This window comes from Mixophyes fleayi, chromosome 3 (assembly GCF_038048845.1).
Source record: "Mixophyes fleayi isolate aMixFle1 chromosome 3, aMixFle1.hap1, whole genome shotgun sequence".
In the NCBI taxonomy this organism is placed as follows: Eukaryota; Metazoa; Chordata; class Amphibia; order Anura; family Limnodynastidae; genus Mixophyes; species Mixophyes fleayi.
In genome coordinates this window covers 46,405,613-46,468,950 of record NC_134404.1, presented here as the reverse complement: position 1 = coordinate 46,468,950, position 63,338 = coordinate 46,405,613, and the positions used below count along the sequence as shown (strand labels likewise).

The 63,338-nt window shown below is 43.3% G+C and overlaps 1 protein-coding gene across 1 annotated transcript; it reads right to left on the bottom strand.

Annotated features, from left to right (window-relative positions):
* Positions 1 to 25,486: 25,486 nt before the first annotated feature.
* On the bottom strand, positions 25,487 to 41,858 carry E2F6 (E2F transcription factor 6). Its single transcript, XM_075201433.1, has 7 exons — positions 41,680 to 41,858; positions 37,345 to 37,390; positions 33,614 to 33,830; positions 31,897 to 32,055; positions 30,962 to 31,076; positions 29,460 to 29,607; positions 25,487 to 27,042 (listed from the first exon to the last, which is right to left on the bottom strand). The coding sequence occupies exons 1-7, from the start codon at positions 41,746 to 41,748 to the stop codon at positions 27,038 to 27,040; spliced, it is 759 nt and encodes a 252-aa protein (XP_075057534.1). The 5' UTR covers positions 41,749 to 41,858; the 3' UTR covers positions 25,487 to 27,037.
* Positions 41,859 to 63,338: the final 21,480 nt, after the last annotated feature.

The following is a 63,338-nucleotide window of genomic DNA, read 5'->3' as shown; positions in this document are numbered from 1 at the left end:
ATTCCAAAAATAACGTGGCTGAATTGAATTGGCCTCTCAGAATCTGAAGACTAAGAAGTTCTAAATTCCCTGACAGGAATATTCTTTTTTCTTTTATAAATTAATTCTTCAGGTGAAGAGAAAGACTGAGACAGAAACTATGTTCTCCATTTCAGCTGACAGAACAAATCTGATCAGCAGTGCTCTGGCACGCCCATGTGACTGCGAGCATCATCATCATCATCAACATTTATTTATATGGCACCACTCATTCCGCAGCGCTGTACAGAGAGCTCACTCACATCAGTCCCTGCCCCATTGGGGCTTACAGTCTAAATTCCCTAACACATACACACAGACTAAGGTCAATTTGTTAGCAGCCATTTAACCTACCAGTATGTTTTTGAGATGTGGGAGGAAACCGGAGCACCTGGAGGAAACCCACACAAACACGGGGAGAACATACAAACTCCTCACAGATAAGGCCATGGTCAGGAATTGAACTCATGACCACAGTGCTGTAAGGCAGAAGTGCTAACCACTAAGCCACCATGCTTAGTATGCACGTGACCTAACATGCACACGATTCACAAGTGCGTGCGCGTTATTCACCGGGGTTTTTTTTCACTTCCCTCTGCCTCAGCAGACTCGGGAGGCTTGCTCCCTATCCCACTTGCTGTTGCTTGGTGGCAAGCCTCCCGATGAACAAGAGAATAGCTGTGAGATCACTCATCCCCTAACTTTACCCGCTGAGGTCTTCTCTTCCAGCCTGCAAGCATGCCAGGCATGTGTGATCGAGGGCTCACCCGGTGGAACCCAAATAAAGGCATCATGTATACTACATAGATTTTACCCAGTGCATGTAAGATCTTGCTGAAGATGTCCATCTATATTTATCCCCATACATATAGAGGAACCATAAACTATAGTTACAATATCCCCTCACATCACATACATATATTTCATTTAACGTTATTGTACACACACAAACTGTCTCTATTACTGCATATATATATATATATATATATATATATATATATATATATATATGTTGGTGCAGCTACATATTATCCCCATTCCTTTATATTTTCATTGACATATTAGCCCATTATCTGTTGTGTAGTTATTTATTGTAGATTTGCCAATTATATAGTGTGTAAGCTTTCTTATCAGAATTTGTAGGGCACAAAAACATACAGGAGAACTGCAAATGACTAGTGATAAGTTATCTATATTACAACTTTTTATCAAGCTTTACCAATCCCGTTCCTGTTTATAGAGAAAAAACATTCTAGAGCACAAGGCAATAATGGGTCACATTCCAGTTCTTTGTTAGTGTCAAATCAGTTTTGGTATTTGCATGACAATTCTAACATAGTCTACAAACTCCATTGTTTTATTTTGGGAGGGGGGAATAAAGCTTGAGGTGTTGTGCTCTCTTCACTCAGTGCTTGTGTTGCAAACCATTGTTCTTGGACACTGGTCTTCTGACCCTCTAAAGAGGAAGAGCCCCTTTCAATTGCCGGCACCTGGGATCATAAGACTGTGATCTGGGTTCAGACCACCTTCATCCCAATTGGGGTCTCCTTATCTTAGGATCTGCTGGAGTTTCAACCAGGGGCGGAATCTTCAGGTCCCCCAAAGCGAGCGAACCTTTAAAGAGGAGAGGGACATCAATGCCATTATGTGTCTTTATGGACTCAGCTTTTTCAAATGGCATTACAAAAATTCTTCTCCTAGTCCAGCCAACTGGCCATCGCGGAGAAAAGGGCGATTTGTGCACCTCATGTTTCCAGCACCTCAGCCTTATGGTCAGTGACACTGCCTCAACCTTTAAACCCATGTGTACAAGAATATCTACACTTGGCAAGTAATATACTGAAGTGTGGTTTGTATAACCTGACTCCTGCCAGATTTACTAAACCCCAAACCGCTGGAAATGCGCCACATTCAAAATCACCTTCCCGATTTTTTTCAGTGTAAAGAATACAGAGCGATACGTTTATCAGTGTTAGATTTGTCAAACCACTGGGATAAAAACTCAGCTTTGGACCCCCACACCTAGAGATGGCCCTTCCTGGTACCCTTGGCTGGTTAGTACCAAGGAAATAAAATAAATATTGTGCCCCCTTGTATGTTTTAATAGTGCCTCCTTATATTAATGAATACATAATGATGCCCCCTTATATTTAATACATTAGAAATATTTTGTCTTGGGTTTTTTAATTATTATACCCCTTATTTGTGGTTCGGAGGGCAAAATTGACTGCAATGTGCAACAGTTTCAAAATTGCCAGAAAAATAACAGGTTAGTATATTTCCCCCTAGATCTTAACCCATTGGCAGTGAAGCAAAGTGCAATGTTCAATAAATACACACTTAGAATGGAATTGGCACAAAGTACATTTTTACCGTACTGCCTTCACCTTATCTCCTTTGTTCTGCTGAAGAAGAGACTTGTGTCTGTCACTGTGAAGAATGAAGCACAACATTCCAAGAAAATACTGGGTAGTGATCGTATGCAAATTAGCTGCTGTTCAAAAGCAGCAGTTAGAACAATGTATAACTAAGCCCCGCACTCCTGTGTCAGTATATAAAGTATAATACAAATTATTTCCTGGTGGCAGTATACAGCTGCAGTTGACTTTAAACTGTTTTTCCATTTTAAATATTTATATAACGCCAATCATATTACGCAGCGCTATACAGAGGATATGGAATCATATCAGTCCCTACGAGGAGAGGGCTGGCAAATTTTAGCCCAGGGGGCAAGACTCGACTCAGCAGTCTATTAGGAACGTTATAAAGGGGAAAAAATGCAGGTGGCCCAGTGATCCAGCCCAAGGTAGCCCTCTATGGGACCGGCCCGGAGGGCAGATGCCCCCCCAGCCCAGCCTGGTCCTTGCCCCATTGAAGCTTACATTCTAAATTCTCTACTACTACACACACACACACACACACATTTTATGGTCATTTTGAGCTGTAATGTAGATTATTTATGCTTTCCCAATATTTCTGTAAGAGAGCTAACACGTGAGTCTGTCTCTGTGCCCACGTCTGACTCCCTTGTTGGTGCTTTAGAGCTCTCCTCTATTGTATTTTGTAGGTTATTTCACAGTAATTTGGCTCTTTATGTGACATGATTGGTTAGCTGTGGGCTTATGTGAAACTTGTAATTTGGCAGCATATTATAGAGCATGGAATCATAAAAAGTCACTTTTGCTAATGACTTTCCAATAAATAATCATCATCATCAGCTATTTATGTAGCGCCACTAATTCCACAGCGCTGTACAGAGAACTCACTTGCATCAGTCCCTGCCCCATAGGAGCTTACAGTCTAAATTCCCTAACATACACACACACACACACAGACTAAGGTCAATTTGTTAGCAGCCAATTAACCTACCAGTATGATTTTGGACTGTGGGAGGAAACCCACGCAAACACGGGGAGAACATACAAACTCAACACAGCTAAGGCCATGGTCGGGAATTGAACTCATGACCCCACTGCTGTGAGGCAGAAGTGCTAACCACTAAGCCACTGTGCTTCAAACAAATAAACATTTGTTTTAAAAAATAACAAAATTCTTAACGTGGAGGTAAGCAACAATGGGTGGCAATAACATATCCAAAATAGATAGGAAGTACTATAGTCCCTCACCCACTCACTGCTATTGGCCACATGTAACTACTCACAGGTTTTGTCTGTGGTGTAAAGCGGTAAAGTGATTAAATGCAAGTTTTGCCTTTAATCAATGTTGCCGGATATCAGCAGTTTGTGAAAATTGCACTTTAATACATTTACCCCTTGGCCCTGTTATCAATACCTGGGTCTGGCTTCCAGCCATATGGCACATCTTGTCTGCTTTTTAATTTCATCACAGTTGTGAAATGGTTTACATAAATATAGAGAAAAAAAAGATGGTTAATGGGGTAACAAAGGCTGTTCAATGGTTTACAAGAAAGAGAGAAAGGGGATGGTTAATGGAATGCATTAACAGATCTGAAATAAATAGGAAGCACAAATGTGAGTGAAATATATATCTCGCTATCTGTCTATCTATCTATCTCTCAGTCTCTCAAATCTATCTCATATCTATCTATCTGTCTATCTCATATCTATCTTTCTAGATGTTATATTTTGCTGTGTAGCTACAAAAACCACCAGTGTGAGGTGTTATCAGACTCAGGTTGGCTGTCCCTATAGACCAAATATAAAGTTCACTTTGCCTGTTTATCCTTCAGAATCTTCCTGTACCAATTACTCAAATACTTGAGCAGATTTCTTAACCCTGCAGTTCACAGCACTTATCACCTAAGATCTACTTCCAGAAGCCGATTAATGTTTCATACATTAATCTTAAGATCTTTCAAAACCTCTGTCAATCATAAATGCATATTTTTGCATAGAGGCATGTAATGTTCGTGTCACTCAGTTAGAACAGCTACAGTTTAATTATCTGGGCCCTCCTCCTTAATGTAATTAAATCCAGGATAATAAAATGTCCTTCTTACAAGGAGTACAGTCCTAAATAAAGCATGCAGTACTCAGCAGCACTATTTGTCATTATACATATCATTCAAATTATATATATTTTCAAAGACCAGAATAAAGTGACCTCAAACATGACAGCAGCAAGGGCTTCACCAGGCATCATATGGTATCAGAATACACATGGAGAGGACATTAGACAGTGGGATATAAGTGCATGGAACATATATGATATAATAGAGTGGTGCAAGTCCTCACTACAGTATAGAGCGGCAGGCGACATGGCAGCATATAGTATGATACAGTTTAATAGAGTGGCACAAAATATCACAGCAGTATATAGGGTCAGAGGATATCACATGGCAATATATGGTATCGCAGAAAATGTGGTGCAGGGCAACACAATGGTAACTAGAAGTGGAGGATATGACAAGGTGATCCCAGCAACATAGCAAATTGGCAAAAGTACTATTATTATTTATTTTGTATAGAGCCTATCATATTACGCAGTGCTGTACAGAGAATATTTATTCGTCAGTCACTGCCCCATTGGGGGTCATACAATCTAAATTCCCTAAAAGGAACAAACACACAAAAAACACAAAAAATTCCCCCAGCACACTGCTATAGCCAGCAAAAGACCTGCCATTTCTACTGTAGATAAAAATGCAAATGTCTTAGTTGCACACATTTGCAAATGTATGTTAAAGCCATGAGCCTATAAATTGATTGAGCAACTTCCACTTTTGTCTGAGAGGCATGTTGGTGTCAGTAGCTGAGGGGGAGTACTGGCGCTGATTTGCTGTTTGGAGGTTTCTGGGGTACCTCTTTGGTAAGTTAGCTCTCAATTTAAAAACACATATGTAAGGCCCAAATATATGGGACTCTCACTGTTTAGAGTTAGGATCACCCTATTTTCAAAATCACCGTGGAGTGGCGGGTGGCTTTAGTATACATTTGCAAATGTGTGCAACTAAGATATTTGCATTTTTATCTACAGTAGAAATGGCAGGTCTTTTGCTGGCAGTAGCAGTGTGCTGGGGGAAATGTTTGTGTGTTTGTTCCTTTTAGGATAACCCCACCCTTTCAAGCACCTGCTATGAGCCCATAAATTGCTTGAGCAACTTCCACTTTTGTATTAATCTAAATTCCCTACAACAAATACACACACTAGGGTCCAATTTGGCAGAATCAAATTAACCTACCAGTATGTTTTTGGATTATGGGAGAAGGCCCACATAAACACCCCAAAACATACAAACTCCACACAGGTAGAGCCCTGACTGGAATCATACTCATGACCCAGTTCTGTGAGTCAGCAATGCTAACAACCCTGCAACTGTGCTTCCCAGGGATTTAGAAAATATATTTTTTTAAAGTGGAAACCCCCTTTAAGAAATTATGTTTGGGACTTTTGACAATCACATACACAACAACCCATTAAAAAAATATTTTTAACGTTTTATATTCAGAGAGGAATTTCCGGAGACTTTGAACTGTTACTGCCTGGGCTTTTCCAATAAAAGACTCTAACTTCCAAAAGTGAATATATAAGTGCAGGTGAGGAATGGCTGTCAGGGCTTACTCTTATCACAACTACTTCCAGAGATAAATGTAAGCCAACAGCCAGCAAACTCCTCTGCACACATAATTACAAAACACTGAAGTCTATGTTTTTAACTCTTACAAAAGGGCTGCTCTAGGTCATATTATTTGTCTGCAATGTTTGCTAATTATATTGACTTTACACTGTGCATACAATAAAATGGCAATACATGAATAGTCAATATTGAATTTACCCTTCTATTACTGTAAAAAGACAAAGTCTAACTTATCCATTATGTATACCCTTTCTCACTGGTGTAACCACAAGTGCACCTACCCCTTGCTCAGGTTTCTACAGGCTATCTCAGTCTCTCTGGCCCCCAGGCTATGTCTGTAGAAATGGTGAGAAGTGGCCCCTGCATATGCAACTTTGTAAACCTGCTAATGACACAATGGGAGCCAGACCAGCTCTCTATATAGTCCGTTATTGAACACCTACAGTACATACTTAGTGGCTGCAAATAATTTATGGACATAGTCCCACAGATGAAACACGAGGGCTGACACTCCACACATTGGGTAGTCATACCTACTCTCGATCTGTAAACTGTTCTCTTTAGCAGCTCCTGGTCTTCCAGCATTAGGTGGATCTAAGTGGGCTTCATATAGGTTATACCTAGTGTACCTGGACTCTACTATGCTCCATAACTTCACAGTGTTTCTCAATGAGTTGACTCAACAGTTGTGGACTTGGCTCCACCACCGAGAACTCTGCCCTGACTACCTCTCAGCTGCAGCTGTGTTGATGTCTCTACTGTCAGTCGTCAGCTTAGCATCACCTTGGTCAACTGCAAAAAAAAGTTCAAGGCTATCACAATGGGCTTAGGCTCAACTCAGATTCACCACAAGTTAACAGACTCCCCAGAGCTCGGTTAGAGTAGGATGTCTGACTACTTGAACTCAAACAAGAAAACTGAACCTCCCATGCAGGTTCCCCTCCTCAACTTTTGCCGGTTTCCTTACATGGTGACCATTATGGACATGACTTAAAGTTGGACGTGCGACAATATTTGTGGCATGAATATGTATGGCGGATGCACCAAAATGTCCTTACGCTTGGGTATGTGGACCAGAGCAGGCAAGCGTTGAGTGCACTGAAATTATATGATGTGATAATCTACATGGTTGGAATCTAACATTTGAATAATAGGATATATACTGAAGTATTGTTGATTAAAGCAGCAGCAGCAGATCATTACAGTGGTTGCATTGTATTTTGTTCACAATTTTTTCTCTTGCATTTACTGCTAAGACAGTCAAGCCACATCCCTACTATTGTTAGGCATAAGTGTTGTATGCTTGATGTACACCTGATGCAGAAATACAGTGGTTTTAGAGCTTGACATATTTGGAAATACATATGATATATATACATGTATTTTGCAGCAGGTTCTTTAGGTGTACATTTGGAATGCAAAATGCGTCAAACTCTAAATGACGTCCAATGTATACAATATCTTTACTGTGTCTATATATATATATATATATATATATATATATATCAGAATTGTTCTGTCAATATAATATGTGAATGTCTTTGAAACAAATATCTCTCAATGTGAGACACATTTCATTTCTAAACTGGCATTTTCCAGCACCATTTCTGGCTAATGGCCCTTCTAAAATAATGGATTAGCTATATTTTTCTATTATAAGTGCAACTATATAATTTACAAAGAAATTAAAGATATAGAAGATCATTATAGTCTGCTTGATCAATAGCCCCCAATTTACAACAGAGAATGTACAATGCCCAATTCCCATCAGATTAAGTATTTAGGATTAGTGTTACCCTTGGTTGATCAGGTAAAAGAAGATTCTCAGCTTCCAATGTGGTGATGGGGCTTCATCACAGACCCCCCGTTTCTTCCACTGTCAACTTTAGTGTAGAATTTTAAGCTAGTTAAATGCAATATTTAGAAAACTCAAATAGTTCATCTCTAAGAGATGCTATAAATTTAGATCAAGCTTTAATGGTAGCAGTCAAGAATGTATTATTTTATTTTAGACTCTTGCCAAAATAGATCATAAATTTATTTTTGATAAGCTAAACGATTATCTCTAAAATACCAACAAATACATTTAACTAGAATATAGAAAATTCGAACCCAGTGTGAACATTCTATATCCCTACCTCATAGGCAAACCGAGGGGGGGGGGGTTCCTAGTGCCTGGAAACCCCTTCCAAGCCTGGGGCACTGTGTAATTGAGGTGTTTGGACCCTGCCACCGCTTCACACGACTCTGCTGGAAAAGGGAGATCTGCGTGCACCTAACAGTAGTGCACGCAGCATTGCCCATGTATATTATAGGGATAGGAAGAGTTGGAGAGCAGCCAAGCACTGTCTAATATTATATGTATTTGTCCCTGCTAACTGTCTAATACAGTGGTGGTTAACAGGCCTCCAGCTGGCTGCTCCCGATCTTATTCTCTTGCTTAATAAGCAGAGAATGAGGTAGATCGGGGGCAGATGTTTTTGGTGTCACATGACCTTCTTTGCGCTGTGCTGCGATGTCACGCGGCATACCTCTCTGCTGCCCATTTGGAGACTAGAGGGCCAAACATGCGGCCCTCCAGCTAAGCCAAGTTGCCCATCACTGGTCTAATATGTGAACCCTCTGAGTTGTCCAATAAATTTTACAAGTTGTCGCAATGTTATAAAGCCGTGTGAAATTTACCTTTGGACTCGTACTTACAAGAATACCACCTTCCGCCCTTTCCTTCCTTTTACTACACTCCTTTTTCTATTTTTTTCCTTGTTCTCCTTCCTTGTTTTTATTGGCATAAAGAAATCTAATAATGAGAATATTTATATTTATATGACCAGTTTTTGTAACCAAAATGTGTACTAATTGGATGAATTCTCGTTGACAGCAATAAACATATTTAAACGGAAAATGTGTAATACATTAGTAAGTGACTCACAAAATAAAAAAAATTTCACCAACAAACGGGGGCTGGCTGGCAAATGTTAGCCCGGGAACGAGACTCGGCTTAGCAGCCTATTAGGAACATTGTAAAGGGTAAAACAATGCATGTAGCCTATTGACGCAGCGCAAGGTCGTCCACTATGTGACTGGCTCAGAGGGCAGATGCCCCCCTGCCCCTCAGCCCCGCCAGCCGCTGACCACAAAGAAACAAGAGTTACACTATGCACACTAAAGTGGAGAAACGTACAATGCTGGTAAAGGACTTCTTATGTTAGTTGGTCCTAATATATTAACGGTCAATGAATAGAGTAACTGCAAAACACTCTGCGATAAGCTTAATGGAACTCTCTAATCTCATGGAAGCTGAGGTACATTAGTGGTAATACTGTAGAAGAGATATAGCAACCTAGATATAAAACTATATCATAACAATGGCTATATCATAACAATGGCTCAGTGTTTCTCAGTGTATACAGGCTTGCTGCTATCAAAATTTTAATGGGGCCAACCACACTCATGTTCTAAATACAGGTTTTTGTGTCAGGACATAGTGTATTACATTAATTGTGACAGTTCACAGAGAAGCCAAGGACCATTGGAAATGATGGGGTGTTGACAAAGTGATTGATTGACTTATAGATACACAACATTTTATTCTGCAGCACAAATACATTTGACTTGCATTGATAGCAGCATATAATAATATTATGTTATTTATTACATTTTAAGCAATTAGAGAATAATAAAATATGGTTTCATTACTATAATAATCAGTGCTGTAAAATATGTGAACAGACAAATATGTGTTTAGTTTACTCAACAAGTTAATTTATTTATTTTTTTCAATGTAAGAAATACCTGTAATAGCCCCATTCATACTGCACCAAAAACCCGGGTTTTTGCAGAGGCACGCTGAAAAACCCGGGTCTTGGTGCAGTATGAATAGTCCAACCACAAAATCTCGGGTCTAAAATCCCGGGACTTAGACCCAGGATTTTGCGAGGGGTAATTCCCGGGTTGGACCCCGCTCGCCTGCAGTATGAATGGTGCAACCCGTGTAATTCCCGGGTCTCACCATTCATACTGTAAAAAAAAAAATTGTTAAGTAAAAAAAAAAGATTTTAATTAATAAAAAATACATAAGAAATGTTTACATAACTTATTTTCAGCCAGCGGTGTCTCCGGTGCGTTGCAGGCTGTCAGGGGGACCTCTGGGTACTAAAATGACGTCATTTCTAATGGACTAGAAATGACGTCATTTTAGTACCCAGAGGTCCCCCTGACAGCCGGCAACGCACCGGAGACACCGCTGGCTGAAAATAAGTAAACATTTCTTATGTATTTTTTTTTAATAAAAATCTTTTTTAACACTTTTTTTTTTCTAAAACCCGGGTCAGGCAGGTGCAGTATGAACCCGCCCGACCCTTGAATCTTGTTACCTATACTGCCCTGTGCCCCGGCAATATCCCGTGGGCGGCAGTATGAAAGTGGTATTACCTAAACACAGTGGGGGCAGCCATTTGTGGGAGATCCATTATTTATGAGAAAGCCGTCTATCCGCTTACCAGGAATAAGTGATTCATGAGTATAAACATGTTTAATTGATGCTGGCCATGGGGTGCACCAGTGATGTCACTGATGCTTAGTGAATTAATAGGCTGCATTCTCAGTGATGTCACTGGTTCCTAGTGAAGCGATTGGCTGCATTCACAGTGATGTCACTGGTTACTAGTGAATCGATAGGCTGCATTCTCAGTGATGTCACTGGTCACTAATGAATCGATAGGCTACATTCTCAGTGATGTCACTGGTCACTAATGAATCAGTAGACTGCATTCTCGATGATGTCACTGGTCACTAATGAATCGATAGGCTGCATTCTCAGTGATGTCACTGGTTACTATTGATAGGCTGTATTCTCAGTGATGTCACTGGTCACTAATGAATCGATAGGCTGCATTCACAGTGATGTCACTGGTTACTAGTGAATCGATAGGCTGTATTCTCAGTGATGTCACTGGTCACTAATGAATCGATAGGCTGCATTCTCAGTGATGTCACTGGTTACTAGTAAATTGATAGGCTGTATTGTCAGTGATGTCAGTGGTTCCTAGTGAATCAAAAGGCTGCATTCTCAGTGATGTCACTGGTTACTAGTAAATTGATAGGCTGCATTCTCAGTGATGTCACTGGTTACTAGGGAATCGATAGACTGCATTCTCAGTGATGTCACTGGTTACTAGGGAATCGATAGACTGCATTCTCAGTGATGTCACTGGTTACTAGTAAATCGATAGGCTGCATTCTCAGTGATGTCACTGGTTACTAGGGAATCGATAGGCTGCATTCTCAGTGATGTCACTGGTTACTAGTGAATCGATAGACTGCATTCTCAGTGATGTCACAGGTTCCTAGTGGATTGATAGGCTGCATTCTCAGTGATGTCACTGGTTACTAGTGAAGCGATAGGCTGCATTCTCAGTGATGTCATTTGTTACTAGTGAATCGATAGGCTGCATCTCATCAGAATAACTAGGGAAAGAGATTATAAAAACTGTAGTTTCGTTTTATTTTTGCCTGCTATAAAATGTCCTACAATTCGCTATCAAAAGGAAGACCCACCTGCAAAAATAATAGAATACTTTTGTATTAATATATAAAGCTGCACTACCCCTATTGATTAAAGTACTCCTCTCTATTGTCGGAGTTCAAGGGGCTGCAACATGCACTCTACATTACCAAATTTAATTGGTGGAAGAGGGGCTGTGTGCAGGAAGACTAATCAAAAGCCTCAATCTTTTGGGCCCGGGCTGCAAGAGGAACAGAACAGCCCTGCCTGGTATATTCTTCCTGCTGTGAATAAGGTTTAACTACAATACAAAGAGAACGACTCTGATTGATTGGGAAGAACTGAGGTTTTAGTGCTAATAGACGAGGATATTCTATAATAAAGTGACCTGACTCATTTCACTCTACTCAACCACATTAGTATTGATCCACAGAGACAAGGTAATGTGTACGCTGGGATTGCATCTATAATGTATGTTAATAGCCACTGCCCATTAAGATTGCTGTGGTTTATCCTCTTAGCGTACAGTCCCTGGGTAATGATCAGCTGGGGACACTACAACATGAAGAGTGCTCAGTAGTTAAAGTCAAATTGTCACCTTGCTACGTTCAATTAGTGACCGACTGGTTTTAAGTATGCGGTAATTATTGTTTCACCTGTGATTCTATGAGGCAGTCTGGAAAGCATGCACTGCGGACTTGTTTAGACATTTCTGCCTGTGCATGTTACGGTGTGAACTAAGAAGGCGATCTATGCTCCAGAACCCTGCTGTGTTTTCAGTGCATGTAACACCAGTGTCTGATTAATACAGCCGGGTTATTAAAAACAGTCTTCCCTTAAATTCTTCCTTCCCTCCTCGTCATTCATAAAGTAATTCAGAGGCAATAAACATGAGCATAGCTTTGTATTTAAATTTATTTTAGAGTTGGAGAAAAATAAATTAAATGGGATCTTTTAAGATAATGGTTCTCCTTCGCCGATGTGCTTCCTCTCTCCCCTCTGTCTAAGGCCTCTCTCTCATCATCACCATCATCGTTTCGTTACAGATTACGTAGCCCTGGACAATCATTACAGATACAAATACAATCAGCATGAAAACATTTAAGCATAATAAAAGAACAAGTACATGAATATAATTACGCGTGATAGCAACGTCATGTACAAATAGAGAATAAGCAATGTGCAAACAATTACAAATATGGGGCAGCACGGTGGCTCAGTGGTTAGCATTTCTGCCTCACAATACTGGGGTCATGAGTTTGATTTCTGACCATGGCCTTATCTGTGAGGAGTTTATATGTTCTCCCCATGTTTGCGGGGGTTTCCTCTGGGTGCTCCGGTTTCCTGCCACACTCCAAAAACATACTGGTAGGTTAATTGGCTGCTAACAAATTGACCCTAGTCTCTCTCAGGCTGTCTGTTTGTGTGTGTATGTTAGGGAATTTAGACTGTAAGCTCCAATGTGGCAGGGACTGAGGTGAATGAGTTCTCTGTACAGCGCTGCGGAATTAGTAGCACTATATAAATACTTGATGATGATGATGATGATGAAATATGGGCATGAATTCCATACATGTGAGTAAATAAATAGCATAGCACTCCCGCAAAATTCATGATAAGAACATAAGACATAATGTAGAGAGGACCCTGCCAGTGAGAGCTTACGTTCCCACACCTATATTTCTTATATAAGCTTGGGTTGATTATTGTACCCCTGCAATATTGGGATCTATTAAACAGGCAGAACCCTGAGCGGCCCCTGGGGACCTGAGGAAACATTCTTGGATTGGTTAATAAGAAAAGACTACATAACTCATCAGCCCCAATTATTGAAGGGCTGACATTTAGCCCGTGGGAGGGGGAGCAAGACTTGGCTCAGCAGCCTATTAGGAACATTTTAAAGAAAAAAAATGCAGGTGGACGAGTGACCCAAGCGAAGGTAGCCCAATATGGGACCGGACAGCCCTGGCCATTATTATTATTATTAATATTTATTTATAAGGCGCTACAAGGCATCCGCAGCGCCGTACAGAGACAAACAAAATCACAATACAATGGGAGACAGCACAGTACAATAAACACAGCAACTCAGTACGCTCAATGCACAGCTAGAGAGGGCGGGGAAGGGGGAGGGAGGATCCGAAAACGACGGGGCCCAAGAAGGGGGGCGCAGAAGACAGGGAGACCCCCAGGTGGGAGGAGGTAGCGAAAGTGGACGTGGGGTGGAGGACCTTTGAGGAGGAGGGCTAAGTAGCTGGAGAGCAGAGTTAGAAGTGGTGGAAACAGGAGGAGAGATGGCCCTGCTCACAGGAGCGTACAATCTAAGGGGAGAGGTGGACAGACAGAGAGACGCAGGGGAGAGAGGGAGAGTTGGGGGACAGAGGCAGAAGATAAGGTAGGAAGTTAAGTGGGAGACAGAAAGGCTTTAAGAAAAAGGTGGGTTTTTAGGGCCCGTTTGAAGCTGGACAGATTAGGGGAAGTTCTGATGGAGGGAGGGAGCTTGTTCCAGTGGAGGGGGGCAGCACGGGCGAAGTCTTGGATACGCGCGTGGGAGGAGGTTATAAGGGGGGAAGAGAGGCGACGGTCAGAGGCAGAACGGAGAGGGCGGGATGGAGCATGAATAGAGAGGAGGGTGGAGATGTAGGGCGCAGTGGAGTTGGCGAGGGCCTTGTAGGTGAGTGTGAGGAGCTTAAAGAGGATTCTGAAGGGGAATGGGAGCCAGTGAAGGGCTAGGTAGAGGGGGGAGACAAAAGAGGAGCGGCGAGAGAGGAAAATAAGCCTAGCTGCAGCGTTAAGGACGGATCGAAGGGGATCGAGATGAGAGTGGGGGAGGCCAGTGAGGAGGAGGTTGCAGTAGTCCAGGCGGGAGATGATCAGAGAGTGGATAAGGCATTTGGTGGCATCTTGGGAGAGGAAGGGCCGGATGCGAGCGATGTTGCGCAGCTGGAAGCGGCAGGATTTAGCAAGAGAGAGGATGTGGGGGCCAAAGGAGAGAGAGGAGTCGAGGATGACACCAAGGCAGCGAAGTTGGGGGACAGGGGAGATAGAGGTGTTGTCGACAGTGATGGAGAGGTCAGAAGGGGATAGGGTATGAGAGGGAGGAAAAACTATGAGCTCAGTTTTGGCAAGGTTAAGTTTGAGGAATCGAGAGGACATCCAGGAGGAGATGGCAGAGAGGCAGGCGGACACTCTAGAGAGGAGGGAGGGAGAGAGATCAGGAGAGGAGAGGTATAGTTGAGTGTCGTCAGCGTAAAGGTGGTAGCTGAAGCCGAAGGAGCTGATGAGTTCACCCAGGGAGGAGGTGTATAGAGAGAAGAGTAAGGGTCCCAGAACAGAGCCCTGAGGGACCCCGACTGGAAGGGTGGATGGGGGGGAGAGAGACCCAGAGGTGGTGACAGAGAAGGAACGGTGAGTAAGGTAAGAGGTGAACCAGGACAGGACTGGGCCGGAGAGGCCGAAAGACTGGAGGGTGTGAAGGAGTAGGGGGTGGTCAACGGTGTCAAAGGCTGCAGAGAGGTCAAGGAGGATGAGAAGGGAGAAGTGGCCCCTGGCTTTTGCAGAGAGGAGGTCATTGGTGACTTTAGCCAGGGCAGTTTCAGTGGAGTGGAGGGGGCGGAAACCAGACTGGAGAGGATCAAGGAGGGAGTATTCAGAAAGGTAGGAGGTGAGACGGCTGCAGACGAGCCTCTCAAGAATTTTGGAGGCAAAAGGGAGAAGAGATATGGGGCGATAGTTCGAGAGAGAAGTGGGGTCAAGATTAGGTTTCTTAAGAATGGGGGATACGAGAGCATGTTTGAAGGAGGAGGGGAAGATGCCAGTGGAGAGGGAGAGATTAAAGAGGTGAGCGAGGTGGGAGCAGGTGGTGGGGGAAAGGGAGCGAAGAAGGTGGGAGGGGATGGGATCCAGGGGGCAGGTAGTGGGGGGGGAGGATAAAATGAGAGAGTGGACTTCCTCGCCGGTGGTGGGACGGAAGGAGTGGAGGGGAAGGTGGTTGGGGGGGGAGGACAGAAGAGTGGGAGGGGTGGAAGAGAGAGTGGAGGAGGAGATTTCAAGTCGGATGGCCTCGATTTTAGAGGAGAAGAAGGAGGCGAAATCAGAGGCAGTCAGGGAGGAGGGGGTGGGGGGAGGGGAGGGGGCCAGGAGAGTGCTGAAGGTGGCAAAGAGGCGGCGGGGGTTAGAGGACTGGGAAGAGATGAGGGATTTAAAGAAAGATTGTTTAGCGAGTGAGAGGGCAGAGCTGTAGGATGAAAGGATGAATTTAAAGTGGAGGAAGTCAGACAGGGAGCGGGATTTTCTCCAGTGACGTTCGGCGGAACGGGAGCATTTTTGGAGGAAGCGGGTAAATTTGGAGTGCCAGGGTTGGGGTTTGGAGCAGCGGGGGTGGACGGAGTGGGCAGGGGCGACCGCGTCCAGAGCGGAAGTGAGGGTGTGATTGTAGAGGGAGACCGCCTGGTTGGGGCAGGCCTGGGAGGAAAGGGGAGAAAGGAGGGTATCGAGAGAGGAGGACAGAGAGGCAGGGTCAAGAGCATCGAGGTTGCGTATGGACAGAGTAGGTTTGGGCAGGGGGAGGGGAGCAGGAGAAGAGGAGAGAGAGAAGGAGAGGAGATGGTGGTCGGATAGAGGAAAGGGAGAGATGGAGAAGTTGGAGAGATTACATAGGTAGGAGAAAACAAGATCAAGGGAGTGACCAAGGCAGTGGGTAGAGGAGGAGGTCCATTGGGTGAGACCAAGGGAGGAAGAGAGGGTGAGCAGTTTGCTGGAAGCAGGGTAGGTGGGGTTGTTGATGGGGATATTAAAGTCACCGAGAATGATCGAGGGGAGATCGGAGGAGAGGTAGTGAGGAAGCCAGCTAGCAAAGTTGTCAAGGAAGAGGGAGGTGGGGCCAGGGGGGCGGTAGATGACAGTGACGCGGAGATGGATGGGGTAGAAGAGGCGGATGGAGTGAGCTTCAAAAGAGGAGAAGGAGAGGGAGGGTTCAGGGGGAATGACACGAAAAGTACAGGTGGAGGAGAGGAGGAGGCCAACTCCACCACCAGGGCGGGCACCAGGCCTGGCGGAGTGGGTGAAGGAGAGGCCACCATAGGAGAGGGCAGCGAGGGAAGTAGTATCAGAATCGGAGAGCCAGGTTTCAGTAGCGGCAAGAAGGTTAAAGGAGTTGGATAGAAAGAGGTCGTGGATAGCAGTCAGCTTGTTGCGGACGGATCTGGCATTCCAGAGGGCACAGAAGAAAGGGGGAGAGGAGAGGGGGGAAATGGGGATGAGGTTAGCAAGATGAGCAGCGCGCGGGGGATGGCGGGGAGGAACGGGAGAGGTAGGGCGGGGGGAGAGTATGGGTATGGAGTGAGAGCGGGGAGGCATAGTATGGAGAGAGAGTAACAGAACAGTGAGATAGTGGGGACAGTGAAAAACAGGTAAGAACAAAGGCAGGAAGACAATGAAAAGGTGGAAGATAATAACGAATTAGGGCGTGGAGGGCATGGAACAACAGTACAGTGAGATAATAAGGACAATGAAGACAGGTAAGAATGATAGCAGAACAGTAAGATAATAAGGACAGCAGATAACAGGTAAGAATAAGCAGGGAGACAATAGCAAGATGGAGGACAATAACCAATTAGGGCGTGGAAGGCAAAGAATAATAGAAGGAGAGGTAATAAGGACAATGGAAATAGGCAAGAATAATAACAGTTAAAACTAGTTGCTGGTAAATATAAAATCAGGAAAAACAAGATAAAGGCATATAAATAGTAGAATAATAACAGGTAAAAAGTAGAAACTTGTAAATGTACAATCAGGAAAAACAAAATAATGGCATATAAAATAATGTTTTATATGCAGTTGATGCAGTTAAGCCAGGGATTCAGCAGGAGAAGGGTTAACTGACAAGCCGGGTCAGTACACAGTAGATCAGTTGCTGCAGATAAGCCAGGGATTCAGCAGGAGAAGGGTTAATTGACAAACCGGGTCGGTACACAGTAGATCAGTTGGTCTAGATAAGCCAGGGATTCAGCAGGAGAAGGGTTAATTGACAAGCCGGGTCGGTACACAGTAGATTAGTTGATGCAGATAAGCCAGGGATTCAGCAGGAGAAGGGTTAATTGACAAGCCGGGTCGGTACACAGTAGGGCAGTTGGTGCAGATAAGCCAGGGATTCAGCAGAAGAAGGGTTAACTGACAAGCCGGGTCGGTACACAGTAGATCAGTTGATGCAGATAAGCCAGGGATTCAGCAGGAGAAGGGTTAATTGACAAGCCGGGTCGGTACACAGTAGATCAATTGGTGCAGATAAGCCAGGGATTCAGCAGGAGAAGGGTTAATTGACAAGCCGGGTCGGTACACAGTAGATCAGTTGATACAGATAAGCCAGGGACTCAGCAGGAGAAGGGTTAATTGACAAGCCGGGTCGGTACACAGTAGATCAGTTGATGTAGATAAGCCAGGGATTCAGCAGGAGAAGGGTTAACTGACAAGCCGGGTCGGTACACAATAGATCAGTTGGTGCAGATAAGCCAGGGATTCAGCAGGAGAAGGGTTAATTGACAAGCCGGGTCGGTACACAGTAGATCAGTTGATACAGGTAAGCCAGGGACTCAGCAGGAGAAGGGTTAATTGACAAGCCGGGTCGGTACACAGTAGATCAGTTGATGTAGATAAGCCAGGGATTCAGCAGGAGAAGGGTTAACTGAAAAGCCGGGTCGGTACACAGTAGATCAGTTGATGCAGATAAGCCAGGGATTCAGCAGGAGAAGGGTTAACTGACAAGCCGGGTCGGTACACAATAGATCAGTTGGTGCAGATAAGCCAGGGATTCAGCAGGAGAAGGGTTAATTGACAAGCCGGGTCGGTACACAGTAGATCAGTTGATACAGATAAGCCAGGGACTCAGCAGGAGAAGGGTTAATTGACAAGCCGGGTTGGTACACAGTAGATCAGTTGATGTAGATAAGCCAGGGATTCAGCAGGAGAAGGGTTAAATGAAAAGCCGGGTCGGTACACAGTAGATCAGTTGATGCAGATAAGCCAGGGATTCAGCAGGAGAAGGGTTAACTGACAAGCCGGGTCGGTACACAATAGATCAGTTGGTGCAGATAAGCCAGGGATTCAGCAGGAGAAGGGTTAACTGACAAGCCGGGTCGGTACACAATAGATCAGTTGGTGCAGATAAGCCAGGGATTCAGCAGGAGAAGGGTTAATTGACAAGCCGGGTCGGTACACAGTAGATCAGTTGATACAGATAAGCCAGGGACTCAGCAGGAGAAGGGTTAATTGACAAGCCGGGTTGGTACACAGTAGATCAGTTGATGCAGATAAGCCAGGGATTCAGCAGGAGAAGGGTTAACTGACAAGCCGGGTCGGTACACAATAGATCAGTTGGTGCAGATAAGCCAGGGATTCAGCAGGAGAAGGGTTAATTGACAAGCCGGGTCGGTACACAGTAGATCAGTTGATACAGATAAGCCAGGGACTCAGCAGGAGAAGGGTTAATTGACAAGCTGGGTTGGTACACAGTAGATCAGTTGATGTAGATAAGCCAGGGATTCAGCAGGAGAAGGGTTAACTGACAAGCCGGGTCGGTACACAGTAGATCAGTTGATGCAGATAAGCCAGGGATTCAGCAGGAGAAGGGTTAACTGACAAGCCGGGTCGGTACACAGTAGATCAGTTGATGCAGATAAGCCAGGGATTCGGCAGGAGAAGGGTTAATTGACAAGCCGGGTCGGTACACAGTAGATCAGTTGATGCAGATAAACCAGGGATTCAGCAGGAGAAGGGCCAACCGACAAGCCGGGTCGGTACACAGTAGGTCAGCCGATGCAGACAAGCCAGGGATAGATGGTTTGGCCTTGTCTTTGGAGTGATGATGACACTCCTTTGTACCCCCACAATAATTTCCCACTGTCTTCACAAGTTTTTAGATGTTTTATAATTGTAGACAGATAATTGTGTGGGAGGAAAGACACAGAGCTGATCTAACGTGCAGCCTTCTCCAACATGAGAGGCAGCCATGTGCTCTAATAAAGACACTTTTACACACCTCTTCCAGTCCACTCAAATGTGTTGCTTGAGGCAAGGTGCTCCACCACCCCATCCAAAAACATTACATTTTAAACAAAAATAGTTTAGTATCTCAGGTTTGGGAATATGTATGATTTGGGGAGTGGAGGCATTAATGTCCTGAGTACTCTGCCAGTGGGTAAGTGACACTGCAAAATTATATCTGTGCCTATAGCAACTTTATGGTATTAATATTTAGAATATGTATAATTTGTTATGGGGGTCATTCGTGGAGGAGGGAAGCCAAGCATATTATACCCTGCAGACAACACATGGAAAACAGATGGGCACAATGGCCCGAGCCCTCTCCTAACTCTGAGTGAGTGCTCCAGCTTTATTTAAGATTGCAGGAAGTGATCAGACTCCAGATATATGTGTTAAAAATAGACCTCAGCACTCAAATCACATAACTATCCTTTTGAGTGTCTTGGTATTCAAATTAATTGTCATGTGTCTGTCTGCGGAGGGTTTTACTGAGTGTTCTGTATCAGCTAGTAAAAAAAAACTTCTACCCTTCTTAGAAAATGCTGTGTCCAAATCAAGAATGCAGTCCAAAATAGGTACGTTTCCAAATTCTAATAATGCAGTTCCACGAACAACAGTCTCTCCAAACACTTTGTAATCGTGTGATGTTCATATGCTGTTGGATTTACTTACAGGGATTGATGTTTAATTTTCGTGGAAGTTTGTGTCTTTGCGGTCAGACTGTTCTTGACAGTGTTTGTGTCTCCTGTCTGTTGTTCACAGTTTGATGTTTCTCCAAGGGCTGTGTAGTAATTTTATTTTTCTCCTATGGTTCTTAGTGATGTCTTGTTGATAAGCATATGTAGAGATATAGTAAGAATATATACCAATCGTCCACAAATATAAACCACCTGTCGTATACCATGCATGTAATACCCTCATGCCGCCAAAACAGCACTGCCCCCTCAAAGCATGGCCTCCACAAGACCTCTGAAGGTGTCCTGTGGTATCTGGCACCAAGACTTTAGCAGCACATCCTTTAAGTTGTGAGGTGGGGTCTCCATGGCTCGAACTTGTTTTTCCAGCACATCCCACAGATGCTCCATCGGATTGTGATCTGGGGAATTTGGAGGCCAAATCAACACCTTGAACTCTTTGTCATGTTCCTCAAACCATTCCTGAACAATTTTTGCAGTGTGGCAGGGCGCATTATCCTGCTAAAAGTGGCCGCTTACCATTGTTATGAAGGGCTGTACTTGGTCTGCAAGTTTAGGTAGGTGGTATGTGTTAAAGTAACATCCACATGAATGCCAGGATCCAAGATTTTCCCAGCAGAACATAGCCCAGAGCATCACACTGCCTCCGGCAGTGGCTTGCCTTCTTCTCATAGTGCAGCCTGGTGCCGTCTTTTCCCCAGGTAAACGACACACACGCTACCAGCCGTCCACATGATGTAAAAGAAAACTTGATTCATCAGACCAGGCCACCTTGTTCCATTACTCCATGGTCCAATTCTGGCGCTCATGTGCTTATTGTAAGCACTTTGGACAAGGTCAGCATGGACACTCTGACCGGATTGCGGCTACACATCCCCATAAGCTGCAAGCCCCCATGCACTGTGTGTTCTGACACCTTTCAATCATAGCCAGCATTAACTTTTTCAGCAATTTGTGCTCCAGTGGGATTCTGTGGGATTGGACCAGACAGGCTCGCCTTTGCGGCCCCCGCACATCAATGAGAAATCGGCAGTCACCACGTCACAGGTTGTTTTTCCCTGGTAGGTACTGCATAGCGATCATAAGATAACCGTCTATAACACAAGTAGTGCTACTCACTTTGATCTATACTCTAAATATAGAAATTATTTTTGGTGAGTCACTTTATACTAAAGTACAATTTGATAAGAAATTCTCTGAGGACTTCCCACAACAGATACAACATACTGAGACCCTAAACTACTGAAAGGAACATAAGACACTTTAGAATCGCTTCACACCCTGGAGCTGATTTCAGACCACCACTGCCGGAACCATTCTCCGCAATGTATACATATTCCACTTGCTGAGACACTAACCTGAACCCTAAAAAAATGAGGGTGGGGGGGGAAGTTTTAAACATGATATTTTTTTCCCGTGTTTGTTTTTAGTTCCACCTTTCCAATTCCACCCAGTCCCCACAGCCCTCCCTCAGCTGCTTGATTGTGATGATGAGACCCACATGTCCCTGTGACAGACTACTATGAGATCCCCTTGTTAGCTTTTGGCCCGTCCATACTTACCACAAGGATCGTCACGCCTCTCTGACCAGCTACACTGGATGCATTGGGCACAGCCACGGTAGACCATACAAATGCAAACTAGTCGTTCAATGCTTGCGCTTATATAGTTTTCCTGCATTTTGGAGGATACCCCGTCATCTGTAGCACCACTGCCAACTTCCATAAGCTCCACTTTTGTATCTGAATTGGCCTGTGAAGTCTCATCATGTCATCATAGCACAATGACAAAGTTCAACCAATACTTGACCACTAATGTCAGTGTGTATAAAAATTACTGTTGTTCCATGTAAATTATTTCACCCATCATCACACAAAAGCTGAGGCTAAGACTTCTTATACAGCACATTCATAGCACTAGATAAGCACATCAATGGCACCAACCTGTGGCTCTGAAGGTCAGGCTTCTGCTTACTCAGGAAACTGTTTGTAAATTGCTCACCGGGTCACGTCACTTCTGTGATAGTGTGCCCCATTTGCACCTGGCTTGAATGTCTTATTTGCAGTTAATATTTCCTAGCCTTTCCCCTCTTTCTGTGTTTTTATTAAACAGCACAAAATTTGCTATTAAAATTCTTCGCTCACCCCCGCTTAATACTACTACTGCGTCATAGAGATAATGGCAGCTTCCAGCCAGCCAATGACGAGAGAGTAGACAAGGCATAAGCTGCACTGTAGCTATACCATGTGATTGCCCCCACTCTTATAATTTACAAAGTGTAAATGCTGTTTGTACACAAAGTACGTTGGGGTTTATGGACATACCGTATTTCCCCACGTATAGGACGCACCTTTTGGGTCTAAAAACTGGGTGCGTCTTATACAGGGGTAGTAGGGCTTACCCTGTCAGATGATTCCTCTGTCCGGTAAAGTCTTCTTTCTTCTGTCCGTCCTGATCCTGGAAAGTCGCTTACCGTCCTCTTCGCGATGACCGGATGTGGTGCGTGAACCGCAGGTGGAACGCACACTTCCGGTTTCTGCATTTGGCGTTTTGTCCAACAAGGATCTTGTCAAAATCCTGATTGGACATCCGGTCATCGCGAAGAGGACGGTAAATGACTTTCCAGCATCAGGATCAGAATGGACAGAAGAAAGACTTTACCGGACAGAGGAAGCATCTGACACGGTAAGGCAGAATTGACAATAGCGTTAGAACTCCGTCTCTCCTCTGTATATGCTGCACAATTACTTTGTGAAAAAATTGAGGATAATGTTTATCCTCAATTTTTCACATGATTTTTACAGGTGCGTCTTATACAGTGGAGCGTCATATACATGGGGAAATACAGTAATTAATAAAGCACTGATGAAAGAGTATGTACGCAGTCTTCATATTACCGATATAGCGTATAGGACAGGATTATATACGGCTTGTGTTTCAGCATCTGTCGATAGTGCTTATTTGATAGGGGAGGGGGACAAGGGTGGTCTATAAATACGTCTCCATTATTTATTTCTGGTGTCAGCAATATAGACTGTGATGACCCTATAATTACCCTGGCTCCCTGGAAGGATTGCAGTCAGCACAATACCACCGCATTGCAGGCAGGAGAGACATAGTGCACACATCATCTCTATTATTAGGAATTAAGGAAGATCTCCGTCATGGTCTGGTTATAGACGGCGTTTACTGGATGCCCACTTTGTTTCCGTGAAAATGTCATCAAATTGACAAACATGACCTCATCTAGACAGATTCTGTAAATCTATAAAACAAAACAAATGGCACCTGTACGAAGGCTTTGTGAAATAAAGTAGTCATCTACTACAGCCGAAAATAAAAATAAGAACTCATTTCCAAATAAATCAGAATCATTGTTTTAATATTGGAATGATGTAACATCTGGGTACCACAAATCATCATCATTTATTTATATAGCGCCACTAATTCCACAGCGCTGTACAGAGAACTTACATCAGTCCCTGCCCCATTGGGGCTTAGAGTCTAAATTCCCTAACATACACACGAGTAAAAAAAATAAAAAATTAGCAGCCAATTAACCCACCAGTATGTTTTTTTTGGAGTGTGTGAGGAAACCAGAGCACCCGGAGGAAACCCAAGCAAACACGGGGAGAACATACAAACTCCACACAGATAAGGCCATGGTCGGGAATTGAACTCATGACTCCAGTGCTGTGAAGCAGAAGTGCTAACCACTGAGCCACTGTGCACAATTGAAGACTTCTCTTGAACATCCGGTTATGGCCGGACAATAAGCCATGCACTGCACCATTGTACAATGGTCAGGCGCCTGTACACAGTGATAGCAGCCATCCAATAGTCTATCATTCACAAGAAACCAGGGATAAAACACCAGTGCTTTGTGGCAGCAACATGCTGCTTCCCGGTGGACCGTTATTGGTGTATTTTCAGGCTGTATCGGCTGTCTGATAAGAGTCTACACTATGTCTTAACTACACCAAAATAATGTCCATCTTTACCGGCAGAGGCGGAACTAGCGAGCTGTGGGCCCTGGGCAGGGAGGAGGGAACTGTGGCCCCTAACCCTCTGCCATACAGCGGGCCCCATTAGCTCCACGGGTCCTGGTGCACGGCCCCTGCTACACCAATGGTAGCTCCGCCACTGTATACCGGATATACGCAACTTGTGGGTCAGGAATCCAAGTTTGCTTGTGGGGTCCACTCACAGTCTCAGACACAATTTATTGGGGGTCCAATACACAGGGGGGAGGTGTGAATAATTTATTTTCTTACCATTGTACTAGATGCTGCCGCTCACTGCATGTTTCTTCCAGGTTATCCTGTCCCTCACCTGGAGAGACTCCCACAATCCTGCACCCTCGTTCTGGTTGTGCTCTCTCTCTCTCTCAGACACAGTAAACTTTACTTGGACTGTTTCCAACAAGTATAGATCACTGTAATGAGAATGTCACTGCATTGTATACACGCCAATTAACTTTCCCAAAAGATTGTGTAGACCAGTTAAACACGAGTCATGAGCGATCTGTTACACTGCTTTGTAAGAGCAGAGTTTTCGCCTCCACACAGCCTATAAAACCACTAATAACTGGTATCATCACTGCAGACCAGACTTGCACATAATGGGGGCAGTTATTTTGTGGTCTAAGACAATAGCCAGGAGAACACATCTTATCAATTCTCCAGGAGTTCACCAGGAACATGTGACAACACCGAGTCAGGTTTCTGCAGGCTCCAGGTGGTTTAAAACAGTTCAAAAGTCAGCATTTTAAACAAAGAATGACAGAAATGACTAAATTGCTCGGACTGATAACGGTTGTACTGAGAAGGTCAGCTAACATACATAGGGGCATATTTAATTACGATCCCGATCCGCGGGATCGCGCCGGAACGGCCGCGAATCTAATCCGCGGTACCGCATTAACGTGGATTTTCGTTCGCGGCCCATAGGTCTGCGTACGAAAATCGGCGTTAATGCGGTACCGTATTAACGGCCGTGCTGCGCATTTTCCGCGGTAACGCACGTTACCGCGGATCGGATCGTAATTGAATATGCCCCATAGAATCTTATCTCAACAAATCACTCAGCAATATAGAGCAACAACACGTATTAATATACAGGTAACACTGGTCATTTAGTACATGGGCATTAAAGAGAATGTCTACGGGTAAGGAAGAGTTAATTAATATTTTTATTTAACGCGCTTCTTTACAAGTTTGCATTACCATGAGTAGGAGCCATCTTGCTGCTTAGCCGCAAAATGATCATACAAAAATAGCAGCGTAATCTTCTAGGCCATAACTTTAGAATAACCATCAGATTTGAATGCGTCATTGTTGCCTAACCTAGGAAAGCATGCAAAACATATTTAAAGGAATAAATTAGTAGTGTAACCAATGTCCCACCATCATGGCGATGTTATAACAGTGTTTATTGCGAAAGCATTGTGCGCGCTCAACATTACCAATCATTAATTACACTCCTTTACAGCACAGAATGGAAAGCAAACAGACAAAATAAGTATGAATCAGTAGCAAAAAAACAAAAAAAAAAAAAAAAACCAGACAGACAAAAACAAAAACCTGTTTAGCTATGTTCTTATTGCCACAAGAATTTAATTTTAGTAATGATCGACAATACACAGCCGTAGTTAAACCAGGTCCACTGGATGACTTGAAACATCAAGAACAGGAGGCGGTAGAGCCAATAATTCACGCAACGGAAAAATAAAAATGGCTTCTCTCACGTTTCTCCCTCCTGTTATTTACATAGGATGCAGATTAAACAGGAAAATAGTGCACTTAGCATTTTCTTTTCAGACTGCTTAAAAAAGATCATTTGGCTTGTTGTTGCCACATGTAACTCCTTCACTAAAATTATACCTATGACCAACGAACTGCGGGGAGCGAAGTGTCTATATCAGTGTTGGCTAACCTGTGACACTCCAGGTGTTGTGAAACTACGAGTCCCAGCATGCTTTGCCAATATATAGCAACCTATTGCTGGAAGGGTATGCTGGGACTTGTAGTTTCACAACACCTGGAGTGTCACAGGTTAGCCAACACTGGTCTATATCAAAAAAGTTATCAGATGAGAAAATTAGACCTATCTTTCAGAGGTGACCTCTAATATCTATAATAATGTACAGCAGAGGGTTCATTATAATACACAAGCTTTCCTAAAGAATACTGAACCGATGACATCATAACTCACTGATTATACAAAGATTATTTACAAGAGTTTGTACATATATAAAAACATTCCATGTCTTTGAATCATCCATAATAGTAGGAGACAAGAGACCAGGGCCCACGTGCATCTCCTGCAGTGCTTTGGGGATGCAGACACTGGATTGTCCCTCCTTGTTATCCTGTCAGTGATTTATTATAGTAAACTTCTTATAAAACAGCTATGTCTGGGAAAATGTCTAACACACAGAAAACAAGGTCTGTTCTTCTGTTATCAGAGCCAAACACATCGCACCAGACATCTCTTCTGTTGCATGGTAAGCTCTCCAGTCTCACACCCTTAGTCTCCGCAAGGACGACGCGGTCTTTCTAGGGCGAGACAGATAAGTTATTTCCTAGATCCATGTAAACCGCAAACCCGGATAGCGTGGGCTGTGCGCTATATGACAGTGAATCCAGGAACCTCTTCCAGAGTCTGCGTAACGCATCAATAAAGTCTCATTGCTCTGACAGTATCGACAAAAACCTTCATATATCAGTCTGCAAAACAAAGGAAACACACCAGTCAGCTGCAATAAAGAGAAAACCTTTGTGAATGCCCAGTAATGTGAGTTATACAGATTTATGAGCCATCAGTCTGGAATTAGTTATCTAAGGCTTTCCCACATTCAATATTTCTGTTATCTGCTGTAAGCAGATGTTCTCCCGACCGAGAACCAATTTGTCTTCTAGAAAAAATCATTCTATGGAATATATTGCTGTATCACGGTTATGGCCAACAAGTTGTAGACACATGAATTAAAGCACGGCGGAAGCAAATATAATAAATCTAGATATCTGCATTTCTAGACAGTGTGTGGTTAAAGGACCACTAATCCCTATAATATGCAACTGGATTTATTTAGGAGTTACTAGTAACATCCGTGATTGTATATGCAGAAACTTCAGGAACTTGTCATGAAGAAAGGTGTCGGAACAAAGACTGAGATGTGGACTTTGCACATTACATTTCCTGGTTGCCGTTTACATTAAACCATGTTCTACAACCCAGTGCACTGAAGCACGGGGCTGCGTATACTGTCGTTTTCAACAATAACAAATAATTGTACACAGCACTCCAGTGAGACCATGTCATTTTATGGAGCAGAGAATATATCAGGACGGTGTAATTAGCAGACGGCAGGATAGATGTAGCTCTAAGACAATGCAAAAGATCTGATGTTGGACAAAAACCAAATAGAACCTGAACCGTAATATGGCATGACAGTGACGTAAACTGCAATGAAACAAGTATTTTATATACACACACACACAAATATCTCTCCACAGCCACCTCCAATATACATACATACACACACACACCCCCCTCAACCAGTCTGCACCTCGTGTCTCACAAACTGTGGACTATAAAAACATACTTTTTCTAGCCCTCTGGTTCCCCATATTTGTCAGTCATATTTATACTTGTATATATTCTATTTGTAAGTAGTTAAAATGTCTGCCAGCATAGTTTTCTTATCTTGCAAACTAGTCTATTGTTTCAGCCTGGGCAAAAGGATTATTATCCACCAGTCCTGTATGAATGTACATCATGTGTCAAGATAAAAGAGTTCTATCTGTGGACCTTTTCCCTATGTTTAATTACAGAGGACTGTGTTGTGTATTTAAATGTAATGTGTTCGGATTAAAATCTCTCCTGTTTAAACAAACTCTGCTGTACAGCCACAGAACAATACCTATCCTTGATTATATCAAGAGTGGCTTATCTACAATCCCTTTGTCTGTATGTTTGTCTGTCTGTCTGTGAAAAGGTAAACACAGAAAAAGGACCAATCAGGCAGTTCCTGGAACTCCAAGGAAGGTTATTTCTGCCTTTAAAAACCAGCTCAAGAGAACAGCAAATTGGCATTCACTACCCAGTGATAGCTGAAGTGAGGATGGGGTTGAGATCCAGATCTCTGCCCTGACAGGAAAGGGACAATCTGTTCCTGGAGTACTGCCTTTGCCCTGATCTACCTCTCCAGGTCTTGGAGAGCTGTGTGTCTGCCAAAAGTGGAGTAACAGTGACTCAGGACCACTGCCTTGCTGGTAGCCAGGAGAGGTTTGGATAGACAGCACCCCTGAGTGGCTAGGATACTGGTGAGGTGTTTTCATTATACCCTGTATGTTATCTGTGCCAGAATGTAGTGTTATTTGTTGCAGGGTATAATTTAAAATAAGTTTATTGCTGTTGGGTGCTACCATTGTGTTAATGTAACCCTCTGTGCGGCACAAAGATTCACATTAAACCCGGTATCTTCACATGAACTTTCCCTGGGATTTATTTAGAGTATCAATTGCCCAGTTCCCAACCTGTCCTGGGAGATGAGGAAGTAGCACAGACTGGGTCCTTTAGTCACTGAGCAGGTCCAAGTGCTTAAAGACTGAGTGACAAGGTCTGTCCTAACGTCAGTCAGTCCGGAGCAGGCTCAGAAATGGGTCACAGAGGGCGGTATTCACTGTGTGACTTGATGGATTCATCCTCGGGGGTAGAGCCAGCAACGTAACCACTAACAGTTGGCAAAACTGAATATTCTGTATCAGATACAACAACGACACCATTCTAATCCTGTGGCTTCTGCTGTGTGTAATAGAATGGGACAGGAATACTCTATTAAGCTTTAGTTTAACAGAGCTGCCGTGCAATATCACAGAAACACTGAGCAATGTATTTTATCTTCAGGCTTTCTACCTGAAATAGAATACAAACTAATGAAACTTAAATAAAAAAAAAACAACTTATAGTTTAGTTAACCTTTTACGTGCCACAATAAACCTTGGGCATTACCCAACACCAGAGGCTGCATGGCCCTGTCCTATACAGAGCAGATCTGCATAAAGAGGGGTGTGCGGGGGCAGTCACTGTCTGCTCTTGTCTGACCATGGTACAGTCTGTAAGGTTATTCCAAGTTTCTTACCATCATCAATAGTGATCGGCTCTGGTTCCATCTTTAGAGTCTTTGTTAACTTCTCAAAGGATTTCTTGTCTGGGCTTTCCTCCTCCACCTCACATAGGTACACGTCAATCGGCCCTTTATTGCTCTTGATATGAATTTCTATGCAATCCTACAATGCAATTGTAGAACATAAGATGAATTAAGTTACCTTCCCTGTGTGAGAGTGTGAGTAAGAGATATATCTATATACATACTTATTTTTTCTTAAATAAAAAAAACATTTATCTTGAATTGGGAAAAAATAAACATTTGCACTTTTAAAGTTGTTGGGCCACCTGGAAGCACTGAAACACTGTCCCAAAATCTATTTTGTCTTTTATTCCTAGGAAGTACTTACATCTATTACTTGCTAGATGAGGACACAAGAGCTGCAGCCAACATATCTCAGAGCGTTGTTGTTGGAGAGAAAACAGGATATATACTACAGAACGTAGACTGTAGGGAGTATAAGCAGAATAAGGAAAAGAAATTGTGTCACTAGGACGCAGTACTTTTCCCATGAGGATGAGCGGAGAAATGAGCTCTACAGCTGATATTGTAACAGTCAATCAGAAGCACTGACCACTGACTTGAATTATTCATATTAGAAACAGAGCAATCCAGACAGGTCTAAATTCTGATGACTATATAATTGATGGGGCAATTGTTGTACTTGCCATTAAATTCCTCCCTCTGAGGCTGTAAAAGAGAGACACAGGCGGTGGGTTATGTTTCACCACTAGGGGGCAGAACCACGCAATGTAACAGACCACCCTATATCTCTCCTGTTCCCCTGCTCCTTCCTCAGTTATGTTTCCAGGGCCACTTCTGCTCCAGCTGTCCACTGTAGTGTGGCGGATGTGTGCACAATTGTATTTATATACTACATAGTATTTATATCACAAATACAGCTCACGCGCGTGTTCCAGCCCCTTTAAACACATTTGTTTGTGAAATCAGTGAAGTGCTGTTTTGGGGACCAGATTCAGGCCTCTTCTATATAGCTTGCAGCCCTTGAACACAGGTCTGCCTGCAGCCAGCAATACTAATATCTTCTGGCAGGTTTGATTTGTGGTTAATTTTTTTTTCTCCAGACTGCACCTATCTGAAGTCAAAATTCAGACATTAAATAGCACTTTAGCCCATTACGAATAGAAAATAATATAAATCTCTCAAGTACTGTAGTATATATTATGTGGCCCCACAAGAAAACGTGGCCCTAGCTTTTTACCTACCTAAAAATGGCCCTTTGCGTCATTAGCGGATAACATCCCTGATGTAGAGGATGACAATTTATACAAAAGTTACACATATAATAGGTATAAATCAAGACCAAAAGACCAGACAGGATTGTCCTCCCTGACAGATGAATTCTGATCCAATCTCCACCATATAATCCACACCCTCCCCAGATAAGTGCTAATTTGGCTAAAACAACCAAGCTGGCGGAGACCCCTGCACACGTGTGGGCAGCTCTCACTCACTTCATTGGGTGTTGGGACTTCCAACTTTGTTTCTTCCGGAGCTTTGACAGCAATGACGATCTGTTCATGATATGCTTCAATGCTGTGGATGTCCTGGTAAGTTACATATGCAAATGTTTCCTGGTTAAGGATAATAAACGTGCCATTTATGTGACTTTGGATCCTAAAAACACACTCACTAGAGACCATTAAAACAAAACCCCATTCCCTTATTGAAATTAATGGATTTGACTACTCCTTGTTAAAGGCGTGAATTCCTTCCCCCTATCCCAGTGGTTCCCAAACTGTGCGCCTAGGATCCCTGGGGTGACTTGGAGATCTCACAGGGGTGCCTTGGCCAGGGCCAGTGGTAAGCAAGGCGGGGGACTACTTGGTAATTATTTTGGCTTAGGGGTGCGTTGAAAAAAATTTGGAGACCCTAAGGGTGCCTTGAACTGAAAAAGTTTGGAATCCACTGCCCTAACCCCTCTAATTCTCTCCCCCCCCCCCTTTCTTGCCCATCATCTTTACTTATTCCCCCCTTCTCTTTCTATTATTTTTCTCTCCATTTTGTTCAAAATAAAAAATAACATCTGCACGGTACAAGATTAACACGCAGTCAAATTTATGTTGTAAAAGCATGGTGAGAAAAAGCTGTACATTGTGTTTATCTTTATATGTACAAGTACTCGTTAATGTACCTTTTGAGAATTTTGTAACTTTGTTAAAGATAAGAAGTTATTATTAATAAAACGTACTTTAAAAAAAACACCAACAAAACCCCATTAATAAAACACCAATATAAGCCGCTCTAAATGCTGCACGTTTTTAGAATGTTAATGCTGCTGTTGTTTTACACTGAGGAGATAGAGCCGCAACGTTTAGTGGACAGAGCCGCATCTGCTTCCAATAGAAATTTATTTATATCTGGAAAACAAACAAAAAAAAAAGGATATTTCCCGTTGGTCCTGTCCTCCGTTAACCGGAACAACTGGTGAGCGCAGTCCCTGATTAGATCGTCCAGTGCTTCCTCCATAGCAGAGAGATCACTGATGTCATTGCGGATCCGCTGTTGTTCTGGGATCTCGGTGCCCGTGTGATTAAGGTCGGCCCCCCTACAAGGACAACGTGACAAGATGGGAAAAGTTTATAGAAGACTGAGTATGTAATGTCTCAGAACTCCCCTAAGGAATATCAAAGCCACCAGAGTTCCTCGTATACAGGTAAACGGAACTGCCCTCTGCAGAAGGTGTTAAAGACATGGCCACCCCCAGCAAATATTACTGAACTGGTCACCCACTTCAGACATCCTGCCCTCATCCTCTCTGGCAGCTGGAGAGAAAGTCACCGTAGGAGGCGGATTCACAGAACAGGAAAAAAATAATTGCCCTAATGACCATAAAGTATAAATAAGTAGCCCCGCATCATGATTAGTGTCCGGGCTTTAAAACAAGATGGTAGGCACAAAAAAGCAACGTACAATCTGTGCCTTAGGCATGGACAAGGACTCAATGAAAATGAACAGCAACATGCGTGTTACCAGATGAAATATGGTAACATGGCACACTAAAGAAACAAGCAATTCACCAGAATAATAGAAGGTTTTCATAGAAATCAATAGCTTTCCATTTTCATGAATAAAATCATATTATTGTAAACCCCTGCGTCCTGAAAATAACTTCGCTGCAATGACGTCATTTATGCTGCCAAAACGAAAAAGGTACTCAAATAAATAATACAAAACAAAACCAAAACACAATACATTTTCCTCTTCCAGTATCCGCCAGCTACGCAGGAATAAAATTAAATAATTCTGATTAGTGGAAAGAGTGAGATTTTTCAATATGACAAAGAAATTTACAAACATGGAACTTAAACACTCAATGTTGATGAGACACTTTGCTGCAGCTACATATAACTCTTTAGCCGCACTGGGGTATTACAATGTCACCGTACACAATGTTACACACTACCGGGACAAGTGCTGGGTAAGGAACATATTTCTAAATATACAATACACAAGTCCCATTAGATGCAGAAATTTGCCTCTTACGGCATCTTCCCAGACGTCGATCCGATAGAATTGATTGCATTAGCACAAAAAGGTCAGTAAAAGCTTTTTAACTTAATGACCGTGCTTTCATACGGAATTATTTTTGTCTGCACAACGATTCAATTTCTTGGTCCTATATTAGGGTAAAATTGCCAGGACAGCATACCTTGTACTGCAGTGATGGGCGACAGGATAGACGTCAAGCCTGTAACCTTCAAGAGGGCCTAGTATAGTATCCTTAATTCCATGAATGACAACACTAAGGCACGCATCCCAAAATGTCCACCCGTGCCCCTCACCTACTCCAAAATGTCATCACATGCCATGCAGATAACCCACCTGGTCTACAGTAGCCACACATGCCCTCAGACAACCACTGAGTATGCACCCACATACAATCAGACTGCCCCACAAGCCCATCAGTTTTACAGTTAGTCCTACTAGCTACCCGCCTGCAGCACCCTACACTCTCCTCCTACGCGGAGTCAGCGGCTGCATTGTGCTATATAGTCACATAGGGAGCAGCAGGCGACGGCTCCATCACTGTTCTACAGAACGCTCATAATAAAATACTCCCTAGGGAAACAAAAGTAACAAGCCAATTATTGGAGAACACTTACACCCATTGAACAAGGTTCTTAGACCTCTTCTGAATGAGATGGATCCCATCTAACACATTGGTGATGTCATATACCCTTCTCTTCCTGACTCCCAACAGTTTAGCCACATCGTTCAGATCCACGACACCCTCTGGGGCGGCTTTAATGATATCCATGAATTTTCTGGTCAAGTAGAACAGGGAGACGTCAAACCGAGGTCGCGGTAACTTCAAGGACTCTGAAATGGAACACAGCAAACGCTATGTCAGGGATACAACGGTCTCACAAAGAACAACATACAATAAGCAAAACAATGTGAACAACCAACAACCCAACTATGGTTTGGTTTTAGGAAGGTCAGCAAGCTGGCGTGCAAGGTCACAGGATCTAGTCCATTACTTATGTGCTCTGGCCAGAGTGGTTTACAGAATATCTTCTCTTTCAGGCAAAAAAATCCCAAGAAAGAACACAGCTATATGCATTTTCTTTAAAGGATACTAAAATAAATGCCCCGTTATCCAGAGCGTGTTGTCGCAGCAGCCCCTGTGAGCGGTCAGTCGAAAAAAGGTGGAAATGGAAAACTTTTGGCCATTTCTTTTTTGTTCTGAGAAACGGGACCAAAATAGGGGAATTGATGGGGGCAGCTTAACAAGTTCTACATGTCAGCCTCCTTACTGGACTAGAACGCTGAATTGGCAAATCTAAAGCATGGTGTAAGCTCCCCTTTATGTAGCAGGAAACTAAAATTATAGCAATGCCTAGAGCATTATTACATGTAGTTCAAACTATCCAGTGCGGTTTCCTCCTTAATTATTTGTAGGATGGAGAATTTCTATTCCACCCCAGATATACAGCCCTTAAGATTAAGAACGTTGCAGAACGAGAAGAAAAGGAGGGAGGCTGACAGTCCAGTCCTTTGTAATCTATCATCACAATCATCGCTCATTTATAGGACACCAAAGATCTGGCATCTGACAGACTGGTCCCCAGCCGAAGAGCTGGCTGGACTACAAACCTTCTGGTGAGCCGATTGGATGCCACGAAGGAAGAGGCGGAGCCCCTAGGATGGCCACACCCTAATATTTTGAGGAGAATGAAAGTGTGGGCTAAACGGGAGACAGGTGTAACTACGTAGAACTTCAAGCTGAATTGAGCCTGTTTCACACCACACTACAAATATCTCTCTTATAGAATATATATAAATAAATGATGATGATGATGATGATGATGATATATATATATATATATATATATATCATTCTTATTCCTCCTGATGAAGTCTTTATCCAATTAGACGAAACGTGTTGAGGACTGTTTCCAATGAGCCTACTGACTCCAGCAACATGTTGGTGAGCTTCCATTGATGTCTTTAATGGTTTGGCTTGGCGTAAAGATACCCAGATAAGCTCTTTTTAAAGTGTTTTATGTAAGTGTACATCTGTACTGTTTTACCAATAAATGTGTGGATATACAGTATCACACTATGTGAGTTTCTTCCATTTTCCATCTTATAATCCTGGTTATTACTGAGAATATATGAAGTGTCAGCTCTGAACCCCTATCGCTGTGTGAAGCATCCCATTGTTCTGAAGGGGAACCTGAGCTCTTGTTGACGCAAGATATTACCAGCCACCTCTACAGATAAGCCCCAAAGTTTATACATCTGGTACGCATTTTATATTGGCTTGGTGCTGGTACTCCTGAATGCACTCTTTCTATTGATTCACCCAACATCTGTGTGTTTGTACCCACGTGGTGACCTCTATTTTTGCTACTTTGCACATCAGTCTGTATTGTTACATACAGTATTATACTATGTGGCGCCCCCTCCCGCTTATTTTGTTTTAGATTTATTCCAGTCCACCATCTGGCCCTGTGGGGATTTGGCAGCCGCCTGAACATAGGACAATTGTTAACCCAAAGGGACATTATTTGAACTTGATCGTCTGCTCAGAGTTACGCGCTGTACTTTCTATTGTTTTTTGTGTGTATATATATATATATATATATATATATATATATATATATATATATATATATATATATATATATATATCTATATCTATCTCTATCTCTATCTCTCAACATGGGAGCTTGCAAACTACTGTCAAAGTCGTATAATTGGATGAACGAAAGTATATTGGTTTAATATTGGTTTGCCGTGCGTATTGCGAAGCGTACGCCACGTGTTACGTGGCGCGATCGCACGGTAAAATACGCACGCACTCGCATTACAACAGTTAGTTATTTATATAATTTCATATTGGTTCTGCTACACTGTAATTCAGGAGCAGATAGTATTCGGTTTATTATTAATATATATATATATATATATATATATATATATATATATATATATATATATATATATATATATATATGTGTATATATGTACATTGTAGTGTTATTAAAGGTTTAGGTAATAGGAAAGGTGTCATGCCTGATATCATATTGAAGCCCTAATCATCAGCAGCTGTCCAGTGCAGTCGGCGAAGAGATCGCACATTGCATACTTTAGTTATTGATAGTAGAGAGTAAACCTTTGTATGATACTGGCTATGAAAAGGAGCAGACCCCCCTGGAGAGAAGACCCCCACCTTTGGATTCCTTAGATTGAATCAACCTATTACCTGTCTGGCCTGGACCCACCCAACGTCTGGACCTATAGAAACCATTAACGTCATCTCTATTGTTCACAACGAAACACTGACTGTATATATATTAGCTGCATCTCACTGGGGCCTCAGTCAACTCTGACACAATATTCTATACAGAATATTGTCCATCGGGTCCCGTGGGTGCGCAAGCGAGCGCAAGCGATTGCATTGGTATGTACTTATCTTTTGGTATTGGCTGTGCTGTACTGTACTTTATCATAATATAATAATGTATTGAAATTGTTGACTATTTACATCTGTTAAAATAAATCACTTTGTGCTTTGGACACACATTCAATTGATTGGGCAATGCTTATTTTAAAACGATAGAATTACTTTAATACTACATTTTCTAACACACGAGGGTGAATTTTTTCGAGTATGTTTTTGGACTCTGGAAGGGCACCTGAGTACCATGCAAATATGGGGAAACACAACATACAAACTCCACAAAATAGTATCCTGTCTGCAATCAAATTTGTGGCCCCAGTGCTGTAAAGCAGCGATGCTGACCACTGTGCCACAAACATCACCTCCCAGCATGGTATAAATGAGATACATTGGCTAGAATACAGTGTAAACTACTTTTAAGGTTTCCCTAAATAATCATAATCATTTATTTATTTATACAGCAACACATTTTTTATACACATTGGGCTGGGTGAGCTTTTCTGCTGATGTGCTACTTGAAAGGCCATAAAAGTAAAGCCTCTTTATGAGCAGCAATAGCCCCAAATATGTGTCCTCTCCACCTCATGTCAAAAATCTCATTCTGAAAAATGAAATGCAGATTTCGCACTGCTCTGCAAATCTAGGCGCACCCACCAAGACTGCGCCCAACTTCTGCCCCTCTACTAATGCAGCCACCCGTGCGTTATTGGGAGAAACCTTGGCGCTTATATACCAAATGAGATTTGACATTGCGCTAGTGAAATTCCTTCAATGATTTAATACCCCAAATCCTAAAGGACTGTTTAGAAACATAATGTTCAAATATATTGGACACTTCGCATACAGCAGACAACCCTTGTGGCACCAATCCATATTTCTCCAAAGAGGAATATAAAATTATATAATACAAATGAATGTACTTACTTTTCCCGGACATCTTGATCTCATCATTGGATAAGTCTCCTTTGGTCTATAGAAAACGTAAGGAAAAGAAATATATGTTAGCGCAACATTATTGAAACCAAATGTCAGTCGGAATATTACTACACAATGTAGCATATAAAACATGATTTGCAAGGTTCCATTTCATTATAAGACAGATCAGAGAATCTCACAACGTGCTCTGACATTACACATCTCTTCCCTGAATTATGTTCATTGTCTAAACAATTTAAGAAAAGCATTACAAACCTTAAACACATTAGGAGCATCAGTGTGCATCTATAAAACAATATGTCCAGTACATATGTTGTGTGATAAGGAAGGGTGTATATATGTATATATATATATATATGTACATAATACACTACATAAGCTTCAATGCTAAAAAATTTGTGTCTAAAGTCATGTAAACCCACATAAAAACACATTAAAGTCAGGTTTTTGCCTACTTTAAATAAGGTGGGGCTTCTACAGCCAGCGTCGGATTGGGGCAGTGCAACTGAATGACAGGCTTGCGGTCCCCTAGTTATCAATAGTTTTCTGTTCAGGTTAGTGGAATCAAACAGAGGTGTATACATTGAACTTTTGGGTATAGGTTTCCTTTAAGAGTAGACTGCGCTATTAAAATTGAAGAGCGCAACATGTAAATGTTGTGTCAACATTTTTAGAACTACCCCAAAAAATTTTTTTTGCATGATTACAGTTAATCATCCATAATATTGTAATAAGATAGATTTTTTTTTTTTTTTTTTTTTAGAGGGAATGTTCACCTTGTTGTCCCACACAAGCAGAGGTGCCACCAATGCCTGATGCCAGCCACCAGACTGACTGGTAGAGGTCTTCAGCTGCTCTGGCATTAAAGTAACTTGTGTTAAATACAGCATCTGCATGGCTAATGCTGCATAGGGTCGGTTTCTCTTTCAACTTATAGAGCAGTTTAAATGTCCCGCCTAGTGCAGCTAGGGAGCTTGTTTACAAAGTTGGATAACCTCTAGAACGGACAACACCTGGAGAGCCACAGGTTGGCCAGGCCTGATCTAGAACAAACAGAACATTTCAATTTAAGATTACAAGTACCAAAGAACAACATTTGTCCACGTAGAGGTCCTACAACTAACTAGAAACTTTATATATAACCTAAACAGGCCAGGCTAACTGCGTGCACAAAGTGTAGAGTATTTCACAGAGGTAAACCTAACTGGTGATCCAGAGGAGAGACATGGATTCCAATAGAGAAATCCCCATTAAGTAGATATTTTAGGTTTAAAACATTGATTACAGAACACTAGCCCCCTGATCTAGGGGGGGGGGGGGGGATTTTATTGGCCATGGTGTCCAGCTGCGCACACTGTCGGCCATTACAGGGAAGAAATCTCTACATTTCAGCCCCAACATTACTTCTCCATGGACTGTTCCAGAGACATCTCGCTGACTTGAATCTCCCCCTCATAGCCCCCATTTTTACAAGAGTAAAAGATAACTAGTCCTCTCCATATAAAATTACTAGGTTTTTTTTTTATGACCTCAAATAAGAATTTGTCTACTTAAATAGGGGATAAATATGTAATAGCTATTAGTAGGACCTTTTCCTATCCTGACTGAAACCAGCGTCAGAAACCATCTTTTTATAATGTGCTGCTGAATGTATCGCCTACCTCATATTTGCATACTGAAGCCGCTGGCAGTGAGCAGGAAGTGCCAGCAGGAAAGGGAGAAGACAGATTAAAGAACAGCATTATAGATTATTAAAGGACAAAATGTTAATTAATGGTGAAAGAGCTCGAAGATCCCAGATCACACATACAAGCTGCAGACAAGCATCACTGTTCAATTCTATTACATTTGTGTATTTGTCTAACAGCAAGTGGTGAGTATCACATCACATTGACGAGTTTGTACAAGTGGCAATCCCTGCAAAGACTGGAGTATGGAGCAATTCACAAGGACGACTGATGACATAAAACAACACCAAAAGAAAAACTTGTGACAAATTGGCTGAATGTTATTGGTCTAAAGCTTATTCGATGGGAAAATCATCCATACAGACGGACTGTAGCATCAACTCGCATTTATCTTCAATAGGCAAGAATAGAATTTTGTGGCGAGTCTAATGCAATAATGCAAACCCATGGAACAAATTGTTTTATTAGATATTGGATTTAATATATATTTATCTAATATATAAATGCTTAGTGGCATCTGTCTGTCTGTGTGTATAAAAAAAACAACAAGTTGCAGCGCCACCTGCTGGGCAGAGTTATACACTGACCTACTAAATTCTTAGTGTGTGTGGGAAAAAAAATTCAAAAAGGGCTGAAATTTGGTAGGGCTCAAACTCATTTTCGTGAGGTAATTTTACCTCATGAACACACATGTGTAGAGGCGTGTGTTAGTGTGTGTGGAAAAAACTTTTCTCAGAAAGGGCTCATCCAATTGACCTGAAATTTGGTATACTGACATTATTTGACAAAAAAATTAGAATAGTCAAGTCAGTTAACTTCCATCATCCCCCCTTGCCCCCGTGGGAGGGGTAGTAAAGGCTAAATTTACGAGTTGAGGGGTCAAACTCATTTTCGTGAGGTAATTTTACCTCATGAACACACATTAAAAAGGCCGCTTGCGTCGGGAAGTAACGATCTTCCCCTGAGGAGGCCTGGGCTAGGCCCAAATGCATGACAAGAACCTTTTTAAGACCTTAAGGGGGGTATTCAATTGTTTGTTGTAACGCGCTAAAACAAAAAAAAAACGAGCGCTCTAAAAAAACTTCATATTATACGGTAATTTTGCGCGCGTAAACAGTTAATACGGTACTTACTCGCTGCCAGTGGGCTGAATTTCAGCTCGCTGCTCAGGGAGCTGCGAGATGAAATTTAGCGAGTAATTACCGTATTAACGGTAATATTTTTAGAGCGCTCGTTTTTTTTTTTGTTTTAGCGCGTTAAAACAAACAATTGAATACCCCCCTAAGTATCTTGATTTGACTAGAATGCATGAGTATCATGCACGGGTTAACTTTATATATATACATACACACACTGCCATCATTATTCTACTACACCTCAACATCCCACCTCTGGAGAAAAAATATATATATTACTATACTGTTCAAAACAGGGAGAGTATACTAAAATGTGCACATAACCTGTTTATTTGTGTGCTGTTCTGCTTGTGTATTGCAGACAGCACAGCCCAGTAGAATCTTTTGGCACCTCATAAATGATGATAATCTTATCAATTGTGGAACATAACATCAGCAGTGTTTTTTTGGAAAAGAAAGAAGCTGTTTTTCTTAAAAAAAACCTGTAATGATATATTTAGACAAAATGAACAGACTGTTTCCCCCTCCCTTAAACTCACCTAATGGATCCCTATAGTACACATTAGATAAACTGTCAGAAAGGTGTATACAAGCAACAACATTTAGAGTATGGATTATAGTTACAAAATAGTGCTGTTGGGTACACTATACAGACCAAAGAAAAACAATAGAAAGTGGATTTAGAGTCCATTGTGTTGTATAGTAGCCCTCAAATAAGCTTTAAGGTAACTACTAAAGGTTACTTTAGTTACCATGCCGATTATGTACAATATTGGGCAAGACTGCCAGAAGTCTGCAAATTTAGAGGCAATATAATAATCTGACTTGTTTTATATGTTTAAATAACAAAAAACAAAGCAGTATCTTGAATCCAACTGACAAGTATAGTACACACGGAGTTAAACTAATAAATTATACCAGTTTGGGCTTTAAATCCTCCAATTTAAAATCCCTGATCTCCTATTTTTCAGATTGCAAAGGATTACATTTTTCTATAGAAGAAAAAACAAACCAAACCAAACCTGCAGACTTACTAAATTTGTAGAATATCAGTAATAAAAAATAAAATATAAAAAGTCTTACAGTTAAATGACCCAAAAACAACTGACTGGACAAGTTGGCAACATATTAAAATATTTTTCATGGACATTTTGCTGACGTATAAACTAAAGTAACATGCAGTACAGTCATGGCAGATTTTGGAGCACTGCAAACCCCAGCAGATCATTACTGGATTTATTTAGTTTAAAAATCTCCTCTCCCCAAAAAATTAAATCTGCTAATGGCCTTAAGACTAGATAGTAGGAGTTGCATTTAACATGCAGCATTCGAAGAGTTGTACTGTGCAGTTGGTCCATCCTGAAATAAAGACGATTTCCGGGGACTGTCCTAGGAAGCTGTCGCCTGTAAGTCTGCATAGTGTGAACAGTGTATGCGACACATCCATACTACAGCTGTAACCACACGCACAGCAGCCATATGTAACATGAGATCACCACCTCGGTGTCCGGAGCATCGTCCCCTGCGGGTAGATCCATCAGGTCCGGGGACAGAGGCGGAGAGGCCATGATCGCTGCACTCCGCCACTCAGGTCACCGGGAACCCCGCACAGCTCCGGGCCGCTCGTCCGTCACATGACACACTGCAACACCCGGAGCCAACCAATCGGACACCGCGGCCCTTTTAGGCGATGTAATCCTCAGACTGTAATTGGCGGAAACTTGTAGCTCTCCAGTCACTAGAGAGCCAACTGATGTTCCCGTAAATGTCCCCGTTCAGGAGACATGTTTGTAGAGATTGCTTTAAGAGCATTTTGGGAAGCCTGATCTCCTAGAAAATGGCCGACATTTGGCATGAATGGACTCGAAACCGGAGACACATCTTGTATTACTGCTTAGATAACCTGTGGCATACGTGCATACTGAAGAACTAGTCTCAGCATGCAAAGCCAACCAGGCTGGTGTCTCCTATTGTAAAAGTTGAGAGTTATGTGGGTAGGGAATTGGCTACTGGTAAAGGGACCCCAGTGTTTGTGGGCAGCATGGTGGCTCAGTGGTTAGCACTTCTGCCTCACAGCACTGGCGTCATGAGTTCGATTCCCAACCATGGCCTTATCTGTGTGGAGTTTGTATGTTCTCCCTGTGTTTGTGTGGGTTTCCTCCCGGTGCTCCGGTTTCCTCCCACACTCAAAAAACATACTGGTAGGTTAATTGACTGCTATTAAATTGCCCTTAGTCTCTCTTCGTCTGTCTGTGTGTGTGTGTGTGTGTGTTAGGGGACTTAGATTGTAAGCTCCAGTGGGGCATGGACTGATGGGAATGAGTTATCTGCGGAATTAGTGGTGCTATATAAATAATTACATGACAATGAAAAGTTCCTGGTTTCAAATTGAAAGCTCCTGGTAAAATCCCCTTTTAAAATACTGTGTACATAAGATAAGAATATCTTTCAGTCTGCAATTAAGCTACAGCATACTTGCCTACTCTCTCAGAATTTCAGGGGGGGATTTCCGGAAGAGTAGACATCCTCCTGGGTCGTGGTGGAGACGAGGCTTGATGATGCAATCCTCCCCAGCATTGCAGTGCCGTGAATTTTGGTATTTTATAGCAGGGGATGGGTTGCTAGGCAACGGACGCTAACCAGATCCACGGCAGAGGCCGATGACATCACGCTGCCAGCATCTCATTGGCCACTCTCACTATTTAAGGCTGACTCTGATACCGTGCTGGTGCCAGAGTATTGGGTCATCCTGCTCCAGAGTTCCTGTGTACCATTTGACTATCCTGACTATTCCTTCTGCTCTCCAGAATTTCCTTTTGACCCGGTTTGTCTGACCATTCTATTGGATTCTCCTTGTGTACTGTTCTCTCCATTGGAAGTTACCGACCCGGCTTGTCTGACCATCCATTGGATTCGCCCTGTGTACCTCCGCTGCCAGCACGTTACAGACTCGGCTTGCCTGACTACTCTCTCTCTCGTACCTCGCTATACGGCTCAGTAAAGGACCGTGACCTGAGTATCTGGAGATGATCGGGGGCCGTTAGACTCCGCACCTTCTACTTGATCTGCGCCAACGTTAGCAGGTACTTCTTGTATCAAGTTGTGACAGTATACTCTGGCATGACTACTGAGGGTACAGGTGAACCGTCTGCCCGTGAGCTACTTCTTCACCTAGCACAACGAGTAGAGCAGCATGAGACGGATCAAGCCCGTCTGCTTCAGTGTGTTCAAGGGGTTGTTACTTGACTAGACGCCTTACAAAGTTCCCTGACAGTCACGACTGCAGTAGTTTCTACCACTTCTGCATCACCTAGTGTGTCTACAGCCTCTACTTCCTCCTCCAGTCTGCGTATTCCGCCTCCAGGAAAGTTTGATGGAGACCCTAAAAGGTGCAGAGGCTTTTTGAATCAATGTTCTATACAATTCGAATGCAATCCTGGTGTTTTCGCTTCGGAGTGGACCAGAGTAGCTTTTATAAGCTCTTGCTGGGGCCTCCCCACTCGGGGAGCATAATGATCCTCTTCTTGGTAATTCTGCATCTTTCATTTAATCTTTCAGGAAGGTTTTTGATGAACCTGGGAGAGTGTCTTCAGCAGCTTCTGGTCTATTAAACCTTCGCCAGGGTAATCTCACTGTAGGACAATATGCATTGCAGTTTCATATGCTGGCATCAGAGTTAAAGTGGAACAACGAGGCCTTGGTAGAAACCTTCTGGCAGGGTTTGGCGGATCGCATCAAGGATGAGCTTGTTTCTTGGGAATTGTCTTCGGATCTAGATACTCTTATATCACTATGTGTTAGAATGGACTTGCGCTATCGAGAATGAACACAGGAACAATCTTCTTCCAGACGTTTTGTTCCTTGTTTGGCACCCCAGTTCCAGAATCCGGTGACACCCCCCAAGGAACCCATGCAAATTGGATGTTCTCGATTGTCTCCTGAGGAAGGGGAGAGACGATTCAAGCAATGTCTCTGTCTTCATTGTTGTGATCCTGGTCATCTTCTCAATGCCTGTCCTAAAAGACCGGGAAACTCTCCTTTCTAGACGGTAGAGGGGAGGCCGCCTTAGGAGATTCTGCATTCGTTCCCTATTTCAAAGATACTTCCAAGCTTCTCATGGCTGTACCCCCAAAAGATCTCATCCTACCACGGCTTTTGTGGACTCCGGCTCCTCTGGAAACTTCATCTTGGCGGCACTCGCTTCATGGTTCTAAATATCTTTGCAATCATTGCCACAACCTCATGTCAGAGAAGTTATATCTAGATTACGCAAACATCACCTCTACTGTAGACTAGAGAAAGTGTCTCACATTCCATTCCTTGGATTCATTATGTCCGGCAAGGATTTACAGATGGACCCTGCTAAATTCTCTGTCATTTTGGATTGGCCTCAGTCCCAGAGATTTATTGTTTTTTCCAACTACTACTGACAATTTATTCAGGACTTCTTGTCCATCATCGCACCTATCACAGCATTAACCCGGAAGTCTGCCAATCCTAAAATCTGGTCCCGGAGGTGGTAAAAGTTTTTCGTACTTTAAAAAAGGCCTTCTCCTCTGCCCCTGTTCTTGCCCAACTGGATCAGGAACTGCCCTTTTTCGTTGAGGTAGACGCCTCATCTATTGGAATTGGAGCGGTACTTTTTCAAAACTCTTCTACCGGCATTCAAACTCCTTGTGCATTTTTCTGATGAACTCTTAGCTGTCAAATCGAGGAATGGCGTAATTGATTGGACGGCGCTCTTCATCCAGTCACCGTTTTCATGGATCTTTGAAACCTTGTATTTATTCGTGAGGCCCACTGTCTTAACCCTCAACAGGATCATTGGGCATCCTTCTTTGCACGGTTCAATCTGGTCCTTACCTTCTGTCCCGGAGTTAAGAACGGCCAAGCTGATGCACTATCACGTTCTTTTGATGATTCTGACTGTCTGATGCCCTTGGAGCCTCACCCTATCATCGACCCCTTCAGCATTGTAGCTCTTACCCGAGCAAAGAACTGTACTCCTCCTACTGGTCGTTCCTTCCCGGAAGTCCATTTAAGACTGAAAGCTTTAGATTAGGCCCATTCTTCTCGCTTTGCTGGTCATGCGGGAATAAAGAAGACTGCGTCATCATTATGCCGTCGTTTCTAGTGGCCCTCCATTCGGACATTCGCAAATTTATTGCTGCTTGTGCAACCTGTGCCCAACATAAGACTTCTAAGAGAGTTCCTGCCGAGTTGCTTCACCCTCTACCCATTCCTAACTCCCCCTGGGAGAGCATTTCTGTGGATTTCATCACAGACCTTCCAGTGCTGGGTATAATACCATCTGGGTTGTCATCGACAGGTTCTCTAAGATGGCTCACTTTGTCCCGTTATGTGGGCTGCCTTCTGCTGGTCAATTAGCTGTTACCTTCATTAAGTACATTTTTAGGATCCATGGTTGTCCTAAGGAGATCATCTCCGATCGTGAGGTCCAGTTCACTTCTCGTTTTTGGAGAGCTTTTTGTAAAAATGTAGGCATGGACTTAAAGTTTTTATCTGGGTATCATGCCCAAACTAACAGCCAAACAGAGCAAATACATCAGGACCTGGAGACATTCCTTCAGTGATTTTCTTCCGAGAATCAGAACAACTGGTCTCAGCTCCTTCCTTGGGCCAAATTTTCTCATAACCACCATGTCCATGAGTCTATGGGATTTTCTCCCTTCTTTATTGTGTTTGGGTCCCACCCCATTCTTCCGGACCCTTCTATTTCCTTGGGTTCCACTGTTCCCGTTGCTGATTCTCTTCTTCAAAAGTTTTCGCTCATTTGGTCTCGGACTAAAGCAAAATTGCTTAAAGCCACTCAAAATTATAAGACCTTTGCAGATCGTCGTCGGAGGCCTACGCCAATTATTTCTGTGGGAGACCAGGTGTATTCACCAGAAACCTGAAACTCAAAGTACCCTCTATGAAGCTGGCACCCTGTTTTATTGGACCCTACCCTATTTCACAGGTCATCAATCCTGTCTGTTACAAGTTGAAATTACCTCCCTCTCTCAGGTGCCACGCACCTTTCATGTCTCTTTGTTACGACCACTGATGCTCCACGAATTCTTCCAGCCTCCGTCTCGCCCAGTACCCATCCAGTCTTCCTCTGGTGAAGAGTACGAGATTAGTCGGATCTTGGATTCTCGCACACTGCATCGTCGCCAACAATTCTTGGTTCACTGGAGGGGCTTCGGTCTGGTGGAGGGGTCCTGGGTGGAAAAACAGGTTTTACACCCCCCTCGGTTACCCCAAAAATTTTGTAAACAACAGACTTAGAAGAGAGGAGGGTATACTGTCAGACATCGTCCCTCCGCTCCTTCGGGAAGGTCGCCTGTCACTTCCCCCAGCTGGCAACCAGACGCGATACTTCCGATTGGACCGACGGCTCCTCTGCCCATACGAGGGATGCTATCCGGCCGATGACATCAAGCTGCGGCATCTCATTGGCCACCAGCACTATGTAAGGCTGACTCTAATGCCATGCTGCTGCAAGAGTATTGGGACATCCTGCTTCAGCGTTCCTGTGTACCATTTGGCTTTCCTGACTATTCCTCCTACTCTCCAGTGTTTCCTTCTGACCCGGCTTATACTGTTCTCTCCATTGGTAGTTCCTGACTACTCTCTCTCTCATACCTCGCTATACGGCTCAGTAATGGACTGCAACCTGCGCATCTTCCGCGGCAAAACCCATACCTCCTTGCGGGGGTTCCTGGAGAAGACCGGGTGCGCGTTAGACTCCGCACCTTCTACTTGAGCTGCGCCAACGTTAGCAGGTACTTCTCGTATCAAGTTGTAACAAGCCCCAGTGCATGACAGCCTGAGCAGCTTGCCACATAACCTGAGAGGCACTCAGACCGAGTACTGCCAGCTGTATGCGGTTCCCCTGGGCATAGTAGGGACCAGTTCCATAACTTTGCACGAATATATGAACACCACAAATTTCACTGACCTCCTGCTGTCTACATCCACCATCTACAGTACTTAACAGAGTCCCCTGCTTCCTACACTGACACCTCTACACACATTATTAAACCCACACACAGCAGAATCTGACACCAAATCTCTGCACTAATATCGTGACATACAGTCACACATTACTCTACACACCTCTACTTTTTTTACACCCCAAACTGTCAGACATCAGTACTGAAAATACTTAACCTAGCTAGGATTATACCTATGCAGGTAACAGTCTCAAGTGCTCTGTCTCTGTGCCATCCTTGACTCAGAGCTGTCCTTTCTTCCCCACATCAAATCTATATTTAAATCCTGTTACATACATCTAAGAAACATTTCGAGAATACAAACATCTCACACAAGATATTGCGAGTTCTTTATCTCCCACATTGACTATTGCAATACCCTCCTTACAGGACTTACCCCTAACCAGACTTTCACTCTTAGGGCCTGAGTCATTAAGGAAAGTAAGGCAAAAAAAAGGAGTAAATGTTCTTCAGGTCAAACCATGTTCCAATGCAAGGGGTGCAAATTAGTTTATTATTCTGCTCATATGTTAAACACTGGCTGTTTTTTCATCTAGCACACAAGTACTTGATAGATTTATTTTTCAACTGAAATTTAAAGTTGATCTAGGACATGCCCGACCCCATCTATAAATCTTTCCCCACATTCTAAATTTATCTCCCCCTCAAGTGCAACATGGTTACTCCTTTTTAATGCTTTGCTCTCCTGAATGATTCAGGCCCTTGCAATCTGTTTTGCATGCAGCGGTTAGACTAATTTTCCTCTCAGATGTTCTTCTACTGCTGCTCAGCTCTGTCAGTCTCTACATTAGTTGCTTGTATTTTACCAAATCCAATATAAAATACATCTACTAACGTACAAAGCCATTAGCTAAACTGCAGCAATATACATCTCTCTCTCACAATATCAACCAACTCGACACCTCTGTTCTTCACACGATCTGTATCATCCACACACTTTTCCCTCTCTCATTCCCGTTACAGTGTCTGCAGCCACTCTGTGCAATTCCCTCCCTGACAAGAAGACTTTCCTCTAGCCTAAAAACCTTCAAGCTTTCTTCAGGCATGGTTATTAAATTCTGAACCACCTTCTTAACCTCCCTAGACTGTTCTGTCCAGTTACCACCCTTCTACACAGTTCACACAAAACTTACATGTATTCTCCTTTCGATATTATCAAACAATCCTCGGACCAACATTGTTGTGTGACTAGGGAGTATATTTACTAAACTGCGGGTTTGAAAAAGTGGAGATGTTGCCTATAGCAACCAATTAGATTCTAGCTGTCATTTTGTAGAGTGCACTAAATAAATGACAGCTAGAATCTGATTGGTTGCTATAGGCAACATCTCCACTTTTTCAAACCCTCAGTTTAGTAAATCTAGCCCTATGCAACTAAGCACATTTTGCCATTGTAATCTGGCTGGACTAATTCAATATGTGCACTTAGCCTCATGTATCAAGCCCCTGATTTCCATGTAGATTGTAAGATACCTCTCTGTTAGTACCCAGTCTTATTATTATCTTTTATTTCTAAGGCGCAACATGTGTCATAATTGTGAAGTGTTGCAGGGCATACGGAGTAAGCTGGTGCTATTTACAGTCATTGGCAAAAGTTTTGAGAATGACACAAGTATTGGTTTTCACAAAGTTTGCTGCTTCAGTGTTTTTAGACCTTTCTGTCAGATGTTGCTATGGTATACTGAAGTAAAATTATAAGCATTTCATAAGTGTCAAAGGCTTTTATTGACAATTACATTACGTTTATGCAGAGTCAATATTTGCAGTGTTGACCCTTCTTTTTGAAGACCTCTTCAATTCGCGCTGGCATGCTGTCAATCAACATCGTCATCATCAACATTTATTTATATAGCTCCAGCAGATTTCGTAGTGTGTTACAATTGGGAACAAACAGTAATAAAACAATACTGGGTAATACATACATACGTAGAGGTAAGAGGGCCCTGCTCGCAAGCTTACAATCTATGGGACAATGGTTTGATACACAAGGGTAAGTGCTACATCATATTGAATATTTGTCCATCTAGAATACAAAGGTTGCAAAGTATTTAGTGGGCTGTATGTTCAGTCACACAACTATGTTGGTCAGAGGGTTGTTGCCTTGTGTTAGCTGTGTAGATGGTTGTAATAGGGTAACCTAGGGGGGTTTAAGATGGTGATAGAGGAATCCTTATAAGCTTGTCTGTAGAGGTAGGTTTTCAGAGAATGTTTGAAGGTTTGAAGACTAGAGGGAAGTCTTGTGCTTGGGAATGAATTCCATAAAGTAGGTGCAGCCTGAAAAAAAGTCCTGTAACCGAGAATGGGAGGAAGTAATGACAGTGGAAGAGAGGCGTAGATCTTGTGCAGAACGGAGGTGTCTAGTTGGGATATATTTTGAGACAAGTGAGGAGATGTATGTCGGTGCAAGTTTTTTGATGGCCTTGCATGTAAGTAGAAGAATTTTATATTGGATTTTTTGAGAAACAGGCAACCAATGTAGAGACTGACAGAGTGGCTCAGCAGGCGAAAAACGATTTGCAAGGAAAATCAATCTAGCCGCTGCGTGCAAAACAGATTATAGGGGCTTGAGTCTAATTTTGGGAAGACCAGTAAGGAGGGAATTACAATAGTCGATGAGGGAGATGATGAGTGCATGAATTAAAGTTTTTGCAGTGTCTTGTGTGAGATATGTACGTATTCTGGAAATGTATTTTAGATGTATGCAGCATGATGTAAATATAGAGTTGATGTGGGGAACAAAGGCTAGTTACGAGTCAATGATTACACCTAGGCAGTGAGCTTGCGGAGTGGGATTTATGGTCGTTTTGTCAACAGAAATAGAAATGTCAGGCAGGAAGCTTCTATTGTTGGGTGGGAATATTATTAATTCTGATTTTGAAAGATTGAGTTTGACTTTGCGAGCAGACATCCAAGATGAAATGGCAGAAAGACAACACAAATGGTGAGAGATCAGTAGAGGATAGATAGATTTGTGTATCATTCACATAGAAATGATACTGAAATCCAAAGGAGCTTATTAGTTTTCCTAGAGAAGTGGTGTAGATAGAGAATAGCAGAGGACCTAGGACTGAGCCTTGTGATACTCCAACTGATAAAGGAGGCAGAGTGGAGGTTGTTACAGAGAAATTAACACTGAAAGAGCGATTAGATAGGTAGGATGAGAACCAGGATAGGACACTGTCTTGAAGACCTAGGGATTGTAGCATCTGTATGAGGAGAGAGTGGTCAACAGTGTCGAATGCAGCAGAGAGATCCAGGAGAATAAGAAGAGAGTAGTTTTAGCTGTGATCAGATCATTGACAACCTTGGTCAGCGCAGTGTCTGTGGAGTGTTGAGAGCGAAAGCCTGATTGAAGAGGATTCAGTAGGTTGTTTGCAGAAAGGAAATGTGTGAGGTGAGTGTAGGCAATTCGCTTGAGAACTTTGGAGGGGCATGGGAGCTGAGAGTTGGGGCGGTAATTTGAGAGAGAGAAAGTGTCAGAATTTAGTTTTTTTGGAATAGGAGTAATCACTGCATGCTTGAATAGTGATGGAAAGATACCAGTAGAGAGAGATAGATTACAGATTTTAGTTAGAGGGGGAATGAGCACATTAGACAGGGACCTATCAATTTGTGAGGGTATGGGATCAAGAGGACAGGAGGGAGATTAGGAAGATAAGAAGAGAGTAGAAACTTCCTCTTCATTTGTGGGATCAAATAAAGAGAGGGTGTCAGAGGATGCTGGGAAGAAATTGAGCTGATTGCTAGTCGAGGGAGATGATACCATTTCAAGTCTGATCTTATCAATCTTGTCAGTGAAATAGGAAGCAAGATCCTGGGCTTTGATGGTAGTCCGAGGGTTTGGGGTCGGAGGATTGAGAAGAGATTTAAATGTGTTAAAAAGGCGTTTGGGGTTAGAAGCCTGAGCATAGATGAGAGATTGGAAGGATGCTTGTTTAGCAGTGTCCAGAGCACTTCGATAGGAGTGGTTTAGCAGTGTCCAGAGCACTTCGATAGGAGTGGTAGATAGCAGTATGTGTGCTGAAATCATTAGAGGTACAAGATTTATGTCAGCAGCGTTCAGCTTTCCGAGAAAGTTTTTGTAGATTTCTTGTTACTTTCCTGTGGCACAGTTGGCAAGTCTATGTGGAGTATGAAGAGTTAATGGAGCCACTTGATCAAGGGCGGTTGTTATGATTGGTGAAAATGAGGAACTGCCATATCAGGGGAGGAGAATGTAGAAATTGGGGAGAAAAGGTGTTGGTCTAAAACTGTTGAAAATCAGTAGAGTTAATATTAATGCAGGTATGAGGAGGCTTGGAAGAGTTTGACAGCAGGGAGGGTAAAGAACTGGGAGTGAGCGAGTAGCTAATAAGGTGATGATCCGAGAGGGGGAAAGGAGTGTTTAGGAAATTAGAAACTGAGCATAGTCTAGAGAAAACAAGATCAAGACAGTGGCCATCCTGATGAGTAGCGGATTCAATCCACTGGGAGAGGTCAAGTGTGGAGGTTAGAGAGAGCAGATTTGAAGCAGCTTTGGAACGTGGAATAGCATTAGGGATATTAAAATCACCCATGATGATGGTGGGGATGTCAGAGGATAAGAAGTGAGGGAGCCATGCAAAAAAGTGTCAAACTTCTGGGCCACATACTGACTGATGGCCGCCCATTCTTGCCTTATCAGTGCTTGGAGTTTGCTAGAATTTGTAGGTTTTTATTTGTCCACCCGCCTCTTGAGGATTGGCCACAAGTTCTCAATGGGATTAAGGTCTGGAGAGTTTCCTGGCCATGGACCCAAAATTTCATTGTTTTGATCCCAGAGCCACTTAGTTATCACTTTTGCCTTATGGCAAGGTGCTCCAGCATGCTAGAAAAGGCATTGTTAGTCACCAAACTGTTTCTGGATGGTTGGGAGAAGTTGCTTTTGGAGCATGCTGATGCTCCAAATGTTTTTCCAGGAGAGAAGTGGCTTTTTTGCTGGCCTTCTTGACACCAGGCCATCCTCCAAAAGTCTTCGCCTCACTGTGCGTGCAGATGCACTCACACCTGCCTGCTGCCATTCCTGAGCAAGCTCTGCATTGGTGATGCCCCGATCCAGCAGCTGAATCAACTTTAGGAGATGGTCCTGGTGCTTGCTGGACGTTCTTGGGCGCCCTGATGCCTTCTTCACAACTATTGAACATCTCTTCTTGAAGTTCTTGATGATCCGATAAATGGTTGATTTAGGTACAATCTTACTACCAGCAATATCTTTGCCTGTCAAGCCTTTTTTTGTGCAAAGCAATGATGACTGCACATGTTTCCTTGCAGGTACCCATGGTTAACAGAGGAAGAACAATGATTTCAAGCACCACCCTCATTGTAAAGCTTCCAGTCTGTTATCCTAACTCAATCAGCATGACAGAGTGATCTCCAGCCTTGTCCCCGTCAACACTCTTACCGGTGTTAACGAGAGAATCACTGACCTGATGTCAGCTGGTCCTTTTGTGGCAGGGCATTGGAAATGTTGTTTTTGGGATAAAGTTTATTGTCATGGCAATGAGGGACTTAATTGCAATTCATCTGATCACTATTCATGACATTCTGTAGTATATGCAAATTGCCATAATAAAAACTGAGGCAGCTGACTTTGTGAAAAATAATATTTGTGTCATTCCCAAAACTTTTGTCCATGACTGTAAATAAATGCTATTAATAATAATAATTGTCTTCTCAAGGAACAACCTTTTTGCAAAATTGAGGCAATAAGTAAATGAAGAAACAAAACTCACTCCAACTTAATGTATTTTGTCCTGATCATGAACGACTATAACGACATGGGAGTTAATACACAACTTATAGATAAATACCGACCTTGAATTAATGGATTTGAAAATATATATATATAAGTAAATAATATTTTATTTATTAAAATTTATTTATATAGCACCATCATTTATTAATTCAGCACTGGTAACTGCAATAGTAAATTAAGTGGGAGGTTCAGGAGCACAGCAATCGTCATTCCTTCTGTCTGTCTGTGTGTTAGGGAATTTAGACTGTAAAGCTCCACTGGGGCAGGGACTGATGTGAATGAGTTCTCTGTACAACGCTGCAGAATTAGTGGCGCTATATAAATGGTGATGATGATTTAGAAAAAAATAAAAATAAACAGCCCTTTAAAAGATCTTATCACGATTAATTACCAGAGTCACCATGTCACACCCCAACATTGTTATATTTTTAGAGGACTATCACATTTGAATAAGACTGGGTTTAGGTAGATTTATGGGAATAAAAAACAATGGCTCAGTAGGCTTAATAAACTCTGCCCAATTTCATCAGAGGTGTCCCAGTGTACAGGAATTGGGTCCCAGGATAGAGACCCGCACTAAACAGCTGCTATAGAGTAGTCCATTTTATAAAGGTTAACAAAAACATCTGGTATTGTCCTTTATGATGAACTGGAAACAAAATCACAGTTACCTAGATTTGGATATACATTATTATTTATTTATTTATTTATAAGGTGCCACAGATTCTGTAGTGCCAGATACAGAAGCAAGTAACAAATAGATGAGGTAATACATATAAGTAGCACAGACGAGTAATGCTGTGGGGACTCACACAGAGAGCAGCAAAAGACATGACAAGACGTAGTCAGACAGTAGACAGACATGGGACAATAAGTAGAGAGGACCCTGCCTGCGAGAGCTTACATTCTAGAGGGAGGGGTGGTTAGAGACAATTGGTAAAACTGGAAAAAAATGGAGATGGCAGGCGAAGAAGAGGAGGTGATGGATAAAATGGTCAGAAGGTGGTGGGTTAGGTGAGCTTGAAAAGGTGAGTTCTGAGTGAGCGTTTGAAGGACTGAGGGTGGGGGAGAGTCGAGTGAGACAGGGTAGGGAGTTCCAAAGATTAGGGGCAGCACGGCAGAAGTCTTGGAGGCGAGCATGGGAGGAAATAATGAGAGGTGAATTGAGGTGGAGGTCAGAGGCGGAGCAGAGTGGCCAGGTAGGTATGTTACCTGGAGGCGAGCAGAGATGTAGGGGGGAGAAGTGTCAGTAAGGGCTTTGTAAATAAGGGTAAAATGATTTGTAACAGAACAAGAAGTTGATGGTTACTATGGTAATTAATCATGATTAAAGGGCGAACAGTTTACTCAGGCTTTTGTGACAGCCTGCCAGCCAGTACAGTCATATTTTATTATATTATTGCCCCACTGTAGCTTTCAGTTTAGATGTATGTTCTCCCCGTGTTTGCGTGGGTTTCCTCCGGGTGCTCCGGTTTCCTCCCACACTCCAAAAACATACTGGTAGGTTATTTGGCTGCGAACAAATTGACCCTAGTGTGTGTGTGTGTGTGTGTGTGTGTGTTACGGAATTTAGACTGTAAGCTCCTATGGGGCAGGGACTGATGTGAATGAGTTCTCTGTACAGCACTGCGGAATTAGTGGCGCTGTATAAATAAATGATGATGATGATAATGTCATTTTACATACTTCTAGATTCCACAGCGACTACATCCTTTCTAATTGCAGTTATACAACCAAGATGATAATTGTTTCCTATGATCTGAAGACAGTCACCTTCGATCTTCTATAAGAATCCTCATCAGTATAGACATTATAGCTGTGATGAGACTTTGTAATGCTAAAGGCGTGCATTGTGTTTGCAAGATTGAGAAAGTGTACTGTATGTAAGTATGATAATATTTGGCAGTATATGGAGTTTTATTATTCCTTATTTTTTATTAGCTAAATTTTCAGTGTATCATATAGTTAAATAATGTTATTTCTTCCACCACTCTTTCCTCCGATACAATGCATACCTTCCTAAAAGCACAAATTGTCTAAACTAGCGAAGCCTAACTTCCATGTGCAATCTCCATTCTCCACAGTAGAGGGCAGTATAAATCTATTAATATTCATTTAATTTACATGTATTGGCTTTCAAACATTCATTATAACAAAACAATGAAAAGCTGAATCGTTCTTTGTATTCCCTTCCTCTTCATCACTATTGCTTGCCCTTGCTTGTAATTCATTTCTGATTATAATTAGCAGAATCTCTCCAGAACATTTCCCGCATGAAACATCACTAAGTGCTACTTATTGGTCATATTTGAGTCATTTATAGAAACATTTTGTCTGATACATAATGAAAAACCGAAGGTCACAAATGGAACTAGTCTATCTGGTCTAACTCTGCAACCCACGTCTCTATGTTACAAATATATACAATTCAGGTTATGTCTAAATGGATGTTTTCTTTCTTATATACAATAGTGTTATTTTAGGGACTATTTAGGGACCTCATTTCTATTGGCACCTGGCCAGAGAATTGGTTCACCAGTCTCCAGCGTTCCAGCATCCTTCACCTTGTTCCTGTTTGTTGCTTATCGTTTCTGACCTCTGGCTTGCTTCCTGACCCTCCCATTGGCTTAGTGATTCGGTACATCATCGTCCGCCAGTTACTGACCTCGCCTTACTCTGACCATTCTTCTGGGATTCCCCTCGTACCTCACCTCAGCTGTCTTTCACTCGCTAATTCTACCATCCTGTGTACACTCCATTGCACTAGTGACTAGCTGGGAGAACCGCAACCTGCGCACCTAAGGCAGCCAAGCCCATACCTCCTTGTGTGGGTCCCTGGTGAATATCGGGGGTGCATTAGACTCCACCCCTCTCAGTCTAGTTGTGTCAGCACCAGTCAGTGGCTACTTCAGTACTACAAACGTGACAGTATACTCTGGCAATGAGTACACAGGAAGAACCATCAGCCTGGGATCTTATCCTACACTTGGCCCAGCGAGTGGATCAGCAGGATGCAAACCAAGCCCAGCTCTTGCAATGCATTCAAGGTGTGGTATCCCGTCTGGACACCCTGCAAGGTTCTTTACCAGCTCATTCCGTCGTAACCTCCGTGACGGTAATCACCTCTGCCGCTACCGTCTCCACCAGTTCTGCCAGCACCAGGGGTTTACACACACCTCCTTCAGAGAAGTTTGACGGTGATACCAAGAAGGGCCGTGGTTCCTCAATCAATGTTCCATACAATTTGAATTGGCACCGGAGAACTTTTCCTCGGACAGAATCAAGGTGGCATACATTATCTCTCTCCTTTCGGGTCAAGTTCTTGCTTGGGCATCTCCCTTATGGGAACGAGATTACCCTCTGCTCCAAAATTCTATGACTTATATCGAAAATTTTCGTAGGGTATATGACGTACCTGGGTCAGTGTCCTCTGCCACTTTCTGGCTCCTAAGCTTAAGTCAAGGAAGATTTTCAGCTGGTCAATATGCGGTGCAATTTTGGACCCTTGCACCAGAACTTCGCTGAAATGACGAGGCCCTACCTGCTACATTCTGGCATGGGTTAAATGACCGCATAAAAGATGATCTGGTATCACGAGATCTCCCTTCCAAATTAGACGACTTGATCTCTCTATGTATTAAAATGGACATACGTCATCGTGAACGCACACAGGAGCGTGATGGGGCCGCCGCTCCTTTACTCGCCTGGCACCTCATTTTCTGCCTCCTGTACCTCCCACAGAGAAGCCTATGCAGATAGGCCGGCCACGCCTATCTCCTGAAGAACGTGACAGACGCATGAAGAATTACCTACATCTTTATTGTGGGGAGCCCGGACACCTTCTTTCCTCCTGATCCAAAAGACCGGGAAACGCTCCCTCCTAGGTGATAGCAGGGAGGTCAGCCTAGGATCCCAGTCTTTTTCTCCCTGTTCCAAAAAAGAATCCAAGTTTCTTATGTCCGTCACCATTCTTTCTCCTGATGGTCCTCAACCGCTGTCTGCTGCGGGGAACTCATATCCTCCAGTTTGGTTTCTAAGTTTCATCTCCAGACCACTCGTTTGCCACATCCTTTGGCGCTGACTGCAGTAGATAGAAACCGAGTCTCCGATGGCTCTATCACCTGCGTTATGGTTCCTATTTGGCTGTTGGAAGTAGCTCTCCACTCTGAATGGATATATTTCCTGGTTCTCCCGCAATCTGTCAACCCGATTATTTTGGGCCTACCCTGGTTGAAGACACACTCTCCACAAATTGATTGACATCACGCGCAAGTGATTTCTTGGGGTTCGTTATGCCAGGCATGTTGTTTGACGCCAGTGGTTCCTGGTAATTCGGTTATTTCCTGTCGAGTGAGCTCTCCTCAGGTAATCCTTCCCAAAGCCTACTCTGACTTCTTGGACGTCTTCAGCAAAGTTGCCGCAGAATGACTACCTCCTCATCGTCCTTGGGATTGCCACATTGATCTGGTCCCAGGTAAAACTATACCTAGTGGTAGACTCTTTCCATTATCATTACCAGAAACTCAAGCCATTTTGGAGTACATTTCTGAGAATCTCAAAAGAGGTTTCATCCGAAAATCCTCTTCTCCTGCGGGCACAGGGGGTTTTTTTATAAAGAAAAAAGACAGGTTCACTTAGACCATGCATTGATTATCGTAAACTCAATGCCATAACAGTGAACAATTGATATCTACTTCCGCTTATTCACAAATTATTCGACCGTATCCATGGGGCACAAATCTTAACTAAACTGGACCTTAGGGATGCCTATAACCTGATCAGAATTCGACAAGGAGATGTATGGAAGACCGCCTTCACCAGGGACGGTCACTAAGAGTATCTAGTGATGCCCTTCATGCTTTGTAATGCACCTGCAGTCTTCCATGAATTAATTCACAAAATTTCCCTTGATCTTTTATATTTATCCTTTGTTGTCTATCTAGATGATATTTTAATCTTCTCGCAAGATCTCCATTCTCATCCATGAAAATTGCACCTCGTTATATCGGTCCTTTTCCTGTTTCCCATGTGATTAACCAGGTAACCGTTAAACTCCAGTTACCATCCTCTCTTCGGGTATACAACTCATTTCATATTTTTTTATTGAAACTGCTCACACGCAATGAATTTAGTAATAAATCTCCTCCTCCGCCCATCCGGACTATCCAGGGTGAGGAATTGAGGTTGAACGCATTCTTAGCAAGCGGACTTTCAGGCGCAAGGTTCAATTCTTGGTCCATGTCACGAAACTCAGGGGTATTCTGCTTACTGGTTTCAGCACTACTCACCAAAGAGGTGCGGAGTATAACGTGTCCCAGGTCTTCGCCAGGGACCCCCGCAAGGAAGTATGGTCTTTGCTGCGGGAGACACGCAGGTCACGGTCCTCAGAGGGAGCAACCAGTGAAGCGATAGGATGGAAGAGGTGTCAGGCGGGCCGGGTCAAAACCGAGAAATCAGGAGATGCCAGAAGGAGAATCCGTAATCGTTGTCAGGAGCTAGTCGGGTCAGATATCAGGAGCACAGGAGAAGAATGGTCAAACGTAGCCGGGGTCAATTCACGAGGAGCACAGATAATGGATAGTCAAGATCAAGCCGGGTTGTTCACAGGAGACACAGGAATGTATAGCACAGGAATGCTGGAGATTAGAGGGACCTAATACTCTGGCACTCTCCAGGTGCCAGAGCTAACCTTATATAGAAGGGGCTGTCCTATCATTGGCGGTGGTGACGCTGAACACCACCGCCGGAATTAGTGAGAAGCGTCCCGTTGCTAGGCAACGGGACGCGCGGCCGCCGCCGACCCGGAAGTGCTCCTGGTTGCCTAGCTCGGTAGCAATAGCAGGCGTCAGTCTCTGTGCGACGGACACAGCACAGGGACGGCGCCTGACAGTACCTCCTCCCCTACTTTGTTGGATAGATCTTCGCTCAAGGAATTGTTTTAGTAGCCGTGGAGCGTGAAGATCCTCCTCCACCCAGGATCTCTCCTCTGGACCGAAACCCTTCCAATGGACCAAGAATTGGTGTCGTCCATGGAGTACACGGGAGTCCAGGATGCGACTCACTTCAAATTCTTCACCAGTAGAAGTCCGAACAGGAGCAAGATGATGAGGCAAACGATGGAATTTATTGAGTACGAGTGGTTTGAGAAGAGAAATGTGAAAGACATTGTGGATCTTCAGGGAAGGAGGTAACCTGAGTCTGTAGGTCAGAGTTGACAACATGAGTTATGGGGAAGGGACCAATATAAAGAGGAGCCAATTTTTGAGAAGGTACCCACAACTTGAGTGTCACTCACCGGACTGTGAGTGCTTCTTCCCGGACATTTAGGAACCGTGGCCGTCCTCCATCCTGAGGGACTGCGCATGCGCAGCCCTTTCTATACCTCCAGTGTATGTTCCTTTAACTTAATTGGCAGATCAGGCAACCTCCCTATATTAAGCACCTGTGGTCATCACCACATTGCCTGATCTTGGAGTCTCATTCCCCATGAGTCTCTGAAGGTGTTCCTGTGTTTCCTCGTTTATTCAGCCCAGCTGATTCCTGTGGTTTCCAAACCACTTCTACCTCTGTGGTTTCCAAACCACTTCTACTACTGTGGTTCCCATACCACTTCTACCATCTACTGTATCATCGTGACTGTGAGCTGATTCCTATCCGCTGCCTCCGTGCACTACAGTCTTCTAACCACTTCAACTCTACCTTGTATCATTGGGACTGTTAGCTGATGCCTATCCGCTGCCTCCGTGCACTACAGTCTTTCATTCACATCCACTCACCTGTTCATGATTGTGACTGCCAGCTGATTCCTATCCGCTGCCTCCGTGCACTACAGTCTTCAACCTGCAACTCGTCTGTGTTTCATCATCGTGACTGTTTGGCTGATTTCTATCCGCTGCCTCCGTGCACTACAGTCTTCAACCTGCAACTCGTCTGTGTTTCATCATCGTGACTGCTAGCTCATTCCTATCCGCCGCCTCTGTGCGCTGCAGTCTTCAGCCCTTGTCAACTCTCCCGTGTTTCCTTGAGTCTGCTGCCACTATTGCTACCCGCTACTCTCCGTGATCAACTGTTCCAGTTCAACTCTGCTCTGGTGTCCCATCGTTACTGCACCTGCTGGTTGCTATTGGCTACCTCCGTGTTCCCGCAGAGACCCGCTGCTGTTACTTCTCAGCGCTACGCATCCATCTACTGCTGATCCGCTCTCCACGCCTTCCTGGGTTCCCTGCTGGTCTACCTACCTGTGCGCTGCACCTGCTAGACCACCGCTTCACCCATCCAGGGACTTTGCATCCTGCCGGCCTCCTGCCGTTCAGGTATCTCTGCACTTCTGTCTGACTGCCTTCTCCTGAACCACGGTATGCATACTTCCCATTGACTGTGCTTTGTATTGCATACCTTGCTGGACTGTGTTGGTTCTCCTCTGGAGTGTACTATCCGCTGAGTCTATTGCCATCATTGACTGTGTTATCTCATGCTGGATTACTTCAAGAGACTTTCTATATTGGCAGTGTTGTTCAGTCATTTATACATTTATATTGTGCATATTACTGTGGATCAAAGTCAAGGTGCCCGTGTATATATTGTGTTGCAGTCTCTCCCTGTGCACCTCCTCACATATATATTCAGTGGTACAACTTGCTAGTGGCAGACCACTGACCCCTGTTTTCAGTTTCACCTGCTCCAGTATCCTCTCACATAGCAGTGGTACAACTTGCTAACGCAGACCACTGACTCCCCGGATACCTCCACTTGGATTCCATTCCTTCACTCAGACAGCGGTACAACTTGCTATCCGCAGACCGCTGACTCTCATCACCTCCTCGTTTCTGTTGGACATTCCTCCTCACTATAGCAGTGGTACAACTTGCTACCGCAGACCACTGACTACCTTCACGTGTCCTTTGTCCATACAGTTCCTCGTGTATTACTACCTCCATATTGCCAGTGCTGCTAGTCATAGACTTTCCTGAGCATCTCATCATCTGCTATTTCCTGTTCCGTGATCACCCTGCTACCAGAGTACCATATTACCACCTATACTGCTCTGGTAAGCCTATCACCTGGTGATCCCTGGGTAAAGACTCCTAGTGCCCGTGACAGTAAGATCAGGCCATGACAGACCCAGATACGGAACCTACCGCTAAAGAGATGCTGCAGCATCTGGTCAGCCGTGTGGAGCAACAGGATGCTCGCCAACAGCTGTTACTTCAATGTTACCAATCATTAACCTCCCAAGGAACATCTGGACAGACTGTTACAGCTAATATTGAAGCTCCTGTGCTTTCCTCCGTTTCCCCAGTGCCATCCCAGGTGTCTACAGCTCCTACGCTTCACCTGCCTACTCCGTCAAAATATGACGGGGACCCCAAAACTTGTAGAGGTTTCCTTAACCAATGTTCAGTCCATTTTGAACTCCAACCTCAAAATTTTTCTACCCATCGTTCCAGAGTGGCCTATCTTATCTCATTGTTTTCGGGTCAAGCCCTGGCTTGGGCCTCCCCCCTGTGGGAAAGAAACGATCCAATTCTACAAGATAGTGCCAAATTCATTTCCACGTTCCGAAGTGTGTTCGATGAACCAGGTCGTGTGACCTCCGCTGCTTCCAGCATTCTTCGTTTGCGACAAGGCTCCCATACAGTAGGACAGTATGTCATTCAATTTAGGATCTTAGCCTCTGAACTTCAGTGGAACACTGAAGCATTAGTTGCCGCCTTCTGGCAGGGGCTCTCCGATAAAATTAAAGATGCACTGACTACCCAAGAGCTTCCTTCGTCACTAGAAGATTTGATCTCTCTTTGCCATCGTGTAGATATGAGATTTCGTGAAAGAGAGTCTGAGAAAACAACAGCTGTCAAAGCACCTCTTCGTTTAAACCCTCAATTTCGTCCAGCTCCATCCTCTGTGATTCCCATGGAGATAGGACGTTCCAAATTATCTTCAGAGGAAAGGAAACGAAGAGTAAAGAATAGACTCTGTATCTATTGTGCTGATTCCACGCATATGCTCAGCTCTTGCCCTAAGAGATCGGGAAATGCCAGGCCCTAACTAGTTCTGGAGAGGTGAAGTTAGGGTCCCTGGAGTCCTCTCCATTGTCTATGAAATCTAAAGTCTGCGCTTTTGATGTTACGATTTCCTTTGCTACCAAATCCTTTGAGTCACAGGCATTGATTGATTCCGGAGCAGCAGGAAATTTCATTTCTAAATCACTAGTGAATCAATGGTCCCTACCAGTGATCACTTTAAAAACACCCATTACTGTGACGGCTATAGATGGATCACGCCTCATCAATGGTCTCATCACCCAGAGTACGTCTCCAGTAACCCTTCAGATTGGTGTACTACACCATGAAGAAATTTCGTTTTTAATTCTTCCTGTTACGACAAGTCCGATTGTCTTAGGCCTTCCATGGCTTCAGTGTCACTCTCCCCAGATTGACTGGCGCACCCCTCAAGTTACGTCTTGGGGGTCTGAATGTCACCATCGTTGTCTCTCTCAAGTTATTCCTCTTAAAGTACAGCGATCTTCCATCTCATCTTCCTCCCCGGGACTCCCTCCTCAGTATGCTTCATTTGCCGATGTGTTTGATAAAGCTCAGTCTGAACGTCTTCCTCCTCATCGTTCTTGGGATTGTCCGATCGACCTTCTACCTGGCAAGACTCCTCCCAGGGGTCGGGTCTATCCTCTCTCGTTACCTGAAACTCAAGCCACATCTGAGTACATACAGGAGAATCTCCAGCGTGGGTTCATTCGACCTTCCACCTCTCCCGCTGGAGCTGGGTTCTTCTTCGTCAAAAAGAAGGATGGATCATTACGCCCTTGTATAGATTTTCGTGGACTCAACGCCATTACTATCAAGAATCGGTATCCCATTCCGCTGATCACTGAGCTATTTGATCGCATCAAGGGAGCTCGGATATTTACTAAGTTGGATCTTCGTGGTGCCTACAATTTAATTAGAATCCGTTCCGGTGACGAATGGAAGACCGCGTTTAACACCAGAGATGGGCATTACGAATATTTAGTAATGCCCTTCGGGCTGTGTAATGCCCCCGCTGTTTTCCAGGGTTTCATCAATGAGATCTTTCGGGACTTATTATATGTATGTGTCGTTGTCTACCTAGACGACATATTGATCTTCTCACAGGACCTGCCGTCTCATCACCAACATGTGGCAGAGGTCCTCTCCAGACTACGGAAAAACTCGTTGTTCTGTAAATTGGAAAAATGTTCATTCGAGTTACCCCAGATTCCATTCTTGGGGTATATAGTTTCCGGAGTTGGCCTGAAGATGGATCCAGACAAAGTAAATGCTGTACTACATTGGCCTCAGCCAACTACTCTTCGTGCCATCCAGCGTTTTTTAGG

Coding starts and splice junctions, on each gene's coding strand:
- E2F6 (XM_075201433.1), bottom strand. CDS start 41,748: ATGGCCTCTCCGCCTCTGTCCCCGGACCTGATGGATCTACCCGCAGGG. Junction 33,831..37,344: donor GATCAAGATGTCCGGGAAAA/GTAAGTACATTC, acceptor GTTCCATTTCAG/AGTCCTTGAAGTTACCGCGA. Junction 32,056..33,613: donor AAGAACCTTGTTCAATGGGT/GTAAGTGTTCTC, acceptor TTGTCCTTGTAG/GGGGGCCGACCTTAATCACA.